Here is a 72,089-nt window from a genome sequence, read left to right as displayed (position 1 = left end):
ACTTAAATTTATTTGCAATATGCTTGCTTTTGAATTTATTTGCGATTATCACCTGATGCCAAGCTCATTAATTGATTTTATTTGAAGGCTCTTATTTGAATTTATTTGTGAAAAAGTTATTACTTGATATTTGCTAACATCATTTTTGTTTCAGAAGAAAAGTAAAATTCATATTTGCTTTGCCGCACATTTGCATATTGTTCATTAATTATTTTTGCATCATCCTCACTTCAAAAAAAAAAAAAAACAAAAAAAAAAACTATTTATTCCGCGGTTAGCGCACTTTAGCCACTCTAGAGCACCTTTAAGGTCACTCGCATTCTTAGCATGACTCTCGACAAATTTCTAATCGTCGGAGCAAATTTCCTAATTTTCGCATACATGAACTAGCTTTGAAAATCCTAAAGTTAGCTCTTATCGTTCCAACTTTATTTTAATAGGCATTCTCTTATCGTTATTCGCTTAGTTACTCAAATCTATTAGTGTCGGACAATTTGTGTCGCATCAAACTGCAAATTCTAGAGCTTTTCGTGTCCTTCTTTTACGGGTATGATCTTCGGTCTCAAACGACGGAACATTTGACCCGTTAGCTCCATGCCTCGTAGAATCCATTTTGCACTCGGTTTACGTCATGGAACTTTTACTTTCAAATTCTATCATTTTCAGCATTTATCGTTTCTTAAATTGGTAGATGTCCAAATTTATTGGTACAATCTATCAAATGGCACTTCTCGATATTTGTTCAATTTTTTGCCATCAAGTTGTTCAAGAATGACTGTTCAAGTACCTTGCTTCTGCGGAGTCTTCGCTCAGTCAAACGCGTCATTCTGGGTCGCTAAAATTTATCTTCGCGCACCTATTAATTTCAATTTCTAGCATGCAAGTCGAAGGACAATCTCACAGGCCTCTTGTCCTTGACATTTTGCAACCCGCCAGTGCTTCGTAACTCTCGGGTACATTAAATTCAACTGTCTTGCACCCGATCAATCATGATCTTCTCTAAACTAATCTCTTGCATCATTAAAAAAAAAAAAAAACTTTTACACACCAGGCGAACTACGCTTGACCTGATTCCTCGGTGGATACGTAGGCAGCCCACATAGGGACTCGGTCATATTGGGGTAGAATTTTTTTTCCTATTTGCATGTTACCCGAACTACGTTTGACCTGATTTCCTGTCGGATGCAGGATACGTAGGCAGCCTATATAAGGCTCGGTCTTATTTACTACAAATTTTAATATTCCCCAAACGAAGGAGCATGAAACTGGGACAATTTTGGAATGCAACCCAAGGCATTTTTCAAAACATTCTAAAACTGGGGCAATTTTTTTAAAAAAAATATGCTGGAATTGGTAAGAATTAACTCAGAACCAAGCTTTGGCGTTCGATATGAGTCAACCTTTCTCAAATGGCATGTTCTACTCCAATGCAGTTTTCTTTCTTCCGATTCATTCTCAACCGTCAGAGCTAAATAGCTGATGATTCATTGTCGTCCGTTCGTTCCCTTTATATGACTCAAGTCGTCTCTAATCTAGAGCCTGCTTAATTAGATCACTTAATATATATATATATATATATATATATATATATATATATATATATATATATATATATATATATATATATATATATATATATATATATATTGTTTATGAAGTTTTTACTTCATGCACTAACATTTTATTTTGTTTATGAAGTTTTACTTTTCTCTTTAAAAGGTTGTCTGGCATTGAACATTATTTTGGCTGCGAATCTGCATTAAGGACGAGACTACAATGGCAGAGAGATTTGAAGCTTTCAACACCGGTATGCGTTTGGTGCAAGAACAAAACGATAGCAGGGGAAAGGTGGTTCGAAAAAATATTGTAGTCAATCTGGGAAATACCTTAAGCCTTCTTCCTAACACAACCTCAACTTCCAACAACGTTTCCTTAACCATTTCGCCTCACTTAGATCCTACCTATACCATTCCACAAATACCTTCAACCTACACTCCCGATCAAGTAGCAATAATTCTTAATCCTCAATTTTGCATAACCACCGCTCAATTCGAGAAAAGTAAGAAAAACGAACTGGCGATATCCCCATACAGGAGGCCTGGAAAGGAAATCAAGTCGCTTTACCATGAAGATTTGGGAAAAGAACTCCACAATTTGAGGAAAGTCATTAATGAAGAGTTATGTTCAAGGAATTTCCAGATTTTGAAGTATGAAGATTTGTGTGTGCATCCAAACGTCGAGCTTCCGTCAGGGTACAAAATACCTAAGTTTAACACTTTCAATGGGAAGGGAGATCCCGTCGCTCATTTAAAGGACTATTGCAGCAGATTAATTGGTATTGGACATATTGAAGCCGTACGAATGAGATTGTTCATTCAAAGTTTATCAGGATCAGCACTCTCTTGGTACACTAAACAAGATTTTAGCAAATGGCTTACGTGGGAGGATATGGCCCGCGGATTTATAAAGCAATTCGAGTTTAACAATGGAGGCGATCTGCACATAGCCGATTTGCTCAGAGTAAAGAAAACGCCACATGAGTCTTTCCAAGAATATGCCATACGATGGAGGTTAGAAGCTTCAAAAATACATCCTCCATTATCCGAGAGGGAATTGATCTCAACCTTCATCCAAATTTAGGAAGACTTATATTATGATAAGTTGCTCGGAGCCTGTGCACACAACTTCTCTGATTTGATTAGGATTGGTAGAGAACTAGAAAATGCCATTCAAGAAGGGAGAATTACAGATAGCTCAGCAACACAAGCCGTTCACCAAACCTTCCAAGCGGAGATACTAGGAAATCTGCAAAGTGAAATGAAGGAAAACCAATTTGCTTCCACGACTATGCATCAAGCGCAATGCCATAAAAGTCACCAAATTTTTCAGTCTTATGCCACCATGCAATGTCCTCGTCAGCAAAACTCCCAGCAAGGCTACCAACGACGGTTTCACCAAGCAAAATCAAGCTCTCAACATCAAAAGAAGAGGAAATCTTTTTGCTTCACTACTCTAAATGAACCATTGGCAAATATATTTGAGAGGTTGAGTGCTAAGGGTATTCTACAACCAAAGAAGGGATTTATACCTAAGCATCCACCGCCAAACTTTGATTTATCTAAGAGTTGTGCTTATCACTCAAACATCCAAGGACATGACATTGAAGAATGTCCAGCACTAAGATTTAAGATTCAAAGCATGATTGAAAGTGGCAAGATAAAGCTACAGCTAGAGCCTTCAACCGGTGATATTGCAAACACAAAGACAACTGTTGTTAAGGGCGATTCATCGAAACTGGCACCAATGCATTTGAAAAGAAAGCGTGCAACAAGTCAAGCAGACTGATAGGGACATCATCTCGCCGCTCGAGAATATCATCCTCCACATGCCCATCTTTAGGAATAGCCGCTATCTTGTAATCTTTTCTAGACTTTTTTCAATGAACTACGGTCGACCTGATTCCTGTTAGTAGCAGGATACGTAGGCGCCCATGTTGGGTCCGGTCTCAATAAATAAAAATCCCAATTTTCCTCCCAAGTCGAACTGGAGAAATTTTGCAGACGGCTTATCCCGAGCCATATTCACATAATCAGATTTCCGCAATGGCATAGCAACGAGAAGCACAGATTCAAAGCCAAAGCTTCAATGTTCAACGCAAGGCAACCACTTTCTTTTATACTAACAAATTTTCTTTGAGTAACACAGAACCGATTTTAGCTGCTCCTCAACGATAATGCACGGCATACGAATCTTAGCATCAAGAAAACCTCACGAAAGTCATTGAAGCAAAGGGTGATTCAAGGATGATTCAAAATCAACACAAATTTCGAAACTCATAATTTTCTTTGAGCGTAGGAATTTTACTCATGGAAACATTTTAGCAAGGTGAAATATCGCCAAGGCTTCCAGTTGCGGAAGCCGAAGTATGCTTACAGCTTTGCAGGGACTGCGCACCGAGCGGTTTGAATCTTCCTATAACACGCACAAATATTATTGCTTTCAAATGCGCATGCACTATTATTTTCAATGCCATGCACCGCATATGCACTATAGCTTTAAATTTCCCGCGCTGCATGCACTACTATTTTAAATGCCCCGCACTGCTGCTTTAAATTCCCCGTACTGCATACACTATTATTTTTTAAATACCACGCACCGCATATGCACTATTGCTTTAAACTCCCCGCACTGCAGGCACTACTATTTTAAATACCACGCACTGCATATGCACTATTGCTTTAAATTTCCCGCACTGCATATGCACTACTGCTTTTAAATGTCCCGCACTGCAAAAGCACCGCACCTGCATTGCATTGCATTATTACTTTCAAATGTCCCGCAAAGGCACAACATCATTGTTCGCAAACGCACAGCATTGGGTTCTTCCACCCTAAAATAGGATATTGGGTTCTTCCACCCTAAAATAGGATACTTGGGTTCTTCCACCCTAAAATAGGATATCGGGTTCTTCCACCCTAAAATAGGATATCGGGTTCTTCCACCCTAAAATAGGATGCTCGGGTTCTTCTACCCTAAAATAGGATGCTTGGGTTCTTCCACCCTAAAATAGGATATCGAGTTCTTCCACCCTAAAATAGGATATCGGGTTCTTCCACCCTAAAATAGGATGCTCGGGTTCTTCTACCCTAAAATAGGATGCTTGGGTTCTTCCACCCTAAAATAGGATGCTCGGGTTCTTCCACCCTAAAATAGGATATTGGGTTCTTCCACCCTAAAATAGGATGCTTGGGTTCTTCCACCCTAAAATAGGATACTTGGGTTCTTCCACCCTAAAATAGGATATTGGGTTCTTCCACCCTAAAATAGGATATCGGGTTCCTCCACCCTAAAATAGGATATCGGGTTCTTCCACCCTAAAATAGGATATCGGGTTCTTCCACCCTAAAATAGGATGCTTGGGTTCTTCCACCCTAAAATAGGATGCTTGGGTTCTTCCACCCTAAAATAGGATGCTCGGGTTCTTCCACCCTAAAATAGGATATTGGGTTCTTCCACCCTAAAATAGGATGCTTGGGTTCTTCCACCCTAAAATAGGATATTGGGTTCTTCCACCCTAAAATAGGATATCGGGTTCCTCCACCCTAAAATAGGATATCGGGTTCTTCCACCCTAAAATAGGATATCGGGTTCCTCCACCCTAAAATAGGATATCGGGTTCTTCCACCCTAAAATAGGATATCGGGTTCTTCCACCCTAAAATATCGGGTTCTTCCACCCTAAAATAGGATATCGGGTTCTTCCACCCTAAAATAGGATATCGGGTTCTTCCACCCTAAAATAGGATGCTCGGGTTCTTCTACCCTAAAATAGGATGCTTGGGTTCTTCCACCCTAAAATAGGATATCGGGTTCTTCCACCCTAAAATAGGATATCGGGTTCTTCCACCCTAAAATAGGATGCTCGGGTTCTTCCACCCTAAAATAGGATGCTTGGGTTCTTCCACCCTAAAATAGGATGCTCGGGTTCTTCCACCCTAAAATAGGATATTGGGTTCTTCCACCCTAAAATAGGATGCTTGGGTTCTTCCACCCTAAAATAGGATACTTGGGTTCTTCCACCCTAAAATAGGATATTGGGTTCTTCCACCCTAAAATAGGATATCGGGTTCCTCCACCCTAAAATAGGATATCGGGTTCTTCCACCCTAAAATAGGATATCGGGTTCTTCCACCCAAAAATAGGATGCTTGGGTTCTTCCACCCTAAAATAGGATATCGGGTTCTTCCACCCTAAAATAGGATATCGGGTTCTTCCACCCTAAAATAGGATATCGGGTTCTTCCACACTAAAATAGGATATCGGGTTCCTCCACCCTTTAATAGGACATTTTAGGCTCGTTCGCCCAGAATAGGACGTTTTTGGGCTCGACCGCCTTTCATATGACGCATGGGCTGCGCGCCGCCCTTTGCATCGCTTCCATATATTGCCTGAGCCATGCATCACCCTTTTTAAATTTCTGCATAAGGCTGTGCCCCGCCTTTCATATGATGCATGGGCTGCGCACCGCCCTTTGCATCGCTCTCATGTATTGCTTGGGCCATGCACCGCCCTTTAAATTTTCTGCATAAGGCTGTGCACCGCCTTTCATGTTGCATAGGCTGCGCACCGCCCTTTGTAGTTTCCGCATAAGGCTGCGCATCGCCCTTTGAAAAATTTCTGCATAAGACATCGCACCGCACCTTCCCTGTCTTATTATTATTTTCAAATGCCCTGCGTGCGCTCGCAGCCGCATTTCACCGCACTTGCATCACTTTGCTTCAATATTAATTTGTTACTGACTATTTTTATCTAGTTTAAAGTTTCGCAGGAGCTTTAGCGCAACGTGGAACTATTTCTTCGGCAGCGAACTGGGGCAATACGTCGGGAAGGACAAGCAGACTTCTCGACAAGGGTCAAAGATTTACCTCGAACACTCGGCTCCAAATTCGAATTTCCCGTTCACATTCCAGCACAATCAATTTTTAGGGTTCTATCACAATACCCAGTGTCATCATAATTCGACACTGGGACAATATTTTTGCGAAGATTCGCATCAAATCATGAGTTGCCAGTCATAGGTGTCGTAGTCTTCCCAGAACTACACACGGCCTGATTCTCGTGCAACCCGAGATATGTAGGCGATTCAGAGACCAGAGTTCGGCCGTAATTTTCTTTACCCTTAGTCCTCCACAATCCTTTAGCCGGGACAAAATAGGCTACTAAGTCAACGTCTTTGCCTGAAAATTCTTTCATCATTGTCAGGCAAAGAGGGACAAGTTGTTGACACCCAATTTTGTCCCGCCTCTCCCCCGAAATACCTATTAATACTTCTAGTGTTTTGAGAAATTAAAAAAATATGCATTTAAATTTTTACTATAATTATTAGTCTTTTATTAACACCCACGTTTTATTATTCCGCTGCAGTTATTATTATTATTATTATAATTATTATTATTATTACTATTATTATTATTATTGTTATTATTATTCTTAAATTATCATTTTATTACTAATTGTCATTAATTATTATTTCTTGTTATTTCCATTATTATTATTATTATTATTATTATTTTTAATTACTAATCATTATTATCAGCGTTATTTTGTTATCAATTATTAATCATCATTATCATCGTTATTTTATTATTAATTATTATCATTGTTTTATCAATAATTGTTATTTATTATTATTATTATCATTATTTTCTTATTATTACCACTATTATTGTTATTATTATTAATTTATTAACATTTTGCCACTATCAATAATTGTTATTTATTATTATTATTTTATTATTAATTATTATCATCTTTATTATTATTAATTATTATCATTTTTAATTATCAATATTTGTTATTACTATTATTATTATATCTATTATTATTTTTTATCACCATTATCATCAATATTATCATTATTACCATTATCATTATTGTTATTAGCAGTATTACTACCGCTATTTATTTGCTGCTATTATTTAGTATTATTCAAACTTGCATTTCTCAACGTTTCTACCAACTTCCGCATACGCATCGCATTTAATTCGCACATTTTAATGATAGCGTTTGTTATTAAATATTATTGCACGGTCATTTGCGACATCATATAATTTTTACCCGGATCTTTTTATAATTACATATTTCTGTATTAGGTGATATTCTGGCACCCTTAGTACATCGTTAATCAAAATGTGTCTCTTATTCAAATTTAGAAGCCAAACTATTTCTTGCACTCAGTCCGTATTTTGATTTACCAAACCCCAAATCAAGGTCCGATTAATTCTTAATATTTTTGGACTAGACCATATTTTCTATCTCAATTTTTTTAGACCAGTCCATGTTTTAATTCTAGCCCATTCTTTTAATACCCAATCTAAAATTTGACCCGGTCCACAAATGGACCGGGTCCGATCCATTTTTTCGTCCAAATAAGGGAAACCCTTTTTAGGGTTTCCCCTTCATTTCCTTTCACGCCACACCGCCGCACCCCTCTTTCTCTTCTTCTCCTCCTTTCCCGCTCCCTCGCCGCCGCTCCCACTTCCCCTCTTTTCCTCCTTCTTCTCCGCTTCCTCCACTCATCCCTGTTCCCCACTTAACCTTGTCTCCCTCCGCTTCTCCTTCACTCTGTCTTCAAGCACAAGCACAAAGAAAAAGCAAGCAAAAACCTATAAAAGGAGGAAGAATCGGAGTTGAAAGGGAAAAACGAAGAGAAAGGTACCAAAAAGATCCCCTGAACAAGAATCTCAACTTTAAAATCAAAAATCCCCAGAAAAATCAAGAAATCAAAAAATCAGATTTGAAGAAAAGCACGAAGAAATCGGTGAAAACCCCAAGACTTAGTTTTACTTTTGATTCAGGAGCCCTTCAAGAATCGAAACCGTAAAAAGGGAAAAATCCTTTGAAGATAATAAGTTCTTCAATAGCCGAAACCCCTCTTGGAAAATATCAGTTCCTTTAACGGTGTTGTTGATTTCGAAGCAAAAGATCTACATCATTTTTTTTCTCTTGTTCTGTTTGCCCTTGATACTCGTTTGGATTCGAGTGTGAACAAATTTGGGATTCGTGTTATTTCGAGGTAGATCGAAGGATCCGAAGCCTCATTTCGCTGCACCTGAAGAAGGTCAGTGATTCCCCTTTCCTTTATTTTTGCATTTTTTTTTATTTGATTTCTGTAGCTATTTGTAGTCGATTATTTGTTAAGTTAATATGTTTTCATGGTTAAGCGCGTGTTAAATGGTTGCTCGATTCAGTTATTATATGGCATGGGTCGGGTGTTTTATTAAGCATATGTTTGGCTTTAAATCATTGGAATCTGATCGCATGTTTAGTTAAGTTAATGAGTTAAAATCGACTTGTGGATGGCTTTGTTGAAGTTGTGTGATCTTATAAGAAGTGTGGAAGTGTATGTTGTTTCTGCTCCTGTGTTTAGCACACTGACCATTAGGGATTGGTCGATCTGTGTACATGAATAGTTTGGTCGCACTGCACTGCTTGGATGTCTTGTTCAGTCTAATTGCTGAGATTTGCTTATGTAGCATGTGTGATGGTTTGTCTGATCCCTGTGTGATTTGTAAATGGCTGCTTGGTATCTGGTAGTTTAAAATCATGTTGATTGTCTAGACATTGAATAAAGGTTGGCTGTTTGTTGAGCCGAACCCCTTTTGTGTTCAAACTTGGTCAAAGAATGTGTATCAGTATCCAGTTATACCATATAAACTTCTTAGTGAAGTTTGACCCCAAATAAAATAGATAGGAAGTTTCAGGGAACAATGTGCTCTCATTATCTTTGTTAGTAAAGGTTGATTTGAATAGATTTTCTCTTTGGGCATCCTTAAAAGATGATTGGAATAGTTGATAACAGATTTCCCTTAAAGGATTCTGTTTTAAATCTGTAATGTTATCTTATCTAAACTATTGCTTGTTTATGTATTTAGGACAAAATGTGTCCTCCTAGGTAATGAGTCGTAATTTACTGCAGTTAACCTACTCTTATGGGACAATTGCTTAGCTTCAGGACAATGTTTATTCCTAGAATAATTTGTTACGTTTTAGAGTAATTGAAGTTCTCCTGGTTTAAACACTGTCCTGTTTGAAAGTGTTCTGTCCATTGCATTCATGGCTAATTCTGCTAAGTTGCATCTATTCAAGTTCACTTATGAGCATTGCATGAGTCATGTGAGTATACATCCTTAGGAGATATTAGTTTAAATCTGTGTGAATTGTGAAATTGTTGCATCTAGCTTTATATGTGGGATTCAAGCTAGAAGTGTTTATAGGCTCATTCTAGGTTTTCATTCCTAGTTAACTTGGTTAATGATCAGTTAAGCATGTATAATCACTTGTTGCTTTCTAATTGTTTATGTTTGTTTAATTGAGTCCAACTTAAACCGATATGAACCTGTCTAGGTCATTCAGGTTTATTAAAAGCTTGTTTTGGATGATTTCAGTCTAGCCAGTATCAGTGGTCTGTGCTGTTAATTCACTATTGGGTTTAGTATCTAAAGATCTCGGAATATGTATCTTTAAAGGGTCACAAGTATTTAAACTCAGTTCTGTCCCTTTTGTCTGGATTCTATATTTAAAAGAAGGAAGTTCCAATTTGTTGAGGTTGTTGTCTTCTTACCATGATTTTTGTCACTCCCCTGATTTGAACGAAACTTACTTGCCATGGTTTGCATGCATGATGTTGCCTTTCTGTGTTTGTATGAAATCAGTAAACTACTTCAATTCCTAAAGAAGGTTGCTGCTTGTAGTTTTTATGCTAACAGGTGGTTTAAACATAGACTCTGCCCATATCTTGCTAATTTGAACTTCTTTGGTTAAATAAGAGTTGATGCTATACCTATAAGTTTCGATTCTGTGGAATAAGGTTATGTTAGCTTTGCCTATTATCCCAATGTGTTTGATGTGGGAGCCTGCCAAGCATATGGATGTAGTGAAGTTCCACGCTTTTGTTTATCTTGTTGACGGTCGATTCGTGTATATTAGAATTCATTGCATTCTAATCTAAAAAAATACTAAGCATATCCAATAATGGTAGAATTACCTCAAATACCTTGGTCTATATCCTATGTTGTTTTGTGTTTCTGTTTCTGTTGAAGTATCCCCATGACATATTTGTTCCTATATTCTCGAATGAAGCATTCTATTGGTTGAATTAGGACTGAACATAACTGGGCCTGAAATCTGTCTCTTAAAATTGAGGAGGACAGTTTTCCTTTTCGTTTTCAAAGTTAAATCGAGTGCAGTCTAGTTTAAGTATAAAGTTTGTTGTTCGACGCTATGCTGGAGCTTAAAATCAGTCAGAGGACTTTTTGAAATCAGATAGCGTATGGTCATTAAACAGTGTTTCTTTAATGCACAGTTGAATTCATACGTTTAAATTTCATAATTTTCTTTTTCTTTCATTCGTTAATGATTGATAAGTATCCTACTCAAGTGTTTCTGAGAGGCTCGTATGAGTTTATATTTTATATGTTTAATACAGTTCATTGACCGCTTCCTAATCCTTTTCTTTCATTTTTTTGCATGATTACCGCACACGAGTCCGAGGGACTCGTTCTCTTCCCGCATTCGACGTTGGGCTAAAAGCCCAACATAATATTCTCGAGTCATTTTCCCATCAGGCCTGTCGCAGCAAAGAAAACAAAAAAAAATATTTGGGCCTTGGCCCGTGCAACAACAACAGCAGTCTCAAAATAGGCTGACCCATCTGATGTTGTTGGCCTCTTTTATTTTATTTTTGTGCATATAACTTGTATTTATGCAACTGACCCTTTATCTTGTTTTATCCTCTTAACTTAGATGAGCCTTAGCAATTAGTAGGCTTAGTTCTAGTCACGGGTAGTTAATTCAAGAGAAATATTAACATTAATTTCATAAGTATCACTCTTTTCTTTTCATGTTAAAATCATTTACAATGTCTAATATTATTTTGTTTGGAAAACCGATTTGCAAAAAAATAGAATGATTATATATATGTTAATTAAAGAGAGTCATTTTATTCTTATTATCTAAACACTTCAAAACATCATTAATGCTCAAACATGAACTCAAGTATATTCTATTAATAACCCTTTAGGCTTGAATCAATCATATATATTTTTGGTTAAGCATAGTTAATAAAAAATAATGAAGAGGACAAAGAAATACCTTCAATGGCTATTCTGTATCTTGTTCCTAAAAATCAATGAACATCTCACCATTTGAATTATTTCAAGTATTTCAGTAAAACATTGCATAAACTCGCATCTTCTTCTATTTATATGTAAATTATTATATTTCGTAAATTTCATTTTCATTATGCTACTTCCATTTAAACTATTAGCAACATTTATAAACTTTATTTCAAATAGCATTCTAAGATTTTCTTTTATGCAAAGCAAATCTTATTTTTAAATAGCATTATTATTTAAAGCTTTAGCAATTTTTGTAAGTTTTATTCGAAATGGCATTTAAAATCTTCTTTTATGCAAATTATTATATTTTCTCTAACTCTTATCTTAAGCAACATTCTTATATTTTTCTTTAAAAACTTTTTTAGCAATATTTACAAGCTATTTTCTTGAATTTTAAATATTATATTTGCATCTTTATCCCTAAAACAATTAACCTAAGTTTGGCCGGACAACCGTAGTTAACGGATTCTAGAGGATGCCTAACTCCTTCCCTTTAGGATAATATAGAACCCTTACCTAGAATCATACTGATTAAGCAGACTATTAACGGAGGTTTAGCTAGATTTACCTTAGTTAATATCTAGGTGTCCTAATTCACCGTTAAATTAATTAGGTGGCGACTCCTTAAAACAAAACAATTTAGGAATCTCCAATATGTTATACTTCGCTCTAACTCCGGTTAAAATGGGGTGTAACAGAGGTTACCGACCTTACGTCACTCCGATAGACACATGACTTTCCTTGGGCTCTCATGCATGCTATATATATATATATATATATATATATATATATATATATATATATATATATATATATATATATATGGGAGGGGGGAAGGGATACATATATATGGGGATATGGGGAAGGGAAACATGTTTCATCGCCACCTGGTCAGCTGGCATTATCATCCCGGACGCGGGATGCCCGGACGCGGGATGCCCGGACGCGGGATATATGGGCGAGCCGACGTATTTCGGCGCTATGTGGGTGAGCCGACTTGTTCGATGCTATGATATGATATGACCGATAAGCATGCATGCTTTCCGCCCTAAGTGGCATTCATATGTACATGTACTTCAATCAGTCTATGATACATTATATGACTCCCTATGATATGACATGATATGATATGATATGATACGACAGGATATGATATGACATGATACGACAGGATATGATATGACATGACATGATATGATATGACACGATATGATATGACATGATATGTTCCATACGAGATGCCATATGATTCCTTTGTGATTATATCCACTGGTACCTCTCCTTGTATTGTTGTTCATGCCTTACATACTCAGTACATTGCTCGTACTGACCCCTCTTCTTCGGGGGCTGCGTTTCATGCCGCGCAGGTACACCCAGATGAGTTGAAGCTAATATAGAAGATATTCCCGCAGAGTCAGCAAGCTCCACTTGTTCCTGGAGTACTACCGAGTCAGAGTACATATGCTACGATGTCTGATAAATGTTAGAGACTTTGCAGACAGAGTCGTGGGTATAGGATGTCGGTATTGTGAACGGCTCCACTAGCCTATGTGTCATTTTATGTTATGTTATAAAGTCCATATGATCACAGACTATATTGATTGAGTACGATGAAAAAAAAATTGAAAGCTTTACTATGTTTTCCACTCCTTATTAATGCAAGAGTCTAAGGAAAATTAAGTACGTAATAAGAGTCAGCGGGTTCGCTCGGCTCCGGGTATGGGGTCGGGTGCCCATCACACCCTAGTAAAGTCGGGGTGTGACAAGGGCATTCATCTGATCGACATAAGAATTCAATCCAGATGTGTTATCTATTTCCATGAAGGATTATTGTCATGACAGTCAAAACATAGAAAGACAACAACAGATTATGAAGCAAGTCATGATGTACTTGTCCTGATTGCAACAATATTATACGGCGATGATGCAACTCTATCTGAGAAAGGAAGGTGCAGATCATCAACCAGTTCGTCAAATGGTCATTTGACAGATCTGATAAAAGCTCTGACAATCTCAAGATATGATAAGTTGGTATACAAGATTTGTTACATCATCGTCAAGAATTATGTGATGCTTTAATCAGGGGGAGCAAATACGCACTGTACTCTTTTTCCCTTGACCAAGGTTTTGTCCCATTTGGGTTTTCCTGGCAAGGTTTTTAATGAGGCAGCTCTCAAAGCGTATTACTAGATATGTGTACTCTTTTTCCTTCATTAGGACTTTTTCCCACGGGGTTTTTTTCCTAATAAGGTTTTAACGAGGCATGTCATCTATTAATGGTTTGAAGCAATCCGGGCGCATGTGGTATAACCGCCTTAGTGAATATTTGTTAAAGGAAGGCTATACAAATGATGCAATTTTCCCATGTGTTTTTATAAAGAAAGTAAGATCGGAGTTTGTTGTACTTGCTGTATATGTTGACGACATAAACCTTATTGGAACTCCTGCAGAGTTCAAAAAGGCAATTGATTATTTAAAGAAGGAATTTGAGATGAAAGATCTTGGAAAGACAAAATTATGCCTTGGTTTGCAAATTGAACATTTGACAAATGGCATTTTTGTCCATCAATCTGCCTATACAGAGAAAGATTTTATATGGATGAAGCACATCCATTAAGTACTCCGATGGTTGTTCGATCACTTGATGCGAATAAAGATCCGTTCCGACCTCAAGAAAAGAATGAGAAAATTCTTGGTCCAGAAGTACCATATCTTAGTGCAATTGGTGCACTAATGTATCTTTCCAATACCACAAGGCCTGAAATAACATTTTCAGTTAATGTGTTAGCGAGAGATAGTTGTTCTCCTACAAGGAGACACTGGAACGGAATTAAACACATATTGAGGTATCTAAAGGGGACTATCGATTTGGGCTTATTTTAACTGCAGTCCCGATCTTGTTGGTTATGCCGATGCAGGGTATTTATCTGACCCACACAAAGCTAGATCTCAAACAGGCTATGTATTCATTTGTGGGGGCGCTGCCATATCTTGGCGATCTACTAAGCGGTCTATTGTGGCTACCTCATCAAATCATGCTGAGATAATAGCTATTCATGAAGCGAGCCGTGAAGTTGTGTGGCTGAGGTCAATGATACATCTCATTCGAGAAAAGTGTGGTTTGAAATGTGATAAAATACCCACAATCTTATATGAAGATGATGCAACATGTATTGTCCAATTGAAAGGAGGATTCATAAAAGGAGATAGGACAAAACACATTTCACCAAAGTTGTTCTTCACACACGAGCTCCAAAAGAATAGTGATATCAACATGCAACAGATTTGTTCAAGTGATGATATAGCAGATTTGTTCACCAAGTCTCTACCAACCGAAACTTTTGAGAAGATGGTGCACAAGATTGGAATGCGAAGACTCAAATACTTGGACTGAAGTTCTCATCATGGGAGTTAATACATGTTGTACTCTTTTTTTCCATACAAGGTTTTGTCCCACTGGGTTTTTCTTGTAAGGTTTTTAATGAGGCAACCAAAATGTATATTATTAGAAATATGTACTCTTTTTCCTTCACTAGAATTTTTCCCACTGGATTTTTTTCTAGTAAGGTTTAACGAGGCATATTATCTATCAATGGACATCCAAGGGGGAGTGTTATAAAATATATATATGAATGTCCATAGAGTCTAGATTTTCCACATGTCCTAAAAAGAATAGGTACATGTACATTTGGTGGCATGTATGAAATGAAGAAAATGAAGCAAGGTACATGTACATTTGGTGGCATGTATGAAATGAAGAAATGAAGCAACACAAGTTTGATTTTAACTCTTGGTGTTGTCATTGATGACTTCATCAAGAGATTTACCATCTCTATAAATAGATGGTTAAGTTCTCAATTTGTAATAGATATCAACAAGAAGTGAATACAATCTCTCTCTCCTTTCTACAAAGTTATTAGTTTGCTTCTCTTGTTTATTTCCAATTATATAGTTTTATAACAGTATGATGTTAATATAACATCCTGCAAGAAAAGAGACAGCCCTTTTCCTAGTAGTTCCTCAAATCACAGCAGCAACTTAAACAGAACACTAAGTGACATTTGCTCAAGACAGACAAGTGTATTATTACAAGCACCAGACCAGAGAGACAGGGTAGTCTTACACAAAACAAATACTTAGTAGTAATATGTCTTGAGACTAGACGAGATCACAGCCTCCACTTGAACAAAACTTAGAACCATACATATATATCCATTAATATAATTGCAAAAAGGTGCAGCACGATGGATTGCTCTGACTTGATTTATGGCAAGAAGCGGTGCAACACGACATATTGCTCTGACTTCTTGATGGAAATCTTATCAAATTTCTCCGTTTCAGAATGTGGTTCCTTCAAGCATATCTTACGAACTACTGCTTCAGCCTCTAGGTGATTGACTTTTATGTTTCTCGGACTCTTCAAAAATGTTTCCGCACCCATGCCGAATTCCCTAAAAATGACTAATTTTGGAGGATCCAACATGCACCGGTCGAAAATTTTGAAGAGTCTGAGCAACATAGATTGACTTATGCCTTCACTTTTTCTTGTTTCATGAGTTGTATAAATTGTCTAAATACTGCCGAGGTAAAGAACGGATGCGATGAGTATTTTGACATAATTATGCCTTGATTCAAATAGCTGCACTCAGAAATCTAGGTTTAATCTGATTTTTTTTTACTCTTTTATTATTCTATTTGTCTCAAGAGTTCTAATGGAAATTGAAATAAGAGAGAGCTATCATGAACATAAGAGAATGTTTTCCAATTTTCGCATGTTTGGTTGGTCAAAATATTCTGGAAAATATTTTCTCCAGGAAAATAAATTCCTTAAAAATGAGGAAAATGACTTCCCTAATGGAAATACAGAAAGAAATTCCATAAGTGACATTTCAAGCTCATGGTCTCCTCCGCACCCATCCAACGTCCCCAATCCCCAATGTTGACCATCCCAACCACATTCCTCACCCCATCCCAACCCCATGTTGTTTTGCTAGATTACATATAAATGCTCTTGGATAATATTTTCTTACTTCATTACCAAACACTAGAGAATAAGTAAGAAACCCACTTGTTTTCCTAGAAAACATTTTCCTTCCTACCAAACACACCCTTAGACAGCAGAATCCTAGATTAGGATTAATCAAAATAAAGTAGTTCTTCAGAAATTTTCTTTTCTAGAAGTGATTGGATGTGACATCATTGTTCTCAAGACTCTACTTATTGTTTTGGTCAATCCTCATAATAGACGGCAATATTTGTTAGAAGTTTACGGTTAAGGACAGCCACTGAACATATTTGCTAAGTTTGTTGTACACAAGAAATAGGACATGTTTACCAGGATCGGAATCATGAGGCCCTTGAAGTGACATGAGCTTCATCTTAAAGGAGGCCAGACCAGCACAACTTCCATCATTTAAATTTACATGAGTCACCTCTACAACCTCGGGAAGAGACTCGAGGTCAACAGCATAGTTGTGATTCTGCAAATGGAAATTCATCAAGATTATAAAATGTTCAACTTTTATTACTATTATTTATAAGCGAACACCCAAGCTACACATCTGAAGTCTGTCTTATTTAGGGATAATTCCACTTTTGGTCCCTCAATTATTGCTAAATTCTGGTTTTTGTTCCTTATAAAATGCGGTTACGCACATTTAATCTTCAATTAACTAATTGTGTCTTTAATCCCTATATGTATGAAATATGTGATGTTTACCATATTTTAAAAATTATATTACCCTCAAATATGGAGACAGCGCACACTTAACACACCAATACTTAAATGGTTTAGCACTTAAAAGTTCATTAAATTTGTGAAAATTCAATCAGAATGATCAAAAGTGCACAGACCTGAACTACAAGCTACACATCTGGAGTACACAGAGCTCTTATTTAAACTAAAAGACTAGACTGTCATCACTTCAATATGCACTGACCATAATTAAGGGAAGTAAATGTTGATGAACTGAGGTGCAATTGTATAGAACATTTGAAATCAACATGGCAGCAATCAGCTAGAGTTTTCTATAGCATATACTTGGGCACTGATCTCAACACAGCCATTTCGAAGGTTTCGAACCGGATGGTTTCCTCCATGGTGACCAAATTTCATTTTGAATGTCTTACCTCCCAATGCTTGACCAAGAAACTGGTGACCAATACATATACCAAAAACAGGAACTTTTCCTGTAAGTTCTTTTATCGCTTCAACTGCAGAGGGATCTCCTGGCCCGTTGCTGAAAAGAACCCCATCAGGCTTCATCTTTAGAGGTTCAGATGCGGGCCATGTTGAAGGAACCACGGTGATTTTACAACCATAGGATGCTAAGAGCCGCAGTACATTATGCTTGATTCCAAAATCATATGCAATGACCTTAATCCACCGGAGGGGTAAAAAGAATTAGTTTGCTCACAGAAACAATGTTCTTTTCCAGAATCTAATAGAACTCTAACAATACTGACATTGAAAGTTTCTTTATTTCTTCCATTATCATTGAACTCCCAATCTGAGCCTGTTCTATCAACCCATTCGTAAGGAGATTTGCATGAAACACCACTTATTAGATCCACACCTACACAACCGTAATGCATTAATAATAAAATTCTTTTTTTCTTGAAATTTCCCCAAATCAGGAAGAAACAAGACCAGTAACTTACCCATAATGTCCCATGTACGGGACATTTCGATAAGTTCTTCGTCACTTTTTGAATTATATGTGCTCAAGACTCCAATGAGGCTTCCGTCTTCTCCCAATCTCCGCGTAATTGCTCGAGTGTTGACATCATCTGTTGCATGATAGAGTGGCTAATATCAGAGAATTAGCCAAATAGTCACCAAGTGTCTCTGTGCATCTCCAATTTGAGGTGCTAAAAAATATACAACAGTTTAAGTATAAACACCATACTGTTTGAAGCCTGATTTGGAAAGCAGGGCATAACAACCAAACCTGATACTTAAACTTCTAATGACTAATCCTTCAAAGAAAACACTGCATCGATTCTTCATGGTCTGCCAAGAGAAACTCCAAAACAGTCACAAAAGATTATTTGAACAAAAATAACAATCAGTCATGAAGCAAACGCTAAACCCACCGAAATTGATCCCAGTATTCCCGATATGAGGGTTAGTCATCAACACAAACTGGCCTGCATAACTGGGATCTGTAATTATCTCCTGATACCTGTAATATCAGGAAATAGAAATAGCTTGTAAAATAGACACTCAAAGAATCAGAAAAAGAAAAAAGTGGCAAGAAGTAGAAAGAGATGAAAGTAAAAAGCAAATAAATTCATTTTTCTTCATTCTCTGAATAACTCTATGAGGTACATCAAGCATCCAAAATATAGGTCACGAAGATAATATATGCCTGGGATTTGCACGGTTAACTTTCCGTCCTGTCTGCATCATTTCCCTTTTAGAGGCATTTCGTGACCTCATTCATTTTGCAAAAACAAAAAGACACAACTTTGTGGTCTAAGATTCAAAATCTAGATTCCTCAAAGTTCAGCCAATGTATCAGTTAAATGAATTTCTCCAAAGAATTAGAAGCTGATGTAGATGTTCAAAATAACGGATTTCGAATATGATCATATGAACACCATATTTCTCAGACTCCATTCTCTGTCACACTTTTTAGATGAATATTTCATAAATGAAAGAGCTCTCTTAGAAATCTAACTGCATAACACATCCATTTCTACTAAAGATGCTCAAATGATTTATCAGAGCATATTGACAAGATTTTTTTTTTGTCTCAACTGTAGAAAGACGTATTCTTTATATACACGCAATTTTGTCTCCTTATTGGCTACTGAAGTTAGTTGCTAGAGGTTTACAAAATGTAAATGTCGATGCTAGCTGTTAGAAAATAATGTCATAATGATTATTCACCTTTTATTTCCTTACTTCGTTTAGAGTTTACCATAAGAGGCTCAAACCTCCACTTTACTCAAAAAAAAAAAAAAAAAAAAAAGAGGCTCAAACCTCCACTAGGACTTTGGCCTGTACCGACACTACACAGATCGAAGGGAAAGAAATGTGCTTCAACGGCAAGCAAGGAATACAATATGGACTAATTTATTAATTGAGCTAAAGTGACTGCTAATGATCTTATAAAGATAAACTTAATGGAATCACAGCTAAAGCAAATTTAAAATATGTGTGGGGAATGATTCTTCACAAGCCTATAGTAGTGTTGGGCTAAACGGTCCAAAGATACTCTTAACATGATGTAATATTATTCGCTTTGGGCCAAGCCCAACAACTGGTATCACAGCCAATGGTTTGGCGAGACGAGTATGAAGATGGCGGAGTGTGGCGTGGGCCCGGCTTAGTGCCTTTGCCTATCTATGGGCCGGTTTACAACCTTTACCCGTAGCTTTGAAGACGCATTCATAGCCTTTGAGCTTCGGTGACCGTAAATACTCTAACAATGTGGGTGACACACAGACATGTTGAATCTCTGATCGTGATATGATAATGAGCCATGTGGAACTTAGTTCAAGGGAGAGATTATTGGGTGTGCGAACAAAGTACCACATTAATAGCTGAAAAGAAAAGGGAGCTACTTATAAGGAGTTGAATACTCTTAATGATGTGAGGCCTTTTGGGGAAAATCGTGCGGGCTTGGCCCAAAGCGGACAATATCACATCATGTTGAGAGTATCTTTGGGCCGTTTTAACCCAATATGTTGGAAAGAAACAAGTAATAACTAAATTGCACGACGAGGTAACAACAGAAGAAATACCCAAGTCGAAACTTCGCACACTATTTGAACGAAGATAAGACAATAAACACTAGCACAAATGGAAATCCAGGCAGCAGCTATACAAACAATAAAATAGCAAAGCAAGCAAAAATAAATCGAATGGAAGAGACACCAAATTTACGTGGTAAAACCCCTTCAATGTGAAGAGGAAACATTCACGGGACCTCTGGTCCACAAAAGCTCCACTATAAACAACAAGAGTTACAACAATGTTCTCCAAATGGCTACAACAACAAAGCTAAGCACGGAGCAACATACATAAAAGATAGCACCATAACTAGCGAAGAAAGGAGAGAAATCACCCCCAAAAATGAGCTACTGTTCGTACTCGAAAAATGGAGATACAGACGACAAAATCCGATCTTCACCATTGAAATAGAAGAACCAGATGTTGAGAACCCCCAGTTCAAATTTCAGCACGATCCAACGGCTAACAAATTGGGAAACGTAATTTAAAGCGGACTACTATAGCAGAAAATTTCTGGACGAAAATCTGCTTTCTCTCTCACGTTTTTCTTTCTATATGGCTGCTATGAATTCACTCTTGTGTTGTTAAAATAAGACCTAAATTGATCCTATATATAGAGGAAATTTTGGGCAAAATTAGCCTGGTCCAAATTGGATTGGGTGTATTAATTCAATTCCACATAGGAAGGGAAAACCCCAAAACCTAACAATTCTCCCCCTCCCGACTATGTGGAGGAAACCGTCATCCTGGCGATCAAGAAACACTTTAAATTTAGACTCGCAGCCAAGCCTAGGACAACCTAAATAGATGACATCTTCACAAATGGAGAAACGATTTCATCAAAATCAACTCCCTTCTTCTGATTAAAGCCCTTGACAACCAATCTAGCCTTGTACCGTGGAAATGGGTTACCATCTTCATGTTTCACCCTAAAAACCCACCTATTTTTCAAAGCTTTTCTATCTCTAGAAAGCTTAACCAGATAAAATGTATGATTATCATGCAAGGATTTAATCTCATCTTGTATAACATCAAACCACCTTTCTTTTTCTTCACTATCCATGGCCTCATCAAAACTTTCAGGTTCTCCCCCATCAGTCAAGAGTACAAACTCATTGGGAGAATAACGAGATGAAGGTACTTTCTCTCTAATAGATCTTCTGAGAGAACTCTCTGGAACATCAGTAACAACTGGTTGCTGGCCAACCACGTCATCTTCCACTAGAGCATCAACAACATCATGCTGGTCATTCTGAACATGATCACCATCTTCATTATCAACTTGATCTTCATTATTTTGAAAATTTTCTTCAAGTGCAATAGTCACAGGAACTGGATCAACATCAACTAAGATCTCATTGCTCTGAGAATCAACCTTCTCAGCTTTGTCAAAATCTTTAATTGTTTGGTCTTCAAAGAACACAACATCACGGCTTCTAACAAGTTTCTTCTCAACTGGATCATAGAAACGATAGCCAAATTCGTCTTGACCATAACCAATGAAGATACACTGCCTAGTTTTAACTTCCAGCTTTGACCTCTCATCCTTAGGAACATGCACAAAGGCCTTACACCCGAAGACTCTCAGATGAGCATAAGAAACATCCTTACCAAACCAAACTATGTCAGAGACATCACTATCCAAAGCAACAGTAGGAGATAAATTGATAACATAAACAGCAGTATTAAGTGCTTCTGCCCAAAATGAATCTGGCAACTTGGCATCTGAAAGCAAACATCTAACCCTCTCAACTAGAGTTCTATTCATCCTCTCTGCTAGACCATTTAACTGATGAGTCTTTGGAGTAGTTTTCTAATGCCGAATACCCTGCTGTCTACAATAATTATCAAACGGACCAATGTATTCACCACCATTGTCTGAGGGGATGCATTTTAGTTTCTTCCCTATCTGTCTCTCAACCAAGGCCTGAGAAGTCTTGAATACATCAAGTACTTGATCCTTGGACTTCAAAAGAAATACCCAAAGCTTTCGAGAATGATCATCAATAAAAGTCACAAAGTAAAGTGCACCACCACGAGAGCTTACTTTAAAAGGACCACACAAATCAGAATGTATCAACTCCAGCAAATCAAGCTTTCTTGAAGGTGAATGACTCTGAAAAGAAACTCTTTTCTGTTTCCGGGCTAAGCAATGAACACATCTCTTTAACTTTGCTTGTTTCACTCCAGAAAGCAAATTCTTCTTAGCCAAGTTATCAATCCCCTTCTCGCTCATATGACTCAGTTTTCTATGCCATAACTCTGATGAAGTATCATTCTCCACCAAATTTATTGAGTCACTACAAATGGAGCCCTGAAATAAGTACAAGTCGGATATGTTGTTACCTCGAGCCACAATCATTGAACCTTTAAGAAGCTTCCACTGGCCACCACCAATGGTTTGATCATAACCATCATCATCAAGCTTTCCTACAGAAATTAAATTAAGACGAACATTTGGAGCATGCTTGACATTGTTAAGAACTAACCTCGAACCGTTCTTACTTTTCAAGCAGACTGTGCCAATACCAAGTACCTCAACCTCACTATCATTGCCCATTCATAAATTTTCAAAATTACTCGGAGTATAAGAAGAAAATAATTCCTTCTTTGGCATGACATGAGAAGTGGCACCTGAATCCACAAACCAGGTAGACTCATCACAAACAAGATTGATATCATTTTTACCACAAGCAACAAAAAGATCATTTTCAGCAACAACAACAACACGATTTTCATTATCGTCTTCTTTCTTTTGCCTTTTCTGGTCTCTCTTAAACTTGTAGCAATGTTTCTTGATGTGCCCTTTCAAGTGACAATAGTCACATGTAAGAGTCTTGTACCTGGAGGATCTTGACTCGCTTCTACTTTTGTCTATGTCATTCTGACTTCTGAAGTTACTTCTCCTCCTGTCTTCAATAACCAAAACATCGGAGTGTGAAGTTGAAGAAGACGAAGCTTGAGATCTTCTTCTCATCTCTTCATTCAAACCACCACTCTTAATATATTCCATAGTTACACCATCACTGGGAGCAGAATTAATCAAAGAAACTCGAAGAGTTTCCCAAGAGTTTGGCAGAGTATTAAGAAGCTAAAGTCCCTGTATTTCTTCATCAAACTTGACACCTATTCCAGACAGCTGATCAAGGACACCCTGAAAATCATTGATATGATCAGAAATAGGGCTGCCCTCTTTGTATCTAATATTCATCAATTGTTTCAGTAGGAACAACTTATTATTGCCAGTCTTTGAAGCATAAAGTGTCTCGAGCTTTTTCCACAAGCTTTTAGCATTTGTCTCATTCACAATATGATTTCGAACATTATCTTCAACCCATTGCCTAATATAGCCACAAACCTGTAAGTTCTCAAATTCCCACTTTTCATCTTCAATAGACTCAGGTTTCTTAGAAGCAAACACAGGTAAATGCAATTTCTTGACAAATAGAAGATCTTTTATCTTGCTTTTCCAAATATGGTAATTACTGCCATTTAAACAAACCATTTTGCTCATATTTGCCTCCATCATTCAAATAGACAATTGACACAACCAAATACAACCACAAGCTCTGATACCACTTTGAGAACCCCCAGTTCAAATTTCAGCACGATCCAACGGTTAACGAATCGAGAAACGTAATTTAAAGCGAACTGTTGTAGCAAAAAATTTCTGGATGAAAATCTGCTTTCTCTCTCACGTTTTTCTCTCTATATGACGGCTATGAATTCACTCTTGTGTTGTTAAAATAAGACCTAAATTGATCCTATATATAGAGAAAATTTTGGACAAAATTGGTCTGGTCCAAATTGGATTGAGTTTTATTAATCCAATTCCACATAGGAAGGGAAAACCCAAAAACCTAACAAGTAGTTCTATACTAGTTCATTATGAATGCTCTGACTAACACCTAAATTGGATAAGACGAAAGCTAAGATAATTGTACTTAACTTATCCTTCTAACAAATCTAGCATCTGCTACTTTCCAAGGTCTTTCAACCAGACCTGCAGCTCCTGCAGCTCATACAGAAAAATATTGAATCATTCAGAGTTCTAATAAACGATATTAATTTCATATAAATCTAAAATAAGGAGAATAAAAGGTCCTTGAGCACATAAAATGAATTGACAACAATATAAAGAAAACTTAACATCACTGAGCTGAAAATGAAAAGATGAGACACACTCGCACCATACCGAAATTGACACAGGACTAAAAATGTCTCAGCTTATGGAGAAACTAAAAGAAAGCAGACGCCAAAACCCAGAAAATCACAGCAAATCTCATTTCACCCTTTTTGTATGACTAAATTAGATAGTTTAATGGAATACAAACAAACAAAAGCTCCATGAAACTGATAACTTATAAGTAGCCCAGCTTTCTCTACAATATAAGCTGACTTAAGACCAACATCTTCCAGTGCCTAGTTGCCAAGCTTTGGAACGCGGGCTTGCAACCAAAGCAGAGACTACCAAAAACGAAGTCGTTGGTGATGATTGACAGAGTTAGCTACACATTCCTTCCACTTCAGCTATGCAAATTTGGATACATATAAATTTTAATCTGAGCAGTACAATCTTCAATCCTGTCAAAGGTCCTACTATTCCTTTCTACCAAATAGTTCATAGAATGCATAGAGGAGCTTTTCAGCACCTTTATCTCCTTCCTTCTCTTTATTCTCTCTTTTTCATGTCATCGAATATTTCAGCAAAAATGAACCGTACTTCTTAACATTTTTTTGGGTTGCTTGGGTGATTCCAATGTTAAATGCTCATCATCAGCTTGGCAAGGACACAAAATTGAAAGAAAAATGAAGCAGGTTTGAAGGACAATCCTTATGCACCATGTGGACCATTAGGCTTGAGAGGAATAAAAGATGTTTCTTAGGGGAAAAGAAACACTCTTCTATTATAAAGTACAAATGCATACAAAATTTACATTTTTGGTGCAAGAGCAGCTTGATTGAGTCTCCAGCATTTTTGGGAATTTTTGGATTCTCTAAAGATGTAACATAGCAGGAGCTCCCTCCTCATCTGATGTACTTTTGCTAGTACTACCTTATATATATATAAGTGTTTTGGACGGCGCGAGGCGACAAAAGGCGACAAGGGCCAGGCGAGGCACGCGGCAAGGACCTCGCCTTTTTGAAGTGCGGCGCCAATAAATACCAAAAAATTAAAATATTTAATTGCATATGTAAATAATCAAAATCTCACTAGCAATAACATATTTGCAAATATTTCAATTCAAAAATTAAAAGTAGATAGTAGATACTAAAAGTCTAGAACTTGAATGAGTCAACAAAAGTTAAACAATTATTGAACAGAAAAAAACAGGAGCAAAACAGCCACTGCCTCACTGGTGCTGTTGAGAAAAAAAAAATAGAGGAGAAAAAACAGAAAAAGAAGAAGAGAATAGAAGAAGGAAACAACAGAGGAGAAAAAAACAGAGGGGAAAAAAACAGAAAAAGAAGAAGGAAAAAACAGAGGAGAAAAAAAAACCCTAGTTGTTGTGTTTGTTTTGAAAATAAGTTTCATTTAAGCCCTCCATTTCTTTTAATTGTTTTTCTTTTAAAAAAAGGACTGTCGCCTCGCCACAACTGGCGCCTCGCCTCGGCGCCATTAGCGCCTTTGATGATGCCTATGGCGTGCCTTTTGAAGGTGAGCTCGCCACAGCCATAAAAGGCAGTAGAGCCTCGCTTCGCCATGCCTCTCGCCTTTTACAACACTGATATATATATATATATGTTACTACTATATATAAGGGAAAACTTAGGGACTTTTGTAGTCCTCACAAGAATTTCCAAATTTTTTAATATTTTTTTAATTAATTACTTTTAGGTCCTAATCTTATTTATTTAAGTCAATTTTTTTGTTTTTTGTTTTTAAGGTATACTTTTCAAAAGCTATCGAACATCTTACCTCATTTTCCATGTTCATTGATTTTCTATTTGGTGCTCGATATCCGCATTTGAGCCCAATTAATCCAGATAATTCGTATTGTATAGGGCCCATTCGGGGGAAGCGCTCCCTCCAAAGATTTTTTCTATATCCATGTTCGAACCCCTGATCCCTAATTAAGGGAGAAGCAACTCCATTCGCTGTACAAGTTAAATTATGTATTCGTCTTAAAAGTTCATTAACTATGTATAGATTATTTATTTAGAGCTAAATAACTTTAGAAAATTAGGATACATAACTTATAAATGTCAAATTCTGGCTCCGCATTTGATTTGAAGTAAATAATTTCATCAAAATGGAAGTTAAAATATTAAAGGAGTGCAATTAAAGTTTTGCTTTCATATATTGAAAATATATCTATATGAAATTTAATTATTACTAACGTAATTATCCACTTATGGGACTACAATAGGTATATGATTGTTGTTGTTGTACACTTGTACTAACACAAATTATATTTCTTTAATTAAAATATCTATTTTTATATCTTGAGTTTGGGCTTGGGCTTAACACGGGCCTCACATAACTAGTATATATATATATATATATATATATATACTAGAAAGGTATGGCACGGGCAGAACTGCCCAACTCAACGAAGAATTACGTTGTCATTTAAGGTCACAAGACTTCTGTATAGAAGTTCAAGCTTCTACATATGCAATATAAACAGTCATTACTTCATTTCAGTAACATAAAAAAAAAAAAAAAAAAAAAAAAAAAATGCACTCTGTACAAGTTTATGTATGTGTGCAATAAACATTTGAGAAACATTTTGTTTCAGTAACATTACCAAAACGCTGAATTTTTGTACATTCTTCTTAATTATATCTAGAAAACTTGCGCTACAATTATTAAATGGAGCTTCAAACTAGCGAATCCATCTTCCTCTGCCTCTTCAATTTGAGATGACAAAATTATCTGTCATTGATAATCGTTTAGGAGACATGTCTAACAACAAATAACAAAGCTAACGACTGAATAAAAGGTGAAGAAATATGTAGAATGGAATATTAATTAAAAATTAACAAAAAATGGCGAGAACACAAAGCCACCATGCCAGAAATAAGTAGGAAATAAGTTATTTATTGAAAAAAAAAGTGTCGATTAATGTCATACTCTCTTCTGAACCTAACACCAAACTATCAAACAAAAATTTCCAGCTTTCGATTCCCAAAAATATTAGCAAATTTGCCCGAGTAAATCAATTCTAGCATAGCAAATTAACTTGATAGCTCTACGATTACGTCATAGATTTTCACCGGCCTAGCTTGCCATTCTAACGAAACATTTGCACATATAGAAGTCCGTATGCCTTCTTCCTAATCAGTTCACAATATTCAACAATGCTATCTGCACAAAATAACACATCCTAATAATTCAAAACAACTGTTGAATACAAATACAACAACAAAATCAGCTACTGCCCATTATTATCATTGCACAAAACAGAACGCTGAAGTTCTTCTTCAAGAAAAGGTGTATTCTAAGGTTTGAAACAATGTGAAATTGTACCTGAAGTGCTTGGAAGTTGGAGAAATATGAAATCAACCCTATCGCCTGATAACGCCTGCTTGTTATTCTGCCTTTGCAATTTGAACATTTTTTCTCTGTCACCTCCCCTCAAGTTGTGAGTTAGTGGCCATATTTTCGAGAAATATAATTTCGTAAACTCTGTACCGACAACAAAAAAAATAGTAGTAGAAGTCTTACTTCAAATTTCAGCCTTTAATTGCACTGTTAATTTCACAGCAACGTCAAACAATTACAGCAACTTTGACCACATCTTCTTCTAACAAACTGATTTTCAATGGCTTCAGATGGAAAAAAGAAAGTCTACAAAAAATCTTTTGGATTCAATCGCTTGTTAAAGAGCAGTTGGTATCTTCACTTTAAACGTCAAAAAGATTAGGAGACCTATAAACGACTTAGTTCTAAGATATTTGAAACATCTTGTAATTTTGTATTCAACTAATAAAATTACCTTGTCATGAAATGATGGAAACTTTTGAGTTGATATTCTTCTCTATTGTATGATGCCCCTGTAATTAAGAAGAGATAATAATTTAGACATGTAATTTTTTTTAATACAAAATCATTAGACATGTAAATTAAGAAGAGATGGTCAGTCTATATCTAATTACAACTTAAAACGAAATACAAATAAATCTATGAGAGTTGAGTCAAAAGTATATTCGTACCACAAAACATTCAAGTCATCAACATAGTATTTTCTTTGTCTCGAAATAACGACCATCATCTAGTTCTTACTCTCCTATCTAAAGTCCTTTCTAGCGTCTAACTTCTTACTACTTTACTCTCTCTTTCTGTATAGTTAACAATCATTGAAACTGATCCTTTGTAAACTTTTCTTAGATAATCCTGAATTACCATAACATGCCAACAATTTTCATCTCCAATAGTGATATTAGATCTTCTTCTCAATAGCACCGAAGTGAAAAGTCAATGTTTTTTGGTATGAAAGATATGTAATTCTAACCACAAACGTGCAATGTGACTGTTCTCATGTACCTTTCTAAGAATTAGTTTTCCTACACCTTGCTATTTATCCTAACCTTGTATTACATACATAAGCGTGGTTCCTTTCTGCCAAATAATTCAAATATACTTACACCTAAAGTTAGCTTTTGTTTTTCTACCAGATCATTCATTAAAAGTTTCCAACTCTTTGGTACAATTGCTCATTCCATCTTTGTACTTATGGTATGATTTCAAGCAACTATTTCATAGTAGAATTTTTATTTATTTATATGACTTCATATATAACTGAAAGCACCACGGAGCAGATCAATATTTTGATACAGTGCCCTTGCCCGCCCCTTGATAGTGCATTATTAAAATGGTGTACACTTTTCTTATGAAGCTTTATAGACCAAAAAACATGAGGACTCTTCGTTATCCTTTCAATTTTAATCGTTTTCATTTTCTTCGTCCTTCCTTTTGTTCTTAGGATTCCTGTTTGATCTGTTTTACCTGAAGATTGTGGTGGTTTCTGATTCTGCGCCTCTTTGATGAGTCTTGTCTTGATCATTTTACGTGTTCTAGTTCTCAGAGTCCATTTTGTTTCTTCTTATTAGACGTTTCAATATATTTTCAGCTCCTCAAGCCAGATAGGCCACCAAATAGTCACAAGCACCATGATTACTCTATTCATTACAAGCCTGTTGTCACTGCTTGCTGATAATACTGGACAAAAAAGAAATCACTGATCAGTAAATGAAATAAACCTTCCTGGCGCCTCTAAAGTTCTTGGGAACCATAATGATCACTTGAACCTAAGAAAGTACAGGATAGACAATTTGAACTTGATCTTAGAAGTTACATGGTGCAAACTGTAAGATGAAAATCCTAAACATAATCAAAGCAACACCGAAAGCTACATTCTAATCAAAAGAAAAATACGGACCCTGCAAGAAAGATCATGGAACAGTGAAAGCTATTAAGAATCTTTAACCTTCTTCCGAAATTAAGATCTAAAATGCTCTAACTGATATAAACAAATCTAAAATGCTGCATGTGAAAGTTAAAACAGAGCAAATTTCATCATGTAAAGAAATGAAAAAGAGTTGTGCTTTTCTTTGTCTGATAAATAAAATCACAAAAGACCAGCAATTGAAACTTGTAGACACTGCGTTAGATCTAATTAACAAAGAAATTTGTAGAATAAACTCATCAAAATTAATAGCATATCTCTAATTTAAAAGGAAAAATTAAAACAAAATCTCAAATTCAGAGTACCAACTATATGAACCACGAAGCAGCTCTCCTTAGTGAGTCTTAATATTTTGTTTCTTTTCCTCTTATTTTTCCTCTTAATTTCTCAATTGTTGTTAAAATTTGTTTGATTTGGTTATGTCCGCCTCTTTTTATATTTAGTAAGTTAACAATTCAAATATGCTACATGTCAAGTTTATAATAACAAGATTCAAAGAATGTTTTATTATATTATTCACGTTTTTAATTTAGAACTACAAGATTTGAAAGTCTATCTTGATTTCTTAAACTCCATGTCTAGTCAAACGTGGACACTTAAATTGAGACAATGGGAGTACAGGCCAAATGAAGGAAATGAAAGTATAATTAAGACACTGCAGATCTGTGAGCACACAAGAGGTAGAATTAATGTTCAACTTCTGAAATGTGCATATGTTAATCCCTGCTTAGAGTACAATTTCAGTTGCTTTTTGTACAACTTATTGTTATTGTGTTTGTCCACCTTGGGCGTTTATATATAAGAAGATAAGAAGAACGAAAGATATAGAATAGAAATATATATATATATATATATATATATATATATATATATATATATATATATATTTTTAGTAATGTGGCCAAGTAATATGGGATGAAGGAAGTACTTCATTTTTATTAATTCTTAAAGAACGTCGTCTATATGTTTAGTAAGAATTTATTTCTCGCAATGTTTATTTCTTAAACTCAGTGTCTAGTCAAATATAGACACTTAAATTGAGAAAGAGGAGTATATGCCAAATTAAGAAAATAAAAGGAACACGTAAGGACTTAAAAAGTAAACACACAAGAGGTAAAATTAATGTTAAACTTCTGAAATGTACACATGTTAGTCCCTGCTTAGAGTATAATTTTATGTACTTTCTATAATAGAGGAATAAAATGAAGTGTAGAAGTAAACAAATATGATAAGGTAAAAGTGGTATACACGTGTATAGAGAATAGGTGACAAACCAAGTAGTAGTACTTGTTAAATGAAGTAGACCCACAACCTTAAAAAAGGAAAGAAACCAAGAATAATTGAAATAAATCTAAATTTAATGTACAACTCAGACGATTTTTTGTATAATTTATTGTTATTGTGTTCGTCCCTCTTGGACAGGAGAAAGAGAAGAAAAATCTGGTAAATTGAGAATCACAAGGAAGAAAATGGGAAATGGAACATTCCAGCTTCTTTATTAGTTTGCAAGGGTTAATGGAAAATGAGAACTTTTAACACTGTTTCTCTGTAGAACCAAAGGGAAACATCCAGTGTACCCCTTTTTAAGTGTCATACTTGTGGCTGCCAACAATACACGATTTCAAAGTTTAAATGCGAAAAGAAATGAAATATAATAGAAAAGAAAAATATAGAATATATTTTTAGTAATGTAGTCAAGTAATATGAAACGAAGGGAGTACTTCATTTGTTAATTCTTAAAGAACGTGAAAAATCAAGTATAATAATGTGACCAAGTAATATGGGACGGAGGGAGTATTTTATTTATTAATTCTTAAAGAATGTGAAAAGTCAAAAGTAAATAAGTAAAAGTGCACAGAGAAAATAAATATATGTCGGAGAATTAAATTTGAAGTGCATACATGTATACATGAGAAGAGAATAAATATTCAGCATTAATATGAAAAATCAAAAGTGAACAAGTAAAAGTGCACGGCGGAAATAAATGTGTCGGAGAATTAAAATGAAATGCATACGTCTATATATAAGAAGAGAATAAATATTCAGCACTATGACATATGTTCACATGAGATTTATTAATTCTTAAAGAACGTGAAAAGTCAAAAGTGAACAAGTAAAATTGTACGGAGAAAATAAATTTGTGCATGAGAATTAAAATTGAAGTGTATATGTCTATACATGAGAAATGAATAAATATTCAGTAAAATCGTAAAAAGTCAAAATTAAATAAATAAAAAGACACGAATAAAATAAATATATCGAAAAATTAAAATCGAAGTGCACCAGAAAAATGAAGCGTACACTGTTTAATAGCTAATTGAATAGCTCCACAAACGCCAAAGTCAATAAAAATGGTCCCACACAATTTTGGATAGTGTTTGTACAACAAATTGTAGCCATGTTCAGTCAATGCGGTGTTGAAAAGCAAAAATGTAAGCACACGTGTCCACATGAGAGGCTGAATAATTCGGTCACCAATAGTACAATCCACAGAACTTTTGGTACAATAGACTTGGTGCGGTGTTCGTCCACCCACCACGTTTATTATATAATAGAAAAATAAAAATAAAAATATTTATTACTATATATAAGGGCAAACTTAGGGACTTTTGTAGTTCTCACAGGAATTTTTAAATTTTTTTAATTAATTACTTTTAAGTCCTAATCTTATTTATTTAAGTCAAATTTATCTTTTTTTGTTTTTAAAGTCTACTTTTCAAAAGCTATCGAACCTTCTACCTCATTTTTCATGTTCTTTGATTTTCTGTTTGGTGCTCGATATCCGCATTTGAGCCCAATTAATCCAGATAATTCGCACTGTATCGCGCCCATTCGGGGGAAGCTCTCCCTCCAAAGATTTTTTCCATATCCATGTTCGAACCTCTAATCCCTAATTAAGGGAGGAACAACTCCATCCGCTGCACAAGTTAAACTATGTATTTGTTTTAAAAGTTCATTAACTATGTATAAATTATTTATTTAGAACTAAATAACTTTAGAAAATTAGGATACATAACTTATAAATGTCAAATTCTGGCTCCGCATTTGATTTGAAGTAAATAATTTCATCAAAATGGAAGTTAAAATATTAAAGGAGTGGAATGAAAGTTTTGCTTTTATATATTGAAAATATACTTATATGAAATTTAATTACTACTAACGTAATTACCACTTGTGGGACTACAATGGGCATATGGTTGTTATTGTTGTTGTTGTACACTTATACTAACATAAATTATATTTCTTTAATTAAAATATCTACTTTTATATCTTGAGTAAACCCGGGCCTCACATAACTAGTATATATATAAAACAAGGGAAAAGGGCCTGATTTACCCCTCTACTTTGGGAAAAGGTTCATATTTACCCCCCGTTATACTATCAGCCCATTTATACCCCTACCGTTACAATAGTTGAAACATTTGGCCCTATTTTAACCCCCTGTCCCTGATAGTATAACGGGGGATAAATATGAACCTTTTATCAAAGTAGAGGGGTAAATCAGGCCCTTTTCCCATAAAACAAATCATTTTTACCTCTATATTCACTAGGTCTGGCTTTTAGGATTGCTCCCAATACTTCGAAGCTTCCATCAGTTTCTATATTTAAATAGTAATCTGTTTCCAATGGCATGTTTAATTCCACTATATTTATATTTTCTTAAGGGGAAAATACACAAATACCCTCCCAACGTATACTCGGATTAATTATGACGCACCCAACCTTTGCGGGCGACCTATTACCCCTCTGACCTTATTTTTTCTGTATTTTAGTACCCTTTTTCGGCTGACGTGGTACAAAAAACATTTGATGCCCAGTTGCATAGTGGAGAGTGTTGCACACTCTCCGCCACATTAGCGCCACGTCACAGCCACATTGGTGCCACTTTTCCTTTCTTTTTTTTCATTTGATTTTTCTTTTATTAATTATATTTGCACAAATTAACCTCTAATTAACCATTAAACTCTCTATTAATTTTATCTTCTTCATCACTAAATCCTTCTTCTTATTCTTCTTCATTTCAAGAAATCAATCAACTCATATTCTTCCTCCATTAACACACACATACATTCAACCCATTTTCTTCCTCCATTAACACACAACATTCAATTGCTTTCATCAATCATAAATATTTTTTGAAGAAATCAGCCAACCCATTTTCTTCCTCCATTAACACACACAAATTCAACCCATATTCTTCCTCCATTAACATACACACATTCAACCCATTTTCAACATTATCTCAAAAGTTGGGCACAGAAAAAGACAATCTCATATAAATAAACAACAATCAAAAAGGGAAATCGAATAAGAAAAATCCCATAAACCTTAAAGGACGAGAAAACAACATACAAATTGTTCCATGTTCGAAATCAAAAGGCAAGATTAGATCTTTAACAAAAAAAAATTGAATCCGATAGAAATCAAAGATCATCTGTGCATTAATGCAAACCAAAGCAAAAACAAAACAAAAAATCAATTGAAATCGCCAAGTACAATCAGTAAACATATATCAAGAGCACAAAAAAGATCGAATTTTTGCATCAAGAACAACTAATTTATCATGGGGGAATAGATATGGGTTTAGTGCCTGGCAACACATCAATGGCAAAATCAATCTCCCGCTCGGGAGGAATACGACCACGATATACGGCCCGTAAACTGAAATACGGACCGTAAACTGGGTTTACGACCACTGTGCACTTCAGCCACTGTTCATTCCGGATTAGATTTTAAGTCATTAAAAGGAGGCCTAACCTCATTCAATTCATTTCAACTCCACGATATTTCTCTCAAGAAGTCTCTAGAATACTCTCTACTCTTCATCATAAGAAAACCAAAGGAAATTAGTGATCAACTACATATAACCCACGAAATCAAGTGTAAGAATCACACTAAAGTTCATCTTTCTCAAGAAAACCCAAAAGAAGTAAAGTAGGATTTTGATGCTAAAGGAGTAATTCCATTCAAAGCTTGTTCAACCATCATCTAAGGTAAGTTTCATGACTAAAACATGTTGTTTAAGGTATTGGAAGGGTAAGATACTTGAATTGTAGAAAAACATAGGAGATGGGTCATTAATGAGTGAATAGTGTCATGTTTGGATGGTAGTTGGATTGAATCATAAATGTTGGGGTGTTGTGAGTATGAATACGTTATAAATGACATTTAGGCCATGAAATAAGTATTAGAGATGAGGAGACGTGATAGTAAGCTCTAACCATAAATGTGGAGAAATTGAAGAGAAATGGTGGATTGTGGTCAATGTATATAAATGATGATTGTTGATTGCGATATTGTAAATATTGTTGTGAGCGTGTGGGAGTTGATATAGAATATGGGAAAAAGTAGTATAACCTAAGGAGGTGCCGCCCAATTTTCCCGAGAAATAGTAGCGCGTTCTTATAGTATAAATGCGAATTCTCTTTTGAAGGTAGAAACGTGATATCGAAGGGGAACAAGCGAATGGTAGCTTAGTTAAACGTCAAAGGTATGTGAGGTTAGTCTTTTCCTTCTAATGGCATGAATCTCATAGCATGATTTTCCTCCTCCTCATGAGTTCCTATATTCCAGAAAGCTAAAAGCCTATGTCCATGAATAGCTATGTAAGATAAAAGATATGACATGATGTTATTTATTGCTTACACTCACCTTATATGCTAATTCCTTCAAGGTGAGGCAGAATGCCAATGATTACTCCATAATGAAATCGGGGAAATCACGACCTTACGTCACCCCGATAAAGTAAAGTTGTTCATAAGCATTATGCATGTATTATGATAAGTATATTATGATGAGCATGTATGATGACGATGATATAACACCGCATCTAATTGGCCGGGCATTCACCCCTAAGGCGGGCAGCTATACGATACACCATAGCCAAATGGCATGGGCAGACACCACTAGTGGGCAGCATGAGATGATACCCCGGACGCGGGAGGCCTGGACACAGGCTAATGTTTTGATTATCACACCGATCCGATATGGACGGGCAGCTTATACATTACTACACCGCGCCTATATGGGCGGGCAGCTTATACATTGTGCATACATGATATGATGACGAGTATGAGTAAGACAGCATGACTTAATTCTTTTATACATGACCGTCAGATATAGATGTTCCATATTGATATTTCCATTATGTCATTGTTCTATTTCTTTGTTTATGCCTCTCATACTCAGTACAATGTTCGTACTGACGTCCATTTTCTTTTGACGCTGTGATCATGCCCACAGGTAGACAGGGAGGAGAGCTCGACCCAGACCAGCAGTAGCCGTCAGCTGATTGAAAGCTCTCCATTGTTCGGAGGTACTTATGACGATTCTTTTGTATATATTCATGTATATGTATTTTTGGGCATGACGGGGTCTTGTCCCATCCTTGTGTTTAGCATTCCAGTAGAGGCTCGTAGATGCGTAGTGTGGATTAGATGGTCTCCCGAGATGCTATTATATTTATATATTATTTTGATGGCCGAGAGGCAAATGTATATAAAAAGTATTTATGTCTCCATATAAAATATGATTTTCCTACAATTTGAGTATAAAGCTGATAAAAGACCATTAAATGAGCAAGATAAGTAGTAGCACGAGTGGTGCTCGGTGGCTAGCCCCGGGTACCCGTCACAGTCCCCTAGCTGGGTCATTACAGTTAACAATGCTTTATCGGGGTGACGTAAGGTCGTGATCCCCGATTCCATTATGGGCACTCATTAACATCCTGCCTCACCTTGAAGGGAATAGTATATGAGGTGAGTGTAGACAATAATGACATCATATTATGAACACTTAGAACTCCTATACTCTAACTCATTACCTTGTGTATCAAATTAGGGACATCAGCTCGTATCCTTAAGAAACTTAAGAGATTCATAGAGAAGAAAGAAAGTTACATTATAGGATTCATGCCATAGAAGGAAGGGACTAGCCTCACATACCTTTGTCGCTTACTAAGCTATCGGTTGCTTGTTCTCCCTCGATATCACGTTTCTACCTTCAAGAGAGAATTCGCACTAACATTAGTTAATCGTCTAAAAAAATCAGTTCACTATTTCTAGGAAAAAATTGGGCAGCACTTCCTTTGTTTATACTACTTTTTCCATATTTTATATCAACTCCCAACGTTAATAACAACATCCACAACATAGCCTCAACAATCGTCATTTATCTACTTTTACCACAATTCACCATTTCTTTTAAATTTCTCCACAATTATGATTATAACTCGTTATCGCGTTTTCTCATATATAATACTTATTTCATGATCTCAATGTCACTTATGACATATTGACAATCACAGCATACCAACATCCATAATTCGCATCATTCACTATTCACACATTCATGACCCAATTTTTATGTCTTTCCACAATTCAAGTGTTTCAACTTTCAACCACTCAAACCATTTAAAAAGGGTCATAAAACTCACCTTAAATGATGGAGGAACAACCTTTGAGTGGAACTTCTCTTCTTGCACCAAAACCCTAACTCACTCTTCTTGAGTTTTCTTGGCTTAGATGAACTTTTAATGGGTTTCATAAACTTGATTTCATGTATTTGGTGTAGTTGACCATGGATTTCCTTTGATTCCTTAGAGAGTTCTTAGAGAGAGGAGAGTGGAAGATGAAATAAAATAAAAATGGAGGAGGGGTCTTATATTAAATCATGAAATCAGTCCCGTCCGTGATGTACGGTGCGATCGACGGAGCGTCGATTGGATCGACGAGGCGTCGATCTGACCGTCGATATCGTCAAATTTCCAGTGAACAATCTGTCATTTCTCCTTATTCGACGGTGAGAAGGACGGTCCGTCAAACTGATCGACGGAGCGTCGACCCATTCGTCGAATGGTCTTCGCTCCATCTCAGTTTTACGGTGCCATCGACGGGGCGTCAACTTGTTCGACGGTACAAAGGACGACCGTCGAACCCCGTTTTCGCAGGACTGTGGTGAAGTTTCATTTAACAGACTTTTCTCCCTTGCCTTTAACTTCTTTGAAAATTTACGTTGGTCCCTTCGTCACATAGCAACCCAAAGTTCCGAGGTGTAACAAATATACTACAAGTTGTTTACATATACAACACATACATATGGTATACTAATATGAAATAAAGAAAAAAAAAGGGAGAGTTAAGCTGGTGGGTCTACCCAAGTCCACCAATTGCCATTTTCACCCATGGCTGGGCCTTCAATATTTGTCGTCTTGGTTTCGGACTCGAGAAATAAAAATGAGTTGGGCCTCTGGCCCAACAGATTTTTCAGAGACAGCCCAAGTGGCCCATGTCAACTATTCATGCAAACAAAGAAGGGGGGAAAAGGGAAATAGTGGTTAGAAGGTATCTAAACTTAATCAACAAAAATAAAGAATCTAAGTAATAAATACGAATACGTATAAATCATGTATTTCTACACGTGTACTAAGTATATACATTGTATGTAGTGAAATGGAAACTCACTAAACGTACAGGCCCAAACAGGCAACAATCACAAAGAAAACAGGCCCCAAGTATCAGATTATAAAGCAATGGGCCCAGATCTAAGCTCAGATGAAGAAGACAAGCCCAATGAGAAAAAAAATAGAGAGACAGTCCCAAAGCCTTACCATAGAGTATGCAGGATAAAAACTAACCAATCCAATTTAATGGTATACCTTGTATACTCTCTTATATACATCTTAGGTGTATATAGTCAAAGGCATACTTTGTATACTTGGCATATATTAGCCATAGTAGCAACGCAAAAACAAAACTAAGGATAGGAATAGACATGAAGCGATGCAGGTTTGGCATATATCAGGTTGTACATGGTTCATATTTGATGCACTTAATCCCTACTGAAGTTTAACATGTTATGTTCAAACATTTAGTCCATAGATATACAATTCTTGACTTCAAACTTAAACAAAGCAAGCGCAGGACAACTTAAACTGCAGAATTCTATCATAGCAACATAGGTAGAGGGTTTACAGTGTAAGAAACTAATTTCACACATGTCATGAAGTTAAACCATGCCAACAAACAAAGTGTACAAAACATAGAGGAAGGTAAAAGAAAACATTTGAGAGTAAAGCTTTTGACACACAGTGAGGCTACTGCAAAGTTAAGACATGCTCATCAGACCTCTAAAGGACCAAATAGACAAAGCAGGGTCAAAGCTAACTCATGATATGCACGTAAAAAAAATCATAAGGTAAGAATGGGATCACAACAGGTCATCTCCAGACCACATAAAGGCCTAAGGTCATTTTTAGGATCTTTCGAACAAATATTCAAACAAACAGGTTCATTTTCATAAAACAAGATGACTTGAATCATATGTGAATCAACATTGGCACACACAGGCTAAAATTAGGCAAAATAGGGACACATAAGGGCACAACTTTAACAAAGGCAAAACCAAACCCCTATCCCTAAGTGATACCTAATCAAAACCATATACCAGACCCTTCACTTATGCTCAAATCATTTAAAACATCAAACTGCACCTCATATATATTTATCACAAGATCATGGATTCAGTATTTCAGGGCAAGACAGAGGCTGAGACTTAACATGGCACAAGTTATTCTGATAAGTGCAAGGTATTAATGCATATATCATTTTGGGCAATTTGACAGACAGGGCATGGCACAAGATGATTCAAAGGGTATAGCATGTTAATGTGGATGCATTGCAATGTTCAGATAGACAGGGCCAATGAGATTGAGTTCAGCAGGCATGTGAGGTACATAGAGAAAGAAACATTTAAAAGCAATATCTCAGATACACAGGAATCATTTAGGCTATAAAATCATAGTCATGCCACTTATTATATCTAGCAAGGAGACATGGTTCCAAACAAGGCACTACACAGTTAAGATATTTATCAAAAACAGATTAGATCAATAGTCTCAAAGTTCAAGCCTAGAACATTTTAACTAGACCAATATGCGGTCATTTAACCATTATTCATCCAATGAGCATGTAGGAACACTTAACAGGATATTGTACTAAGAGCCCGTTTGGATTGGCTTACAGCTTAAAGCTGTTTGCAGCTTATAAGCTGAAAAAAATAAGTTGGGGTAGTCCAACTTATTTTTTTTTGGCTTATAAGCTGTTTTCAGCTTATAAGCTGCTTTAGATAAACTAAGTCAAATGGGTCCAATTATTTTTTTGAGCTTATTTTAAGCATAAAATGACTTTAAGCTGGCCAGCCAAACACTCAAAAAAACTGAAAACAGCTTATAAGCCAACTTATAAGCCAATCCAAACGGGCTCTAAGTTTAAACTACTTAAATCTCATATTTTAACCAACACTTAGGCATACATAACCTTGATACAGTCAAGACATGTTCATATATTGCCTCCCGTGATTAACAAACTAATTGAGGTATTAGTCACATAGCAGACAACACTTAAATAAAACTAAACTATTCTAATCCCATATATGAGCCTAACAAACTAGTCATGCTGAAACAAACATGTGAACATACCAGTCAACTAGTATTCTAAGCAATATCTAGTCTATACAGGTCTATTAACGTCATAAGCTAAGCTAAAACAAATAGGATTATTTAGTCATGACGTAAATTGAGCTAAACATAATAAATACTAAACTAATATTAGACATGATAAAGACTAAACTAAACTAAACTAAACTAAACTAACAGGAAACCAAACACATAAGCACATGAACGCATAGACATATATACATATAGAAAAATGGAAAAGAACTATAAAAATGAAAGAAAGGAATATGTTTACCTTTCTTATGCGCAGCCACTGATCGAGAATGGAATTGAAAGCACCTTGCTCCTCAAATACCCCAACTCAGCACAAAAACAAAAGAAAATTTTAGACTCTTAACTCGACAAAGATTTAGATTAAAGTGTCCAATTGTAGTCAGTCACTTTGCTTAAAACCCAATTCCGAGCTTTGTTGTGAATATGTTATCTATTCCGTCTCAATTGTGAATTTGGGGGTTCTATAAAATCCGAAACTCTAAACCAATTTCGATGTGGGATTTTTTTACAAAATTTGGGAATTGTTTCCTTAGTCCAACATTTAACGGTTAAGATTAAAGCAAACAACATATAAAGGGTCCGATTTTGAGAACTTTTTGTGAATCCTATTAGTTTGTGATGAACCAATAGAAATCCAGGGCTCAAACGAGTTGAGACAAATCCCATTATGGGATTTGTACTCGTTTTGACCGTAAAAACTCGGAAGAAAGTGTAAAATGAGGAAGTGATATATCGTGTTTGGTTAAGTGGAGTCGTGTTTGGTTAAGTGGAGGTAGAGAGTGACGTTGAGCATTAAATGCTTGCCTCAACGGGGTGTACAATCTCTGCAAAAGAGATTGTACACTGTAGACTTGCCTTTTCCGGCAAACATCAAAGATAGAGAAGCTATCAGCCCTGACAGAGATTAAGGGTTTCCTCCACGTTTAAGGGTCGTTTGGCAACTGATGTGTGTATTTGTTTGTGTCGTGACAAGAGTTGAGCTGGGTCATTCTAATAGACTGGGCCTGGCCAAAAAAAAAGTGGGCTTGTATAGTGTATACATGGTATACACATATATACATGTGTATACATATACACATGTATATATTACATATGTATATATGTATATACACGTAGGCCCAAAAACGAATCCTTAATAAAATGAACACAATTGGAAATGTCTACTAATTAAACACTTAAATTATGACCAAAATCTAACTAATTAACCCGGTTAATTGAATTAAAGGCATGATTAATTATATAAAAGACTTAAATTGCAATTATGGCCTTAATTGACTTAAACCATGAAATTGGTTCTTTCAACTATGGCTACACATTTAATCTAATCAACCACTAAAAAACTAACTTTGCAAAAAGGACCTCGATTGATTTAAGCCATGAAATTGGCCATTTCAATTATGGCCATAATTAACTAACAATTGATTATTTCAGTTGTAGCCGCAATTATAACAAATAATTTTCAAATATAATCATAATTAAGCATCCAATCAATTATGACTAATTCAAAAACTACAAATGCAAATTGATTATGTAAAATTAAAAATCTGAGTAAAATTTGGGTAAAAATGATTATTTACTTAATTAATCAAAATTTCTTGAATTAAAAGAAGTAAAATATTTATCACTTTGACACTTGAAAATTTAAACAATTAATTGACCAATTGTTTTTTTTTTGGGTTATTTTTGACAAGTACTTTAATATCAATAGTAAAGATATGTAAAATATTTTAAATGACTTACATCTATTTTTGCATTTATTTTGTCAAATAAAATGACAAAATATTATCGAAATAATTTTGTAAAAATCATTTTGACTCATAAAACACATATTTCACTCCGTTCGAGATCCAAGAGCTCTAGATCATTAAATAAAATTATGAGAGGTCAAAATTAACTGTCAACAATATGCAACTATTTATGATGCATTGAATCCTAAATAAATTTACATATTAATTTTAACTTTTTTGAATATTATTTTTCTAAGAATTTATAGTTGCCACATCATTAAATAGGTGCCAAAAATTATACTTTCAACTAAAATTAAACAGTCAAAGTTAAGTGACTTTTAAAAAACAAAGCAAAATTGAATTACTATAGTGACCAATTAACCAAAGTCGAGTGACTATAGTTACCAATTAACACCAATTAACCAAAGTTCAGTAAACATTCAATATTCTAACTCAAAGTTAAATGACTTCTGAAAGATAAAACAAAATTGAGTCACTATGATGGTAATTTACTCAAAGTTGAGTGATCATCCAAACTTCTAACTCTAATTTTTTATTGGTCAATTTTCCAGCATAAAAAATGGAATTTGCTTTATCAAAGATTCACTCTCTCCCTACCTTCTTGATTATTTCAGATGAAGAATAGTTGCAATTTGTATCAACACAAACAAAGCACTCCCAACTATGTATAAATGGAACATCCAAGATATGTTACAAATTCTATATATCTAATGCAGGAACAAACACAAAACTAAAACAGCGTACAACCGCATCATAAGCTATATGGCAGGCCATTTGTTCCTAGTTACTAGCTGGTTGTGGCACATTAACAGGAGGTTGCGCTCTAAAATTAGACAAGGTTTCAAGGAGATGATGCGTTGCTTTCTCAAAATTGATAAATCCCATGAACCAGAAGTCGTGACCATCGATTGTTACAATCTGAATGTACCTCTCTGGTGGATTCTCTCTCATCACCACTGGATTCACTGTTCCAATGTTTCCCAACGGTATTGCCACCTATTCAAAACATTTGTTAGTTAATACAGCAGCAGTAGCAGTAGTCTTGAAATGCAATTACCCACTTATTACTAGCATATTAATTTGTTGCTTATAAACATCATTTGTACTACTGGTTTATCACTTCCATTAGGAGTTAGATAGAAATGTGAAATGTTCTGATATTTGCACAAGTTCAAAACACTTGTTAGCTCATGCAACTGTAGTAGCAGTCTTAAGAGGTAACCAGCGTATTACTCTTGTTCCTAGCCTATTTGCTGGTTCTACGTTCCTTCTCTTATTGATCTTCTTGCTTATAAGCAACATTTACACTGATTTATAACTTTCAACATAGAAAAGTTGGTAGTAGTAAGTTTTTGCTCAACAGATGAGCTCAAAGTCCAAGTAGCAGACTTGGTGATGTATGCATATCATCTCCACCACAAAACCTATATATTTAACAAGTAAACGCAATACTATCATTAAGGAATACCTGTACTGTTTACTTTGACCTTTATAAGTAATTTTCTACTTGGTTCTAGTTGTCCTCATGTTCACAGATGAGTACAGTTTTATCCAATATAATTGATAGACAGTTAATGGTGTCCATTATCTATATGTTTGGATATGTTACCTTGTAATAGCTCCAGGCCTCCTGACCAGATGGAGCTCTGAAGGATAAGGGGCGATCGCTGCAAAAAGCTAGCTTAGTAGTTGAGAGATAGAGTGTTCCAGAAACAGGACCAGTTGTAGTGGAAAGATAACAAGCAAATATCTTTTTCAGCTGCTCATTAGGATCCGTAGCGAAAATCTGCTTGTAAAGGGGCTCAAATCCTCCCTCTGTCAAGGCCTTGACCGTCAAATTAAGCTTTCCCCATGCCGCTTCTGAGACTGATGGTCCAGTTTTCACTACAACATGTCCCATAATTAGTATGTAGCGTCAAATAGTCAGGTTGAGCATGTCATGCCAAAATGGGCTGACTTAGTAAATAAACAGGTCATTTGACCCGCCCAAAAGTTACTTGAGTTGAACGGGTTGAGCTGACATAGACTAAAATGCTGATCATAACTCAACCCGCTCATTTCTAACTAAGTTTTAAATTTTTTGTTTTCTTATAATTTGTTTTAAGTATGTAATAATTTTTTTTTCTTATGACTATACATAATATATTAAAATAAAAAATATCCTTTATAACAAAATTTCTGAATCTGGACTGCATATCAGTCTAATTTTTAAATGAACTGAATTAAGTGTTTCAAAATGAGCGGAAGAAATTGCATTGTTTGCTCTTCAAATGGGTTAGGTCTTTAATGGTTTATCCCTTTAAGTGGGGTGCTTTAATTTTTGCATTTCAAAATCGAACTTATGTCAGTAGGACACTAAGTTCTCTGAAGTTTCTGCCATATGTGGGATATTATGACGTAAAATATAAATCTATGCCTCGCGAAAAATTTATTTGCCTTGAAGAAAAAAATTAAAGACCAGCACAAAATAAGGGCAAAAGTATAAATGATCCAAATGAATGGAGTTATAAAAATAAGCGGGTCATGATTTTATGAACGGATTTTAGCACCCCTAGAGCCCGTTTGTATTAATTAAAAGTTATTAAAAAAACTTTTAAGTATAAGTGCTTAAAATACTTTTTAAGTGTTAAAAATTATTTTATAAATAAATAATTATTTATTTGGATAAAAATGCTTAAAGAATTTTTTAGAAGTAAGAATAATATTGAAATTAATAGAAAATATAAGAGATAAAAGGGTCTTCATATTGTTATTCCTTATTTTCATATTATTTTTGATATGCTTATCCCTATCTGACTTTTTGTCTTATTTTTCTCTCTTGAGCCGAGAGTAACTAGGGGTTAGATGTGCTTACATTCTACCGTCTCGAGTCCACATTATGAGATTCTACTGGGCTTCTTATAGTTGTTGTTATATAAGAAATAAAAGGATAGAATTAGTCAAATCAAAATGACTTTTAAGCAAAAAAAAAAAAAAATATTGAAGTTAAACAACTTTTTGATTTTGACTTATTTTAAGCACTTTTTAATTTAATTTAAACTATTTTCTATTTTTGTTAAACACCCGACCAATCCAAACGGGTTCTTAATCACATGTATCAAGAATTGAAAATTTTGACTTTACAATAAGCATGTCGGTTTGGTTTGGTGAAACTTACGATTATGCCAGATGTTGCGGGCGATGGTCTCAGCACTGTTACTCCAAGAATTGAACATATTAACAACGGAATCAAGAGGGTTGTTGCTAGGCTGCCTGTCAATTGGAGAATAAACAACGTAAGGCTGGGGATGAAACTCTTCACGCTGGTCCTCAGCTCTCCATAAAGCTGCTTTCTGGTTATCTGGGTGAGATGTTGGAATTGCAGGGGGACCCATTATGTGTGTGCCCCATTTTTTGTGATCCATTTCCGGTGGTGGATATGGTGCTTGAGAATCAGACGAAGATGAAGGAGCAGAAACAGAGGGTACGTGGGACTCTGATTCTTGAGCTTTGGGTTGACTTTCCTCTGGTGAGCCTGTCATGATTGGTCTGTAAAAAGGATGTAGATTGTGTAACTTTTAGCTTATTATTATGAAGAAAGAATGAATTGAAGTAGTAAAGAATTGGTTGTGGCTGAATTTATAGAGGATGATGAAGAAGAGAAGAAGAAGAAGCAGCTTAAATTAGGATTATCTTCTGTAGAACTCCCACGCGGTTTCTTTTTGCTTGGTTACTAAGATTATACTGGTACTGGAAAGTTAAGTTGCGTATCTAGAGAAACCGTAGCTGAATTCTAGGAATCTAGAAGAAACATCCAGAAATACACAGTTGTGCCCAAATACCGGAGATTGACGAAAGAGTGTGGATGTTTCTTGGAAAAATAAACTTGGTGACAAAAAGATTCCTAATTAGAAATAGTGACAAATTTGACCAGCCAAGGTCAAATTTATTTTTAAAATGTGATTAATTTAAATTGGGATTGAATTATAATTTTTAAAAGACTTAATACTTAGATGGACCATTAAATTTGGCATGTTTTGTAAGATAGGCATATAAACTTATAAGGTGACCAGATAGACACTTAAACTTACTTAAAGTGTATTTTTCAAGTTTTTCAGTTGTTTTGAAAACAAAAATTATATTTTTCAAACACTCACAATTTTCATGGCTAAACAAGCCCTAAATATATCACAAAATATTTTTTTTAAAATGCAAAAATAAGGCAAACGCATATACATGAGACTATAAATGTGCACTTAAACCAATAAATACTCGCTAATCGCAATTTTGCAGCTTTCAATTAACTCGATTTTTTTTTTACACTTGAATAATTAAAAAACAATAACTTTAACCAATAAAAATCCTTAAAAAAAGAAATTTCAAATTAAGAAATTTCTTTTTTTTAAGGATTTTCTTCTCGGCTTTACAATTTTCTTAATTTGAAATTTCTTTTACACTTGAAATACTGAACTTAGAAATTTCTTAATTTGAAATTTCTTTTTTTAAGGATTTTTATTGGTTAAAGTTATTGTTTTTTAATTATTCAAGTGTAAAAAAAAATCCGAGTTAATTGAAAGCGGCAAAATTGGGATTAGCGAGTATTTATTGGTTTAAGTGCACATTTATAGTCTCATGTATATGCGTTTGCCTTATTTTTGCATTTTAAAAAAAATATTTTGTGATATATTTAGGGCTTGTTTGGCCATGAAAATTGTGAGTGTTTGAAAAATATAGTTTTTGTTTTCAAAACAACTGAAAAACTTGAAAAATACACTTTGAGTAAGTTTAAGTGTCTATATAGTCACCTTATAAGTTTATATGCCTATCTTACAAAACATGCCAAGTTTAAGGGTCCATCTAGGTATTAAGCCTTTTTAAAATTTATAATTTTTTACAAAATACATAAAAGTCCATACACATTATACAAAAATTTCTTCCAATCCACACACATTATACAACTTTCTACCTCATACTCCCTTTGTAGACCCACTTAATTTTACACTGTATAAAACAATGCTAAAATGCTGCAGTTTAACTTCGTTCCCAGGAGATGGGGATGGATTATTGTTCTGTCACTTCATTGTTGGTGTCTTCATTTACTTAATTTATATTCTTGATTTGTTTATTACTATTAATTTGTTATGACCACTTAAGATTGCCTTAGTTGATCTTCAAACTGGTAATTTATGTCAACACTTGGATTTTTAGTAGTCTAGACTTATCTAGAGGAGTCCTAAAATCAGCTTTAGAAAAGATACTTCTACCTCATGGTAGCCTTAATTTAGAAACGAATTTTACGGTATTCATATACTTTTTTAACAGCCCGACGTTTTCAAAGCTTTGCTCATTATGTTTGAAGTGCATTTTGAGAGTCGATTCTTTAAAATTTAAAGTTGAGGCTTTTCAAAAAAATGACCATTTGTTAGTAACATGTTAAGCTAAATCCTTCCTTCTCTTAATTCAAATCTTTACTTGGCATTTTTACAAACGAGATCTCACCAATTTTCCACAAAGGATAATATTAAAAAAAAAATACTTTTCATATAACAATAGTTATTTAGCCAATTTACTTATTGCCTTCCTTGTTTTGTTTTGATCACTTAATAATTTTAATTAGTGAAAGTTGATCGGTTTAACTATGAGGTAATTTTAACACAAAGGTTTTCTAAATTCTACTTTCCTATTTATTTTATTTTATTAATTAACCTAAGTTTGATTGGTAAACATAATTAACGGATTCTAATGGATGCCTAAGACCTTCCCATTAGGATATTTAAAGTTAGTAAGGCCTTTAAAATTAGAGTTTATTTTAGGCATTAATTTAGACAAAATAGGTGTCCTAATTCACCGTTAAAATAATTAGGTGGCGACTCCTTAAGTTAAATAATTAGGAATCTCCAATATGTTGTACTCCGCTTTGACTCGGTTAAAATGGGGTATAACAACCCTATTAGAGGGGGTCATGTGCTACCGCTAACCTCGGGAAAACACGGTGTATATATAGTGTATATACACCGTAAAAAATGTATGTATATTTAAAAGGACCCCTGAGATATATCCACTACTTTGGTGCAATTGGTTGTTGGGCCCCTTATGTCCTTATATGAAACTTGGGTTCGAGCTATATCAATCTAGTTTCTATTTTTTTGTAGATTCTCTACAAATAAATTAATAAGCCCACACCTTCTTCTTTTTTATTCTTTAGTCCTCCCTCACACCCCCCCCCCCCGGCCCGCCAACACACACAAAAAAAAAAAAAAAAAGAGATAGAGAGACAGAGAAGCAACCCCAAATCAAATCTTTTCACCATTCTAAACACATTCTCCTTCTTCCAATGTTTAATTTTATACTTTATACTATTTTACTAATACCTTATCATAATTATTAAGTTTTCGAAGAATTGCACGCCAAACTTTGACAGTAATAATTGACATGAAAATATTAAGGCATTTGGTCATTAGTGCCCCCTTTGTGTTAAAATCCTGAGTCCACCTCTGATACTATTACACAAACCAAATACTTCGTAATGTGTCTTTAGACTAAATAAGTCACGGCCTTCACTTGAACAAAAATCAGAACCATACATACAAAGAAGATGTGCAGCTACCAACAACTAACAAATAAAAAAAAAAGGCAAAGAAACAAGGCTGCATTTTGCGTAAGATGTGGTTTTATCTATCATCCAGAACTTGTTATAATTTTTAGAGTTAGTTAAACATTCCACAGCACTACGAGGATCCATCATAAATTGACTAATCTTGCGTTGACTATTAAGCTACGTACTACAATCATCCTTCTTTATCTCAATTTGAGACTGGTAATGCAAGCACACTCATATAGGCAGAGTTAAATTGAGCGACATGAAACAATGGAGACATGCAGATTCAAGATTCTCACTTTACAGGTTCGAGTTTGGAATTTACCACAATCCGTTTGATTTCCTAGTTTGAAATCTCTTATTTATACTTATGTGAATTGTTAACACATTCTCCCACTGGATAAAAAAAACGTGTCCACTTAGCCTTTTTTTTTCTTGGGTAAAAAAGAGTGTTCACTTATCAAATCAAGAAAGAATTAATCTTATATTTCAAAAATTGCCCCTATTAAGTGTTATATGATCAAATCCCAATGCTTATTTAATTAGGGGTAGTTTAGTCAAATTACCTATTTTTGTCTAGCATTTAGTATTTTCTTAAGGGGTGTGCAAATGGCTAAGTGGACACTTTTTTTTTATCCGGACCCGAAGGGAATATAAAATCTGACCTAATGGCTTAAGGTTTAATATTGTAACACTTCGTACCTCCTAACTAAGTTACGTTCATGATTCGAGACTTAGAAACCAAGATGGGAAGTGGTTGGATTAAAATTTCCCTTGGAACGGTAAAAGATCACTTTACGTCGAATTGTACGGGTCGTACATTTATGTGTGGGCCGTACTTCTTGGACGTACCTCACATGGGAGAAAACAGAACTACTGGAATTTTGTACGGCCTGAATATACGGGTCGTACATTATTGTACGGGCCATACTTCTCAGTCGTACATTTTGTCATACCCTATTTTAACCGGGTTAAAGTAGAAGTACGACATATTGGAGATTCCTATTTTTTGTTTGTTGTTAAGGAGTCGCCACCTAATTACTTACGGTGAATTAGGGCACCTAAATTTATTTAAAGTTATTTTTAAAGTTAGCTCTGTTTAAAGAATTAGAACAATTTCCAATGGTTCAGATGATGAAACACAGAAGGAGAAGGTGTGTGTTCCCAGGAGTTCGAGCTTCAGGACTGAGACAGCAATAATGCACAACATAAGATCAATATCTGGTCCATGAAAGTCGTATCTCATTCGTAGCCACAGAGGAAAAATAAGAAGCCTCTCATGGTTACATCATTAACTAGGGTGACATTCAGACATGAGAGCACAAAAGAAAGCATGGGACAGTGACAAATATGGCAAACAAAAGACCTGACATACCTATAGCAAACAAAAACATGTCAAGGAATTACTGATATATTCAAACACAGCTGCATTCCCAAATGTGTATTTCAAGTGTGTTCTGTCTTTTCAGAATTTGACTAAGATTAACCTGTACTCTGTTATCAGATTAGTCAGGAAAATAGTACAGAGATACAAGATACACTATGAGTTACATACTTAAGCACAGATGGAGGGTGTTCACACTCAGGTCCCAGCATTCCAAAGATGGCGTAGAATCAGTCAAACAAGAGCCAAGCATCATTGATAAGTTTAATAGGACATGCACGTGCCGAGGTCAAGTTGTATTGAAAGAGGATCACTAGCACATTTCATTCACACAGGTCCAAGGCAGGTTAAAGTATATATTCTGGAGGACAAACAAGATAATGCAGGAGAAAGAAAGAGAAAACACATAGGGATATGGCAGAAGCAGTGTCAAAGGAACAACTCATGCTTCAATAGTAAAAAACATGTAAGAAAAAGAATACACTATTCCAAATCAAGTTCAATACCATAGAGCATTCCCTATTTCAAAGATTAGAAGAGTTTCAAGGAGAAAAGTTCAGTACCCTTTAAACAGCAGGTCAAGAGAAAAGAATGCAGTGTTCCCTTTAAAAGAAGGGGGACCTTCAAAATGAACTCTGTCTCTACATGTTCATTTATCAAACCCCTACCAACCCACAGGATTTTCATGCATTCATACAAGTCCAAAGAATACACTTAAAGAGACAGAAGATAATGCAGAGAAGAGGACAGAAAAGATAGTTAATTTTACAAAAAATACATTCACTTCTAGTTATGTTTTAAACTACTTATATAGTATCGATAACATTTATTTGGAATAATTTTTTAATAGCATGACTATATATATTTGAGTTAAAAGAATCAATATTTATTCCTTTATCTTAGAACACTTGAAATACACATTTGTTAAAACATTAATATAAATCTTGCAATAACTTTACAAATGCATTTTTATTTGCTAGTTAGCGTAATTCATATTCGGAATACATATGAAACATCACTCATCCCATTTCTTTTGGTTTATTTATAATTAAACTCTTATTAAATCACTACATTTTCTACAAGTATTATTTTAAACATTACTATTACACTTTCGTTTAAAAATCAACACATTTATAAGTCGTGTTTACGAAGTAACATTAGGAATATTCTTTTATACAACTTATTATTTTTACATGTCTTATTTCTAATAACATTATTACCTTTTACTTTTAAAAACTTTAGCTATATTTATAGGTTATTCCCCAAACATTTATAATACTATATTTACCCTTAGCCTAATTAATCATAAGTCCGGTCGGTTAACCATTGTTAATGGGTCTTAAAGGATGCCTAATACCTTCCCTTTAGACTAATTGAACCCTTACCTAGAATCTTAAGTTTCGCAGACTTTAAACAGAGCTAACTTTAAAAATAACTTTAAATAAATTTAGGTGTCCTAATTCACCGTAAGTAATTAGGTGGCGACTCCTTAACAACAAACAAAAAATAGGAATCTCCAATATGTCGTACTTCTACTTTAACCCGGTTAAAATGGGGTATGACAGCTTGGCGACTCCGCTGGGGATTCACTTAGGTTCTAACCATAACGAACTTAGTTTAAATAGGCTTTGTGTGCTTATTTTAATTATTTTATTTGTTTGTTAACTGTTTTTACATGCTATTAATTGTTTGTTTGATATAAACTGTTTATGTGTTACTCGCTTTGATAAAACTGTCATTCCGTTCATATTTCCTCCACTTCTGGAAAACTCACACATATTCACACACTTAAAACGGCTTCGCGGTTCGCGCCCGTGCACTACTAAATTACATGAATCAAGGTTTCTTTTTAGTAGTTTACGTATGTTTAATATGTGGTCCGGTCAATTATTTGTAAGCGTAACATTTTTTCATATCAAGTTGTTAGATTAGATTGATAATTATGTATTAGGTGCTGTTTGGTTGGCTTAATCTGATGCCTAGTGCAACTTTGTTGATTTCTGACAGAACCATCTGTTAAAGGGCCCTTTATATATTTGTTCGATACGTTTCTCTACTTAATCTATAATTTAGTCATCTGTCATGCGCAATTTAGGGCATTTACTTGCATTTAATCTCATGGCATCCAGTTTTACTTCATGTACAATGGATTCAAAACTCAATAAACCTGCTTGCTGTCTTTTTTTTTTCTTTTTGAGATCCTTGTATGTGTGCATGTAGTTCATTTGAATGATTTTTGTTGAACAAAGTGGAAAAGACTAACAGTCAACTTTATGTGTTCATGGATTATCAAATATTCTGATTGTAAAAAGATAATAAAGGGAACGAAAATCATTTCCCCATGATCTGGACTAAGTTCCTAAGAGTATTATTTGAAACATTAACTTTCCTTTACATATATGCTTGATGTTGAAGTATGGACTATTCCAAAGCACTACAATTGTTGAAACATGTGTGCCCTTTCCTGTCCTCTTCTCTGCATTATCTTCTGTCTCTTTAAGTGTATTCTTTGGACTTGTATGAATGCATGAAAATCCTGTGGGTTGGTAGGGGTTTGATAAATGAACATGCAGAGACAGAGTTCATTTTGAAGGTCCCCCTTCTTTTAAAGGGAACACTGCATTCTTTTCTCTCGACCTGCTGTTTAAAGGGTACTAAACTTTTCTCCTTGAAACTCTTCTAATTCTTTGAAATAAGGAATGCTCTATGGTATTGAACTTGATTTGGAATAGTGTATTCTTTTTCTTACATGTTTTTTACTATTGAAGCATGAGTTGTTTTCTCTTTCTTTCTCCTGCATTATCTTGTTTGTCCTCCAGAATATATACTTTAACCTGCCTTGGACCTGTGTGAATGAAATGTGCTAGTGATCCTCTTTCAATACAGCTTGACCTCGGCACGTGCATGTCCTATTAAACTTATCAATGATGCTTGGCTCTTGTTTGACTGATTCTACACCATCTTTGGAATGCTGGGACCTGAGTGTGAACACCCTCCATCTGTGCGTAAGACAACCTAGTTTGCAATCTTTACTTTATACCGTTGCGAACTACGCTTGACCTGATTCCTCGGTGGATACGTAGGCAGCCCACATAGGGATTCGGTCATACTAGGTTAGAATTTTTGCCATTTGCATGCATACGAACTACGTTCTGACCTGATTCTCATGGTGAGATACGTAGGCAGCCCACATAGGGTTCGGTTGCACTATAACAGAAAATCAAAAATCCTTTAACAAACAGTTACGAACTACGCTGACCTGATTCCTTTGGTGGGATACGTAGGCAGCCCACAAAGGGTTCGGTTGTTTCACAACAAAAAAAAATCCAAAGATATCTTATGCGTACGAACTACGTTCCGACCTGATTCCCGTGGTGGGATACGTAGGCAGCCCACATAGGGTTCGGTTGCGCTATAACCGAAAATCCAAAAATCCTTACAAAAAAAAAAAAAAAAAAAAGACACACACACACACAGGGCCTGATCCCCTCGGCGGGATTCGTAGACTATCAACATACAGATCCGTCACACCTAGATATAAAATCCAACAAATCTTTTACCATTTATATAACAGAACTACGCCGACCTGATTCCTTTGGTGGGATACGTAGGCAATCCACATCGGGTTCGGTCCCTTATTAGAAAATTTTAAACCATTCTTATATACCTTACGAACTACGTTCTGACCTGATTCCCTGGAAGGATATGTAGGCAACCTATATAAGGTTCGGTCACACCACAATATAATTTTAGCATACCCTTCTGAACCCAAAACTGGGGCATATTTTGAAAAGATATAGACGAAAGAACGGTTGGACATCGACAATATTGAGGTTACCAGACAGGAAGTATTATAGACCAATTACTTTAGAAGTGTCACAATCTGAAGTTGGCAGAATATTTTACAACCTACATATATATACATTTACATATATATCTGTCCTTACATACATACATTTACATATACATATTTCACAACTTATATACGTATAGTTACATTTCCTTATACATATACTTACATACCTACCTTTCAAATGAAATACTTTCTTTCAATCATTTCACTACTGTTCATCTACCGAGGCTTGAACGGAGATCGCAAGATCCAAGCAAACAAGACGAATGAAGCGCCAACAACGTCAAACTTCGAGTCAACACGAATCAACTTCCCCCCTCCCAAACTAAGAATTTTTCTTTGAGTGCAGGAACGTAAAACCGCGAGATCAACAGTCAAGTCTATCATTAGGGCCAAAAAGCATCATTTAGCTCATTGTGGCCTCGCCTCAAAAGCCATACGGCTTTACTCCCAACCTTATCTTTTAATCTATTTTTATCACAATAATTTTATGACTTTATGTACCTGTTTTTGTAGGTTGACAAGATTGAAGGCGAATTAAATCAAGATTACGTGTCCTGAATTTGGCCTGTCACGATACCATCAACATCATAAGCCAAACGGCTATTCCACCACTTTACTCCATACTTAATCAATTATTTTATCATATACTTTACCAGCTGTAACCATTTTACTCTGAACTTTGCAGGAATCATTGTTAAGTCTCCGAAGACAACCGGAGACAAATCATCAAGTCCCGAAGACAACCAGGGCATCACTTGGCTATACGGCCTCATATGCATAAGCCAGACGGCTACACTATGACTCTACTCTCTACTTTATCATTCACTTACCAACTCTAACGATTTTACCTTGAACTTTACAGGAATATCATCAAGTCCCCGAAGACAACCGGAGACATAGCATCCAGTCCCCGAAGACAACCGGAGATATAGCATCCAGTCCCCGAAGACAACCGGAGACATAGCATCCAGTCCCCGAAGACAACCGGAGACATAGCATCAAGTCCCCGAAGACAACCGGAGGCATAGCATCAAGTCCCCGAAGACAACCGGAGACATATCATCAAGTCCCCGAAGACAACCGGAGACATAGAATCAAGTCCCCGAAGACAACCAGAGACATATTATCAAATCCCCGAAGACAACCGGAGATGTATCATCAAGTCCCCGAAGACAACCGGAGACACATCATCAAGTCCCCGAAGACAACCGGAGACACATCATCAAATCCCCGAAGACAACCGGAGATGTATCATCAAGTCCCCGAAGACAACCAGAGACACATCATCAAGTCCCCGAAGACAACCGGAGACATATCATCAAATCTCCGAAGACAACCGGAGACATATCATCGAGCCCCGAAGACAACCGGAGACATCGCATGGCTACACAGCCTCACCTGCATAAGCCAAACGGCTATACACTTACTTTACTCCTTACTTTATTTCTTTATTTCATCATCTACTTTACCTCCTTTAACGAATTTACCTTAAATTTCGCAGACATCATCGAGTCCCGGAAGACAGCCGGAGGCCTTACTACTATCATCTCCAACCGCAACTAGAGACCTTATTACATCCTCGACATACACATCATACATTCATTCAAGTCCCTGAAGACAACCAGAGACAACATTCGACCACACTACATCATTATAAGCCACACGGCTTCGTCCTCACTCTCACACTCATATTTACTATCATTTTACACTCTTTATAATTTCAACTTTATTACTAATTTTGACATGAATTTCAGTTTTGGCAGAAAGTACAACCTGCAGAGACGCAACACAACGTGGAACTTTATCTTACGCAGTGAACTGGGGCAAATTTGCTGAAGAGGATTACCAAACTCACAAGCAAAGGTCACAGATCTACTCTCGAACTCAATTCCGCCTATGTCCACAAACATGTGCTACGTAGGTTAATTTTTCTTTCACATCCTCCGCTAAAACTCTACTAAATCTACTCTTTTCACAATCTCATATTCCCTTTCTACACCCCCAGTGCCTCCATAACTCAACACTGGGGTATCTTTGAAGAATTTACATCATGCCTAGTAGAGTCCTACTTAAAGGTGTGTTGCGCGCCACATTTATAATTAGGAGGCTATAAACATATGTTCCATTCTTAAACGTTCTTGTCACCTGTCTACAACCCCCCGCTAGATTATGAATCCAAAAACTTTCGAACTACACATGGCCTGATTCTCGTGCATCCCGAGATATGTAGGCAACTCGAAACTGAGATTCGGCCATAATTTTCCATAATTCCTTCGGTCCTCATCATATTTTCCATCAATTTTCCTAAACCGTACTTTCTTACAAACTCATATTCGTCGGTCCAAACAAAATTGGCTACTACGTCAACTTCTTCGCCCGAAGATTCTTACATCATCTCCGGTCGAAGAGGGGCATTTGTTGACACCCAATTTTGTCCCTCCTTTATTTAATTTTATTCACTCGGGCGTCTAAATTTATTGACGAGCTAAATATTTTATTTTTACTACTATTGTTTTCGCTACTTTTATTTTTCAACATTACAAGTATTACTTTACCACAAATTTTAGATGATTCGTCATCATTTCATTTTTTGGGTTTGGACTCGTTAAATTAATTACAAGACAACGCCTTGTTAAAACATTATTTTTTTTCTATATATTAATTGTCTTCGCATAATATATATTGTAATAGTTATTAAATTAGAAAATCGAAAATAATTAAATAGCGGAGGAAGGACCAATATTTTTCAGCCAAATTAATGGCCCAAAATACAAATACAATATTATTTCCCTACCCAAATAAACAACCCACATTTCAATACCCAACCCACATTCTCAACCCATATAATCAGCAGAATCACACTAATCACTAAGCTAATACTTAATGGTCAGCTACGCATGAGTTAAACAGGTGGGTAAACACAAAACCATGATCACACATGTACACAGATATCAAATTGCAGGAATTGAATCAATATGAGTTTGATTGAAGAATACACTGACTTCAAACACCAAAATCATCTTAGACGACAAACAGCCAATGACTAAACTCATGTAAAAAGGTCCAAATAAACGTAACTATGTCAAAACACCATCATCATAATCATCCCCACGTAAACTCGTACAAACATCTAAAACCAACAAAAACTGAAATTGAACTAAACTACAGTTAAGACATAAACGAATGGATGCTGTTAATTACCAAACTGAGACTGAACCAAATTAAGTCACAGATATACAACATTTTTAATTACTGAATCGAACCTGGACTCATTAGACATGAACATGCATAATGACACTAAGCTGCTAAATGAAATTAAACCGACTGAAACAACAACACACACGGATATACTAGGAATTCCAGATTTTGAAAGAAAAGGATACACTGACCTTTTGTGGATGCAGTGAAGTGGGGCGTCGAGGCGTCGAATCTACTCTCGAACTCGACGAATGATTTTGAAACCCGAATTACAACAATCCAGAAGTTCTTGTTTTTCCAGAAATGTTCAAGAGCAGACTTGAATGATTTATCGAATCGTGTCAAATGTAGGATTAACCTATCCGAAAATGTTAGGACTCAAGAAATTGATATTTTTTAAGGGAAAACCTCAGCCGCCAGAAAGAACCAGAAAAACAGTAGAAATAGCACAAAACAAGACTTAAATCGTGGTGGAAAGGTGAAAAATTCAGCCCCCCCTTCAGATCGTTGTATTCCCCCTTTATAGAAAAGAGAGGGGAGTGTATGAGAGAGAGTAGTGTATGACAGAGGCGTGGGGGACACGTGAGTGTGGATGTGGCAGAGGCGTGGGGGACAAGGGAACGTGAGATGGCAGGGATGAAGTGGGTGGAACGTGAGGAGAGGAGAGAGGAAGGGGGAGAGGTGCGGCGGTGAGAGTAGGGAGAGGAGAAAGAGAGAACTGAAGAGAAATGGGGGTGAAGGGTTAGGTTTTCGGAATTGGGTCGGGTCGGGTCATGTAATGTAGTGGGCTGATAGAATTAAACGTGTGGGCTGATTATATGGGTTGAGAATGTGGGTTGGGTATTGAAATGTGGGTTGTTTATTTGGGTAGGGAAATAATATTGTATTTGTATTTTGGGCCATTAATTTGGCTGAAAAATATTGGTCCTTCCTCCGCTATTTAATTATTTTCGATTTTCTAATTTAATAACTATTACAATATATATTATGCGAAGACAATTAATATATAGAAAAAAAAATAATGTTTTAACAAGGCGTTGTCTTGTAATTAATTTAACGAGTCCAAACCCAAAAAATGAAATGATGACGAATCATCTCAAATTTGTGGTAAAGTAATACTTGTAATGTTGAAAAATAAAAGTAGCGAAAATAATAGTAGTAAAAATAAAATATTTAGCTCGTCAATAAATTTAGACGCCCGAGTGAATAAAATTAAATAAAGGAGGGACAAAATTGGATGTCAACACATTTTATACGGGACGTACTTTAAAGTACGGGCCGTACTTTTCATCACCTACCTCACAGACTAAAAATCGTTCTTTCTGAAATTTGACACATGAGGTACCCCCAGATTATACGGGACGTAAAGTATTGTAGGGGCGCACATTGTGCCTATACTTTTCCCGCTTCAGCAAATAACATAAATTTGGGACTTCAGTTTTTAATCCCGCTTTTTATATTCTCAAGCCTTAGCACAAAGCTCTCCTCCTCCTACCATTAAGATACACTAAGATAAGCATATTCCAAGCCTTTCAGGTGAATTCTAATATGTATCCATGATTTCTAAACAAGAATCCATTATTCCTAACTTAAGGTTGTCAAGAAAACCCATCTAAGGGTTCAAGAACACCCATCTAAGGGACTTAAGATTAAGGTTTTTGGATACTTCTCCAAGTTCACACCATTAGTTACAAGTTTTGGAGCATTAATAGGTACGTAGAGTTTCTATCTACGTGTGGGAACATCATTGTTCTTCCGCACGCCACTTTCTTCCATGATTATACGAAGTTTTTCCCAAAACTAGGGTTCTAGACATGATCATGATAACACTAAGTACATGTACCATGATATACCATGTTTGCTTTAATATTTCTTTCCCGTGTTCTTAATATTCCCTTTTGGTTATTGAGAATCTATCCGTAATCCATGAAAATCCATACTTTGCATTCCATGGGTTCTTAAACGCAAGATATAAACTTTTATGTTTATTTTCATGAACTTCTACATGCTTTCATGTTTTCATACAAGTTATACTATATATTTATCTTCATGTTACAATACAATACAATCACAAATCATATTTATAATCATGTTTATATAATTATGGGCTACTAAGCCAATTATATCCATGTTCATGTTTTGGGAGTTACACAAATTACCGAGAAGGTTTAATACATGAAACTACGTATACCACCGTAGGATAAGGATCGCTCCGCCCAGTTAGGACGATTCCTTCATGTTTACCCATTTAGGGTTATTAGATCCATTCATGTCATGTTCATATCTTGTACCCCAGCAAGGTACAAGATGACTTAGCTGATCGGACAGAGATCAGACACCACGTGCTTACGTGGTGGCTACATGTCGGTTATACTAATGCTCTTCCACATATATCTTTACAGACTTAAAATATCTTATTCATGTTATACATATTCATATCAGATGATATTCATGTTCATGATCAGCTTATAAATACAGTTTCAGTTATGTTATTTCATGTGTCATGCTTATTTCATTCAGTTGCTTTACATACCAGTACATTTCGAATGTAACGACGTACCTTTTTATTTGCCTTTGGGCCAGCATTTCACGATGCAGATTTACAGGACGACGGATCAACTCATTATGGCCTTGCACATATCAGCTATTGGTGAGTCCCATCTCATTCGGGGTTTTATCTTTATTTATTTATTGACAGTTATAAATAACTTGATCTTGGAATGGGACTCTGTGCTAATTATCGACTAGCTATGTTACATCCCGTATTCCCATGCATTGGAAAGTGTGCGAGTTAAATGATATTAGTAACGGACACGAGGTTATTCCCCAAGCTTATAAGTGGTTAAAGTGATGGCACACACGTATCGTAAGGATTTGAAGTTAAACCAATCGAAGGAAATAAGTTTTGTCGATTTCAACATTTATTTGAGTAAAATACGATCCAAGCTGTAATATCCCGTATTTTGGGACTAGAATATTTAATCGTCCAACATGAGAAAATTTACATGAGCCCAGAGAATTTGATCATATTCAATGATGAAAAATCGAGAGCTCGGTGTACAAAGACGTTTGAGGTCCCGAAATAATTTAGGACTTTAAAAGTGTGACCACGGTGATTGAGAATAATATTTTGTGTGCACCAAAAGGGGCTATGGACTAGTGCTATGTCACATAATCATGGCAATGAGTATATGAAGTGTATTAAAAATAATTGTTATTAAAGTGAATTGAGATTAAGAAATTAATTATATGATTAGTTGGTATGTATTGTGGAATATTATATTTAAAACCTCTACTTTACATGTTTACCACTTCCACCGTCAAAGTAGTTCTTTAAAGCATTAAATAAGACTACTTCACATATAAATAGCATTAGATTTGTTTGTTAGTGCCTAGTTGCCTAACTTTAGATATAATAAGTTTTTTTTGCCGACATAAAATTTTCGGACCTCAATTCTCGCATACATTTGTATGATAACTTAGATTGCCTCTTGGAGAATTCATTCTTGAAGGAAGGTATATGCAGCACCTATTTTGTTGAAGCAGCGTTTTCCTTCCAATTTCAACAAAGAGCAACTAGTGTTCTTCTCTTATTTCAAAGATTAAGTATAGCTATTTTTCTTCATCGATTTCATGGTTATGACATTGATTTTATCCGGATCTTAGCAAGTTGGAAATATACCTTGTGGTGAATTATCCTAAGATTGAGGTAAGATTTAATTTTTTGTATACACATTTTGGAGGCAATTTTAACATGTATAAGTTTGTGGATATATAATGAAAATAAAAGTTGTGGATGTTGATGTTGAAAGATGAATTGAGCCGTGTAGGGGCTGTTCTAAATAGGCATGGAAAACTTATTTTAAGTTGCATTATAGTTGTGATTGTCATGGATTATATGGCGAAGGGATGGGAAAGTTAAAATTGAAGTTGTGTTGATATGAACATGTTGTTGTTCTTGTTGAATTGAAGGAATTGGAAATATAATTGTATCCATATATTGTTGTTGGTATTTCTGTGTCAACAGGAGAGCAATTGGAAATTTGGGATAGGCGAACATATAGGGGAAGTGCTGCCGAATTTTCGCTAAAATTTTAGATGATAGGAAACCTAAACGAGAATATATAAGCTGAAATATAGGTTCTATAAGGATTGGGCTATAGACTGTGAACTAGAAAATATGGTACTAACGATGACGTTACTTTTATATAAATAGGCGAAAAGAGCGATGAGGCAAAAAGGATTCACGAATAGTCGCCGACAGGTATGTAAAGCAACCTTCTTTTCTTGGCATGCCTTAGTTTCACATAGGCTAGATTAGAGCCTTAAGGAAATTCCAAATCCGAAATCCGAGCATGATGATCTATATATATTCCTTGGCACTCTTATGTATGATTTGATGAAATATGAACCATTATGTTTTTGAAAGAAGTGATTTCCGAACTTTGCATAGAAAGGTTTCACTTTAAAGAATTTCGTAATTTTTGAATGTCATATCTTTTGCATAAAGGCTCGGATTGCTCCAATATTTTTATAGGAGTTCGTATGATGTATAATGAGTATGTTTTCCATAGGCGGGCCCGACTCGGGTCAATACCCGTCCGTGGGTCCCGCGACTTTCCTTTATGTAATTCGGACGACTTTTGAAAGAATTTGGTATGATTATCATTTTGAATTTCAAGTATGGTCATTTACTTATATTTGAGTCTATGATAATGATTTTATGCATATGGTTACTCATGACTCTGCTCGTGCGTTCGGTTATATCTTTCGCCGGTTCCCGGGCCGGTTCTGTTGTCGTGCGCACTTTGATATACTCCGGAGTTATGCTGTGTTTATGGTTCACCGAGCTACTCGCAAAAGAGGGTCGGGTTCCACATATATTTGGTGTTATGCTGTGTATGGCGTTATGTTGTGATGTGATATGTGACGGGGATACGGAGATTTGAAACATTCTGGTGTTATGCTGTGTTATGGCGCCATCGACGGGCGGGCGACCATATTCTTCTGTACCCTACGCATGACTTATGTTTTAAAGTAAACATTTTGATATGTTGGATTTATACTTATGTTCTGTACTACTATTTCGTTTATGCCTCAGATTTGTTTCTGTATTTTCTGCTTTGCATACTCAGTACATATTTCGTACTGACCCCCTTTCTTCGGGGGGCTGCGTTTCATGCCCGCAGGTACAGACGCACAGTTTGGTGATCCACCAGTTTAGGACACCCTCTTCTGCTGTTTGGAGTGCTCCTCTTATTCCGGAGCCTACATTTTGGTATATATACTTGTTTGATGCATATGTATATATTTGTTCAGGGGTACGGCGGGGCCCTGTTCCGCCATATGATCCGTTTGGTCTGCTTAGAGGTCTGTAGACGTATTTGTGGGTGTGTGTGCCTACTTCTGTACAGTTGTGTTTATATGCAGCTGTTCGTTATGGCAGCCTTGTCGGCGTGCATTTGTACATGTATTTTGGGCCGTTGTGCCATTTGATAGCCTTGCCGTCTTTTTGATATATGTGCATATGTTCGGCGATGTGTATTCCGCCGTCCCTTCTGAGTTTGATATGATTTGTGGCAGCGTGTGATATTTGTGCCCGTATACGCTATTTGTATGTGATTCGATTTGGATAAGTGTGTTACGATTTGATATGTTTGTCTGTCTGGGTGTCCAAGTAGGGCACCAGTCGCGGCCCACGGGGTTGGGTCGTGACAAGCTAGTCCCTCTTGGCACTTGAAAAATATCATCACAGAAGCTCATGATTTTGCAAAAAGGATTAATTGTCAGTTCAATCATTGTTATCGGAAGCTAATCAAGTAGCGGATGCCTTGGCAAAATGGAGCATCAACAATCAAGACCACAACTTTTTCAGCTTGGAAGACTTACCACAATGTGCGAGGGGCCCTTATAGAATGGATCAACTTCAAATGCCCTCGATATGATTTAAGCATAGGAAACACAATTTTTTGTGACTCTGCTAATGTGTAGAAGCCTAGTAAATAACTAACTGCTTTAGGCTTTTAACTAAACCTGTATAGTAGTTTCTCTTTTGTATGCAGTTTAAGTTTGGAGGCAAGGATGTGTAAATCCACCTCTTTGTAATTGGTTTGGTGATCAATACAACACCCAGGGGTACTGGGAATTAGAGTAAAAAAAAAAAAAGTATGCAGGGGGCCTTGTCCCGGTAAACAGTTTAGCAGATCATGTCAGAGGTTTCATAGACTAGAATAGTTCAGTTATGTCATGTCAGATATTCAGAGTCGTATAACCAGTATTGGCTCAGCATTTATCATTTAATTTCAGACTTGCCCCATGCTTCATTCTCACCATGCATGTTATAGTATATTTCGTATCAGTACATGCCCCATGTTGATTCAGCAAGTCATGTGATTTGCTCGGTCACATGCAACAAGGCACCGAGTGCCGTGTTACGCCTAAACCATCGTTCGGGGCGTGACAATCCAAAGCACATCCAATCACCAATGGCTTTTGACGTTGAGCCAGTTTTGTTGGACCGAAAGATCAGATTTGTGCCCTCTTTTTATTTTTTAAAGGCTTAGATTTTAGTCCCACCTACTTTATGTTCACATGCCTAATTAAAATTTTCATTACATTCCGAAGTGTGAATCTGCCTTCAAGATTGCCCAATTAAGCTTCTAATATACTACAGCAAGATATTTCATCGAGCCCCTTTTTGTCCCAAGAAAGTAATACATTTTTACTACTTAGAGGATTACACCCCATGCTTAACCCCACCACAAGACAAAAGAATAGAATAATTGAGTACATTACTTTAGGATTTAAGCTACATACGCTTAATATTGAAGTCAAGATTTTTATTAGGAGGTGTTTAATTTAATTATAAGAAAGTAAATACATAAAAAAGTTGAAGAAAATTCAGCGTGTAATAAATATACATACTGTAATCTTTTTATCTATTTACAAACTGCAATATCTTTTTCAGTTAACAAGGGTTGCTCTACCATTGTACACCCCCATAATTTAAGAAAATTTTATATAGTTAGTGTTGTTTAACATGTGATAGCATGTTTGTCACCATTTTTAGATTGTTAATCAACGCAAATAATCTGTTGTAGACACCACCTATGCATAAAACATTTAACTCATCCCTTCAATAATTCCTTTGAGATGCAATCTTCAACCTTCATTATGAGATTACCTTGATAAAGCAAATAATTGAAGTCCTTAATCCAAGATAATTGTGATCTCAAACCAAGCACGCGTGCACACGGAGGCAAAATATTTAAGAGATGGGAACATAATAATTTTGGCTGAATATGTAACCTCTATATAGCATGATCATTGATAATTAGCCCCATAATTGCAATCGTGTATATATATATATATATATTACTTTTTCTCTTCCTAGAATATAGAACAATTTTGTCCGATGTAATTATTTCTCAATCTTTGTGTTGCCATCAGCAGAGATTTGCACAGTAATTTGCCAGACAAAGATGTTTCTTACATAGCCTCATTATTGGAGAAGGGCTGTAATTAGAGCTAGACATACCGTAATAACTAAGGATTTTTCTGTGGCTATGCTATTAATTTATGCATAACTAGGTCACCCTTTTTGGTGTCACACAGCTGTACTAATAGCATCAATATTTTAAAATGTTACTGTACAAAATATTAGGATTTTTTTTTTTGCTTAATAAATATTAGGTGTAATATCAAGATGACCCTCTTTTATACTCTGAAACATATTGTTTAAAACATTCTTACATACATGTTGACTATTTTGCTCTTTATCATCAACATGTCTACTACATCATGATAACATTTGGCAGTTATTAATTTTAAAAACAATAAATTTTTGGAGTACTGATAATGAGCTTAAGAAAAAGAGGAAATTAAAACGTGTAGCCGTCAGCCCTAGCTTCTATGGCCTATTGTAATTTCTATAATAAGTAAAATAGAATAGGAAGAAAGGGAAAAAAAATGATTGAGACAGTACTAAAGTAGCATATTCAGATTTTAGATATCGTGGATTCAAAGATATTTAGCTAACTCCAATATACACTTTTTCACACACATATATATGGTCCGACACGGCGAATCCATTGTCATGTCTATTAGGAACTAGATCTAAGGGGGTATTAAATGTTGTGATCGTTACATCTAATATTTTAAATTATTAGAGAAAACACATTTTTATTACTTAATAATATCTTCAACATTCACTTGTCGGCTGCTAGTGGCGGAGCCAGGATTTTCGCCGAGAGGGTTCAAAATATAAAAAAATAAACATATGAAAAAGCCTAAGGGGGTTCAACATCACTATATATATATATATATATATATATATATATATATATATATATATATATATATAAAATTTAACCTTGTAAAAATAATATTTTTTTACTGCCGAGGGGGTTCGGATGAACACCCTCGGCATAGTGTGGCTCCGCCACTGTTGGCTGCCGTGTGGGCAAATTCTCTGTTTTTCGGCTAAACATGTGAAAAATCTTTTTTTTTTTTCTAATGGGTGATGGTAAAACTCGAATCTAGGACTTCTATGTGTTCTGATGATTGATATCGTGTACAATTGTGTGATGATCTCATCGATTTAAAAACTTAATCCATTGAACAGAACACACTTCTATTTACCTATTATATCTTTCACGGTATGGAAATGCAAAAATGAAACATTGATGCATAGGTGAGTGATAATAAATTTCAAGAGTACTGAGATAATAGAGCACTACACATATGTAAATTATATTGTACTAAAGCCAAGTTGGAGTTATGGATAAGGAACCAAAGAATCTAAGGGACCCAAGTATATCTTCATGGTACATTATCATGGGCGACCCATTTGTCTGATTATTCGATCTTACAAGATCTTTACCCTTTTTGGCTCTTTGACAAACTCCTTTCTCTGTTGGGAGGGTGGTGCCCTAATTCATCCAAATTTTTGGAAACTGTCAAGCATTCTGAGTATAAAACTTTTGCTTAATATAGTACTACTACTTAATTTTCTTTCTAGTAAATGTTAATCATAAACAATGCCATGATCCAGGTAGGGGTGTTCATGGTTCTGTTTGGGTCGGTTATTGGTTAAAACCATAACCAAACCAATTTAGTCGGTTTTTAAATGTCTAAAACCATAACCAAACCAAGTAAAATAATAACCACCGGTTTGGTTATTGTCGGTTTGGTTCGGTTTTTTCGGGTTATGACTAGCCGTGATAATTCAAATATTCTCTCTCTACATTCTTCAAATTTCTTATGAAACTCTTTTTTCCTCATAGTCCACAAGGGTGAACTTTGCTGCATATTGAGGGAAAGACACGCTGTTGGCAAATCAGGTGGACCAAACTTGCAACGCAGTTTAGATTCAAAAGAACAAGTCAAACAGAGGTTTCAAAATACAAACAACCCTTATGCTTACGACTTATTAGAGTTGGACTTGGATTGTTGGACATATTCTTTTAAGACACGGGCCTTAAAAATAAGTAGACCAAAATTAAATTAATAATTAAATGGTATAAAATATCTTTAATTATTTATGAAAAGCTAATATTATACATATAAATAATTATAAATTTTATGTATATAATTATCGGTTTGGTTCGGTTATTTATTCGGTTATTTTTACTATAACCATAACCAGACCAAATATTATCGGTTTTTCAAATTTAAAACTAAACCAAACCAAACTAAACCAAATATCGGTTATTTTATTCGATTTGGTTAAATTTTCGGTTTGGTTTTGGTTTTAACCAAAACTGTGAACAACCCTAGATCCAGGGGTCCAGAGAAATTAATTAGTAGCGGCGGAATTTGAAATTCTAACAACAATATATTAAAACAAAGCCATTCATGAGGTTCAAATACGTGACTTAAAACATTTTGAACCACCTTTTATCATTAAAATAGGATAACAGGAATTCAACAATTTATATACAACTCATAATTGTAAGCAATAGTAATTGTTAGTGAATGTACATAGCATTGGCTGGCATATGGATATATATACTTGGGATTGGACATTTGGACCATTAGATACTACTATTAATTAGTGTCAAGTAAGCCTGTTAACCAGTTCGAACCGGACCGGACCGGTAACCGGCTAACAAATCGGCCGATTTTCGGTTTAAAAATCGGAACCGGCCACCGGTTCTGGTTTCTCGGTTAAAAAATCGAAACCGGACCGGTCCGATTCAAAACTATCCAAAACCTCTTTTTTGTTTTGTTTTTTGAATAGTATATAGATATTATATTATTTATTAGTATATTGTAGGTATATTTACATATGTTATATAAGTTTATAAGTAAAGTTTATATATATATATATATATATATATATATATATATGTTTAAGTTATATGTATATTATAACTTAAGTTATTTATAGCTTAATTTTTTTTAAAAAAGTTTATAAATTCGTATTTTATAAATTAAGTATATTTATATTATAAGTATATTTTAGTTATTTTTCAAGTATATAACTTTCTAGTTTTTAATTTAAGTAGATGTATATTATAAGTATATTCTTAGTATATTTTAGGTATATTCCTAACTTAATATAAGTAAAAATATAAACACAAGTAAATAGAAGACAACTCAATGAGACATATATTTTATTCATTCTTAGATAATATTTATTTGCAAGTTGTAGTTTTTTTTTAACTTGCAAATAATACATGAGTTGCAAAGAAATAGTAGAATAATAAAATCACCAATTGTCAATCATTTGGTTAATTTCCCTCATATCATATTCAGCCATGGAGATATCTTCAAAGTCTTCCATTTGGTCCGGTCCACTTGCTATCAAATCTTCAATCTCTTCCTCTTCGCCTTCCACCGCTTCTAAGTTTTGGTTGCGTCGCTCCGATCTAATCCAATCGCGAATGCGCACTAGTACTTGCAAGCTAAACCCAGATAATGAGTGTCTATGGTCTCCAATTTGTTGTCTTCCTTGGCTAAATGCACTCTCCGAAGCCACGGTTGATATTTGAACCGTAAGGATAGCCATTCTTGAAAGTATCGGATGACTCGCCTTGTATTTCTTCCACCATGCTAAGACGTCCAAATCATCTAGTTGGTCGATATCCACATTTTGCTGCATCAAATAAAAGTGATATTCATCAAAGTTTGCATTAGAAGAAGGAGTTGGATGTGAATGTAAAACTTTTAAATGCGACAAACCCGACAAGCCCTTTTTGCTACTTTGAGAAGTAGTAGGGCATGGAGCAACGGGTGTAGCATTTTCTTACAAATTAGAATAATAACTAAAAACTTTTCTAAACTCGGCATTAATAGCGAGCTCAGCTTCAGCTAAAGATGGTTCAACTTCCTCTTCAACTTCTAAAAAGGTATAAATTTGATTAACCAATGCTCTAGTATAAGACATTTTTAAACAAGGATTTAAAAGAGAACCCAATATAAATAATGTTGGGATGAGAAAAAAATACTTCTTAAATTTTGTTGTCATATTAAAAATAGCCGCTTGATAACCGGATTTATTTTTATACTCTTGTCAAACTCTAGCTATTTCTGCTAAGTAGGCTAAAATTCCGGTTACCGTGGGATAGAATTGTCTAGAAAAAGCAAGAGTTGCATTATAAAAATTTTGTAAGAGTTCATCACATTCCTTAACATCTTCCCAATCCGTAAAATTTAACCAATCATCATTATTAATATTATATTTGTTGTGAACTTGTTGTATGGGAATCCTATAGCCATATGCTTGTTGTAGCATAATGTAGGTATAGTTCCACCTAGTCTCAATTTCTACTTGAATTTTTCTAGGTCTAAGATTATTTTCCACACAAGAATTCTTAAAATGTCTCAGTCTTCCCCTATTAGCATTATAAAAAATAAATGCAACCGCATCTCTAACTTTTTGAATAGAATCTTCAAAACACACAAGACCATCTTTAACAATTAAGTTTAAAATGTGACAACTAGATCTCACATGAAAAATATTTTTTAGCGGAGGGTTTAATTCCCTTTTTAAAAGACCAACCGCCTTTGTATTATTAGAAGCATTATCTAAAGCAATACAAAGTGTTTTTCTATAAATGTTAAAAAATCTCATAATAGTAGATATTGAATCTGCTAAAAATTTTCCATCGTGACGACCTTTCCCTTCATCATATAAAAAACTATAATTCTTTTTTGCATAACCCAATTATCATCAACCCAATGACATGTAATAGCAAAAAAATCTAACTTGTTAAGACTAAGACCCAAATCAGCGGTAAGAGAAACATTACAATTTAAAGATTTAAATGCATGGCGCAAATAAAATCTATATTTTTTTATACAAATCTATAACATCCGCTCTACAAGTACTTCTAGGAATACCCTCAAATAACGTATTATAACAACGTTAAATGTAAGTAACAAACCCCAAACCCGAAGGAAAGGAAAATGGTAAACAATCATAAGCTACTATTTTAGCTATTTCTACGCGCTCTTTTTGCTTGTCATACTTAAAGTTTTTATCGGTTCGTGGGTCTATCGTCATTTGAATACCCCCCCCCCCCCCCACACACACACACATTTGAACCCTTGCTCTCCCCAAACATCCATATGTTTCTTTCTCATATGACTGTTTAGTATACCTGTTCCACCATTCTTACTAGTTCCTTGCCTAAAAGCAAATACTTGTCTACATATGTTACATTTAGCTGTTTGGCTTTCCTTATCCTTAGTCATAAAATTCCAAATTTTAGCGGTTGGCTTACGAGTTCTAAGCGGTTTTTCTTGTGTATGTGATTGTGCAGGACCTGTATCTCCTATGAGATTTTCGGGGGCTTGTGTTTCATCATCATCATCATCATCATCAATTTCATTAAAAGTGTCGGTATAATGTTGTTGCATTGCCTCATGATCTAAAAGTGGATTATTTCCACCAACATCAATACCTAAATTAGGTGTTTCTTCCACAAATGTTTCCTCATTAAACTCACCCCTAACAATACCACCACTACCGGCACGTCTAAATCTCTTCGCCATTATTAAATAGAATTAATTTAAATCACACTCAAATAAATCACAAGAAAATAAATTGCAAAAAATTAAATTGCTAAAATTAAATTGCGTAAATTAAATTGCGAAAAATAAAGATAGAGTTGGAACGAAGGTACCAAATTGCCGGACTAATTTCCAACAAAGTGAAGGCGGCTAGAATTGCAAATCCACCAAAGCTACTTCGGATTGTTGCAAAATCACCAACTCCACCAACAATATTATAATTGCAAAATTAATAATTAAAACTATAATAAGACTTTATAATATTTAATTGAGAGAAATTTAAAGTGGCTAATTGTTACAAAGTAACTATAATTGAGAGATTGAGAGAAAGAACAGAGTGAATTGGTGTGGATTAAAATGGAAATGGAGAGAGGTTTATATAGGGGTGGTGGATGGGTTAAAGTGTTAAAAACATTTGGGGGATTGGGGGGGGGGGGGGGGGGGGGGGCAAAATGGGGGTTTGGAACCGTTTGGAAACGACCATTTTTGCAAATGGACCATTGGCCAACGGTCCAGCCCACAGCCCAACGGCCACATTTAAAAAAAAAAAAAAAAAATTCGACTCGCTTAACCGGTCCAGTTCAAGTCCCAAAAAAATCGAAACGAGACCGGTATATATTAAACGGTTGATTGAAACCAATAACCCGGTTCCGGTTTTATCGGTCCAGTTACCGGTTTGAACCGGTTAGACCGAACCGGCTGACGGGCTTAGTGGCAAGCGATTGATTATACTTTTGGGGTTCACTAAAATCCCATGCAATGTATATATGCATAGCCATTATTGCACCGTAAGACGAATTTGGTCGTGGCCAAAGACAGGCTGGTACAGAGTACTTATGTTTTTTTTCTTCATTAGAGAGAAATGACACCACTCTCTCATGATCATGTTAACCCCATGAAGATATGCAATATCTTTGTGGCTAGTCCACCCCATCACCACTTCACTATTGCACGGCCGATTTGTCTGTTATGTTGCTCAGACTCTATCGAAATTCTGTCGCATCCGTGCCGGATTCTCTAACGATGTACTATTTTTGAATAATCTGACACACAGTTGACGACAATTTTAAAGAGTCTGAGCAACATAATTTGTCTATTTATGAGTTTCTATAGCGATCTCAAGTTAATATACAATAATAATTGAGTTCAAAATGAAATATTTATGAAAAATATTTAATACATACATATGGTTTGGGCAAAAGGTATTTAGTATACGTGAGCACGTAGGTTACACTATGGTTTCACCGCAACGAGGGAAATGCCAGAGAGACTGTATGGATGTGTTTGTTTAAAGATGCAGACCAATGGAATGGTGGTAACATGTGTGCACCAAGATTTTGTATGCATTGAAGACATTACTAGCCGAGATCTGTCCTTTCTGATATTTGAAAAGAAATGACGTTATGTTACTGTTGATTCATAGTTTCCTGTTGAAATACATTATTCGTTGGTTCCAAAATAATTCAACTTGTACAAGATTGCAAAATTAATGGATGTGATTCTTAGTATCTTTTGAAATATATATTTGGACAACGAAATATAGGAAAAGACAGACCGTATGGTATGTGGGGCTATAAGTGTTTGGATGAAATTCCTACCTGCTAGATCTTTACGTCAAATAGTCAAAGATTATACGTAGTATAGTTTTCTTGTAGCACTTGAAAACAATAATGCTAATATATTCAAAGCTAAATCTTTGCTTCGGATCTCACAGAATCAACGACCAACGAGAAACATCTGTCTGTCTTTATCAATTTGTTTCTCCTAACTAGATCATGAAGATCTCAGTGTGTGTTAAACATATAGCTTCGTCTAGTAGCTAAGCCAGAATTTTATATCAGGGGATTAAAAAATATGATACATGAAATTTGAATATGTGACCTTAAGCAATTTTGAATCCTTTTTGTCACGTTACTAGAAATTTTCCTCATGTTACAGAGATTCGACATCTTATATATAGAAAACACTACTT

The 72,089-nt window shown here is 35.5% G+C and overlaps 2 protein-coding genes, 1 long non-coding RNA gene and 1 pseudogene across 3 annotated transcripts; 2 read left to right on the top strand and 2 right to left on the bottom strand.

Annotated features, from left to right (window-relative positions):
• Positions 1-1,776: 1,776 nt before the first annotated feature.
• LOC132637993 (uncharacterized) lies at positions 1,777-3,345 on the top strand. Its single transcript, XM_060354994.1, has 2 exons — positions 1,777-2,570; positions 2,703-3,345. The coding sequence occupies exons 1-2, from the start codon at positions 1,777-1,779 to the stop codon at positions 3,343-3,345; spliced, it is 1,437 nt and encodes a 478-aa protein (XP_060210977.1).
• An 11,959-nt stretch (positions 3,346-15,304) lies between these two features.
• On the bottom strand, positions 15,305-42,575 carry LOC132636880 (carbamoyl-phosphate synthase small chain, chloroplastic-like; annotated as a pseudogene).
• A 141-nt stretch (positions 42,576-42,716) lies between these two features.
• Positions 42,717-45,864, bottom strand: LOC132636881 (GEM-like protein 5). The gene is made up of 3 exons (XM_060353939.1): positions 45,243-45,864; positions 43,695-43,969; positions 42,717-43,081 (listed from the first exon to the last, which is right to left on the bottom strand). Exons 1-3 carry the CDS (start codon positions 45,604-45,606, stop codon positions 42,866-42,868), a joined length of 855 nt encoding a protein of 284 aa, XP_060209922.1. The 5' UTR covers positions 45,607-45,864; the 3' UTR covers positions 42,717-42,865.
• A 14,666-nt stretch (positions 45,865-60,530) lies between these two features.
• Positions 60,531-62,714, top strand: LOC132638799 (uncharacterized). The gene is made up of 3 exons (XR_009581893.1): positions 60,531-60,809; positions 61,317-61,364; positions 62,290-62,714. It is a non-coding gene; the product is annotated as an uncharacterized LOC132638799 (long non-coding RNA).
• Positions 62,715-72,089: the final 9,375 nt, after the last annotated feature.

Source organism: Lycium barbarum, chromosome 4 (assembly GCF_019175385.1).
Source record: "Lycium barbarum isolate Lr01 chromosome 4, ASM1917538v2, whole genome shotgun sequence".
Classification (NCBI taxonomy): domain Eukaryota; kingdom Viridiplantae; phylum Streptophyta; class Magnoliopsida; order Solanales; family Solanaceae; genus Lycium; species Lycium barbarum.
This window is presented reverse-complemented; position numbering and strand designations above follow the sequence as displayed.

Coding starts and splice junctions, on each gene's coding strand:
- LOC132636881 (XM_060353939.1), bottom strand. CDS start 45,606: ATGACAGGCTCACCAGAGGAAAGTCAACCCAAAGCTCAAGAATCAGAG. Junction 43,970..45,242: donor CCGCAACATCTGGCATAATC/GTAAGTTTCACC, acceptor GACATGTTGTAG/TGAAAACTGGACCATCAGTC. Junction 43,082..43,694: donor AGGCCTGGAGCTATTACAAG/GTAACATATCCA, acceptor TGTTTTGAATAG/GTGGCAATACCGTTGGGAAA.
- LOC132637993 (XM_060354994.1), top strand. CDS start 1,777: ATGGCAGAGAGATTTGAAGCTTTCAACACCGGTATGCGTTTGGTGCAA. Junction 2,571..2,702: donor GAATATGCCATACGATGGAG/GTTAGAAGCTTC, acceptor TGATTTGATTAG/GATTGGTAGAGAACTAGAAA.